This window comes from Aptenodytes patagonicus, chromosome W, assembly GCF_965638725.1.
Source record: "Aptenodytes patagonicus chromosome W, bAptPat1.pri.cur, whole genome shotgun sequence".
In the NCBI taxonomy this organism is placed as follows: Eukaryota; Metazoa; Chordata; class Aves; order Sphenisciformes; family Spheniscidae; genus Aptenodytes; species Aptenodytes patagonicus.
In genome coordinates, this window is record NC_134981.1 from 39,803,656 (window position 1) to 39,875,744 (window position 72,089).

Here is a 72,089-nt window from a genome sequence, read left to right on the forward strand (position 1 = left end):
GTCCTGGTTTCGGCAGGGATAGAGTTAATTTCCTTCCTAGTAGCTGGTACAGTGCTGTGTTTTGGATTTAGGTTGAGAACAAAGTTGATAATGCACCCATGTCTTAGTTGTTGCTAGGTAATGCTTACACTAGCCAAGGACTTTTCAGCTTCCCATGCTCTACTGACTGAGAAGGCTGGAGGTGCACAAGAAGCTGGGAGGGGGCACAGCCAAACTGGCCAAAGAAACATTCCATACCATGTGACGTCATGCGCAGTACATAAACTGGGAAAAGCTGGCCGGGGGGGCCGCTGCTCGGGGACTGGCTGGGCATCGGTTGGCGGGTGGTGAGCAATTGCACCGTGCATCACTTGCTTTGTGTATTATTATTATTATTATTATCATCATTTTATTTCAATTATTAAACTGTTTTTATCTCAACCCACGAGTTTTTCTCACTTGTGCTCTTCCAATTCTCTCCCCCATCCCTCCGGGGAGCGGGGGAGTGAGCGAGCAGCTGCGTGGTGCTCAGTTGCTGACTGAGGTTAAACCACGACACCCACTTGAATAAGGGCAGGATTTCTTTTGAGTATGTCTCACAGCCTGCAGCTAGTGTTTGGTCTTGAGTTAAGACAGTCAGTGATGCTTGTAAATTTTATAGTTACGTGTGGTATAATGGTAATTTAGAAGCATATTTTTGTCAGACTAGCAAGGGAAGGTCATATGAACATGGCAAGAAGCAGAGTTATTAGGAGGAAGAACATATCTCTAGCTCTCAGGAAGTAAATTCTCTATTAGTGCCAATGAAAAAAATCTCTGCCTATCCTTAGTGTACTGTTTTAGAGACTAAAAGTAAACCAGGATCCATAAGCACAGTGGACTCCTTTAGCCCTACCTAAAATCTCTAGTTGTCAGATTAAAGCTTTTAACTTAGTAAACCAGTCTATTCTTCTGTATTTGAGTGAAATATGTTTGATTATGCACACCCTGCTGATAAAACCAAAGTGTTTAATCAGAATAAATGCATGTTTTGTGTGCTAGAGCACAGTGTTTGCTTGGAAACAAATTGGAGCTTTAGCAGGGAAAAATGACCGTTGACCAGATCTCTAGCAATATGGAAGGTTGCTTTTGTATGGATGTGTTAGGTACACGTGGAGTACTGGAAGGCAATGACTGATGATATTGCATTCATATGATCTGCAGAGGATGTCTGAAAAATTAATTGTTAGAGAGGTTTTGGATGGGAATGGAAGACTGTTTGTTATTCTACCCTGAAAAGTTTAAGATATAAACACTGGACTTGGGAGCTTGTTCGACAGTTACTAGGAAGAAAAAAGGATATCATCATGAGTTCCTAAGTAAGGACACAATGTTGATTAAACACCTGTCATGCACCGTATAGTACCAAAAGAACGGGGGGAAACGACCGCTACTCAGACTCCACAGTCAGGCGGGTACTATATGGTGACAGTTTATTATGAGAGCCAGAATCCTTAAGCAAGCATACAGGTTCACGAAATAGTAACACGTAACATGACACAACTACATACACAGGGAGGGTGATACGACCTGTCGATAAGGATCAAGCCGGTGGTCACAGACGGTTCGGGGATCTCAGTCCAGCTGAGAGGGAGCTCCGAAGAGCCTCCTCCAGTCCACATCCTTTATGCTTTTGTGGCCGGATGGTCTTGGTAGATAAGCCCTTGGTTGGGTCTTATCTTTTACTCAAATGCGCCGTCTTCTCCCCTTCCCTCTTATTTTAATAATGAGGAGCCGTAACTGCTATATCACTAAACTAAGTGCTCAGTATCACAAGTTGGTTTTACTTTTAACTTTATGCGGGCGAGATTCTCCTTTTACTTCCCCGCCTTAGGTTTTCTCTCTCAGTGGGTTCAAATGCGTTTCAGAGCCTGGGTCTTTAGGCCCTTGACATAAGTTTAGGCCTCAGAACTGCGAGAGGTGTGGCAGAGGCGGACTTATCAAGGATGACAGTGTCCAAACAGGCAAGAGCTATGGGGCCTTCGCTCTATTCTGTCCCCCGTTTCTGCACAGTCATTGCTCCCTTGTGTCCAGCTACATGGGGGCATGGGCATAAGTTTCACTAAGATTTGCGAGAGGTGTGGCAGAGGCAGACTTATCAAGCGAGGACATACTCAAGGATGACAGTGTCCGAACAGGCGAGAGCTATGGGGCCTTCGCTCCATCCTGTCCCCCGTTTCTGCACAGTCATTGCTCCCTTGTGTCCAGCTACATGGGGGCATGGGCATCACAACACCCCTCCCCCAAGCTCTATTTTCATTATGATAATTTGTTATTGAAGACAAATAGCAATTAGCAAAAAAACAACCGTAACCAAGATTTTAAATAACCTAACAAAGATTTTTTTTTATCTTCATAAATTGATTTTTGCTCTTCTTAGTTGTGGAGTCATGATTTCCTTTGTTCTTCATGCTCAAGACCCACAAAGGAAAAAGGATCGAAATTTCTGAAGTGAAATAATGCAGAAGTTAAATTAATTTAAAAACAAACTTTGCAGCTTCTCTATATATGTGACAAAAACATATAAATAAAATAAAGAGCACACCTAGTGTTCTTCTTCATTTACTGGCTCCTTTAAGAAAAGCGAATGACAAATCTCATATCAGATACAAATCTCATATCAGATACAGCTGATTCTATTGCACATAACTTTGCTGATACACCTAATCCATTATATGAACATACCTCCAGGATGAGAGAGTGATATCAGGAGAATGACATTAGACAGAAAATAAAACTAAGAATTCTTTGACTGCTTGTAATACCTGAATAAACATTTATAACTCAACTTTCTGTTAGACAAAAGCAAAAGAGAAGAAAGGAAAAATCCTCTTTAATTTTATATATGTATTACTTATGTATTTCCATAAATAAAAAGTAAGCAGTCTAATCTAAAACACTACAAAGACCTTTTCTTTGACCTTAATTGACTGGCAGAGGCTCAGCTGTAGCACAGGTGACCCTTTGTTTGTCAAGCAGATAAAATAAAAGTTTGAGTTAAAAGGCTCTCAACTAACCTGAGTTTCAGTGCTATGCTCCAATCTGTCCCTGAAATGCTGTAACTACTTCTTTGTTACTGCAGTGAATGTCTGAAGTCATTATTTCTCAGTCACCTCCTGACTATTTAGGGAGAAAACCTGGCCTAAGGGTGTCAATGGGAATTTTGCCACTGACTTCATTTACAGCCTGGATTTCACCCACAGCTTGCTGAATCATTGTTTTCTTTTTTACTGAGTTTTCCAAAATATATGATATTGAGCCAAGGAGAATCTCCATCCCTTATTGGATACAGGGGGGAACATTGTCACTGAGGATGAGGAAAAGGCTGAGGTACTCAATGCCTTCTTTGCCTCAGTCTTTAACAGGCAGACCAGTTATCCTCAGGGTACTCAGCCCCCCGAGCTGGAAGACAGGGACGGCGAGCAGGATGAACCCCCCATAATCCAAGAGGAAGCAGCCAATGACCTGCTACGCCACCTGGATGCTCACAAGTCTATGGGGCCGGATGGGATCCACCCAAGAGTGCTGAGGGAGCTGGCGGAGGTGCTCGCCAAGCCGCTCTCCATCATTTATCAGCAGTCCTGGTTAACGGGGGAGGTCCCGGACGACTGGAGGCTTGCCAATGTGATGCCCATCTACAAGAAGGGCCGGAAGGAGGATCCGGGGAACTACAGGCCTGTCAGCATGATCTCGGTGCCGGGGAAGATTATGGAGCGGTTCATCTTGAGGGCGCTCACAAGGCATGAGCGGGACAACCAGGGGATCCGGCCTAGCCAGCACGGGTTCATGAGAGGCAGGTCCTGCTTGACCAACCTGATCTCCTTCTCTGACCAGGTGACCCGCCTAATGGATGAGGGAAAGGCTGTGGATGTGGTCTACCTGGACTTCAGCAAGGCCTTTGACACCGTCTCCCACAGCATTCTCCTAGAGAAGCTGGCGGCTCACGGCTTAGACAGGTGTACTCTTCGCTGGGTCAAAAACTGGCTGGACGGCCGGGCCCAGAGAGTTGTGGTGAATGGAGTTCAATCCAGTTGGCGGCCGGTCACGAGCGGTGTTCCCCAGGGCTCAGTACTGGGGCCGGTCTTGTTTAATAACTTTATCGATGATCTGGATGAGGGGATCGAGTGCACCCTCAGTAAGTTTGCAGACGACACCAAGTTGGGCGGGAGTGTTGATCTGCTCGAGGGTAGGAAGGCTCTGCAGAGGGACCTGGACAGGCTGGATCGATGGGCCCAGACCAATTGTATGAGGTTCAACAAGGCCAAGTGCCGGGTCCTGCACTTCAGCCACAACAACCCCATGCAGCGCTACAGGCTTGGGGAAGAGTGGCTGGAAAGCTGCCTGTCGGCAAAGGACCTGGGGGTGCTGGTTGACAGCCGGCTGAACATGAGCTGGCAGTGTGCCCAGGCAGCCAAGAAGACCAATGGCATCCTGGCCTGTATCAGAAATAGTGTGGCCAGCAGGAGTAGGGAAGTGATCGTGCCCCTGTACTCGGCACTGGTAAGGCCGCACCTCGAATACTGTGTTCAGTTTTGGGCCCCTCACTACAAGAAGGATGTTGAGGTGCTGGAGCGTGTCCAGAGAAGGGCAACGAGGCTGGTGAGGGGTCTGGAGAACAAGTCTTATGAGGAGCGGTTGAGGGAACTGGGGTTGTTTAGCCTGGAGAAAAGGAGGCTCAGGGGAGACCTCATCGCTCTCTGCAACTACCTGAAAGGAGGTTGTAGCGAGGTGGGTGTCGGTCTCTTCTCCCAAGTAACTAGCAATAGGACGAGAGGAAATGGCCTCAAGTTGCACCAGGGGAGGTTTAGATTGGACATGAGGAGAAATTTCTTTACTGAAAGAGTGGTTAATCATTGGAACAGGCTGCCCAGGGAAGTGGTTGAGTCCCCGTCCCTGGAGGTATTTAAAAGACGAGTAGATGAGGCGCTTAGGGACATGGTTTAGTGGGCATGGTGGTGTTGGGTCGACGGTTGGACTCGATGATCTTAGAGGTCTTTTCCAACCTCAATGATTCTATGATTCTATGATTCTATATTAGATAGCCTTCATATTCTATTTTCAGCACTATTGCTTTTTCCAAATCAAACATCTCCATTGTGTTCTTGGTCTTGCTTTCCTCCCATAGCTACTTTAAAATTCTCCCCTACCTACTTGAAAATACCTGTATCGTACAGGGCCAGGTTTGTCAGATTTTTTGTTAGCCATTCACCGTAATACAACAGACTAACTCTTCATGCTGAAAGAACGTGTGAACTCCTGGAGCACAAGGTATGTCAAAGTTGCCAACAGAAGTCTCTGAAGGGATCTTCTGAGGGCAGCCATGGACATACATTTAATTTTGCAGACTGGCAAAAGCACATCATCTTTCCAAGTGTGTGATTAAGCATCAGTCTGCAGTTGGGGGTCTGGGGCTCTTCAAGCTGTTGCATCTCTAAGAAGATCCTGTCTACCTCCCTTTACATCTTCTCTGATGCTGTGCACTCTGCTCACTTTCTCCTGTAACTCCTCCGCTTGGCAATACAGCTCCTCAAAGTAGCACACCTCCTGCAGGACAGAGGGCCATCTCTCCTGGCATCAGAGAGAGGCCCCAGGCACTCCCTCCAGCCTGGGACTTGGAGAGCTGCTTCCACCATCCAAAGCTCCGTCTGCATTAGAGCAGCTGCCCCTGTGTACTGGTTTTGGCTGGGATAGAGTTAATTTTAGCTTGTATGGTGCTATGTTTTGGATTTGTGACCAAAACAGTGTTGATAACACAGGGATGTTTTAGTTATTGCTGAGCAGTGCTTACACAGCATCAAGGCCTTTTCTGCTCCTCACACTGCCCTGCCAGCGAATAGGCTGCACAAGAAGTTGGGAGGGGACACAGCTGGGACAGCTGACCCCAGCTGACCAAAGGGATATTCCATACCATATGATGTCACGCTCAGCAATAAAAGCTGGGGGAAAGAAGGAAGAAGTGGGGACATTTGGAGTGATGGTGTTTGTCTTCCCAAGTAACTGTTATGCGTGATGAAGCCCTGCTTTCCTGGAAATGGCTAAACACCTGCCTGCTGACGGGAAGTAGTGAATGAATTCCTTATTTTGCTTTGCTTGCACACGCAGCTTTTGCTTTCCCTATTAAACTGTCTTTATCTCAATCCATGAGTTCTTCTCACTTTTGCCCTTCCGATTCTCTTCCCCATCCCACTGCTGGGGGAGCGAGCAAGCAGCTGCGCGGTGCTTAGCTGCCTACCAGGGTTAAACCACAACACCCTGCTAGAGCAGAAGCTTCAACACCTGCTAGGGAAACTGCCCTATGTGTGTTACCACCATATCTGAGACTGTTATGCTGGTATGAATTCAGCTGAGGCCCTCTTCTTTGTGCCCTTCTATGCAAACTGCTGCATCTGTTGACTGCCTCTGTTAGCTGTGCTCTATTAGCCCAGGTATCAGGTGGGTGGAGGGTCCATGCTGGTATCTGCAAGTGTGGAGTGCCTGTGTGATGAGCGTGTGAGTGCATGCATGTTTGCTAGCGAGCATCAAGCTGGATTAGCCAGCGAGTAGGGGACCCATGAAGCAGGTAAGAGGGCCTGGGATCCGGGCAGCGGTACCAGGCAGACAGAGGGGGCTGTGCTGGTACTCAGGGGATCTGCAAATGTGCGTGTGCCTTTGCTAGTGAACTTCTATCTCTACCAGCCAAAGAGGAGGAAGGGGACTTGGATGCCTATGTGCTTCTGTTTTACACGAGTCCTGTATGTAGGTGCTGTTGAAGGCAGCACTTTGTCTGTGTAGCCAGCTGTGTCAGTGTTCTCTGTGTGTGTGGGATACGTGCTCAGCTTTGCTACTGGTTGAATCTGCAAACAGGAAAGCGGCAGCCTCGTCCCTCAGTCCAGGCCAGAGACCCCAGGTCTCTAGGCGTACCGCACTGAGCTCCAGTGGCTGGGCAGGAGGAAGTCCTGGGCCGAAGCTGCTGGAGGTGATGGCTGCTCTTAACATCCCTTAACAGGCTTTGCAGTAGCAACAGAACCTCAGAGTTTACGGAGTAGTTCTCTAATCCCCAAAGCTATTCCTGCTCCTCGGTATTGCCCATCCTTATGCTTAGGACGTACAACTTCAGGTCCATCCTCTAAGTGAGTGACTGACAGATCAGCACACCTAGCTCCAAGCACTCACACAGCTGTTTTGCAATTCACTTAAGGGCAAAGCTCTGTACCTGTCTGCAGAGAGAAACACAGGAAGTAACACTTTTCAGCATGTTTATTCAGTTTATTTGATCAGAGTGCTGATTGCAAACATGTGGTGTGTCCTAAGGACATCTTTGTCAGCTAGGGAGAGAAGAGGAAGCTCCTTCTTCTGGCTTCTGCTCTCAGAGCTTCTTGAGGCAGTGACTTAGGAAACAAGAGGGAACACACAACAAAAAACCAAAACACCCAACACTTGGCATTCACAGGGCTATTTAAAAACCCCAAACAAACAAAAAAACCCCCAAACAAACAAAAAAAACCCCCAAACAAACAAAAAACAAACAAAAAACCCTGAAGATCTGAATGGGATCAGAGAGCAGGATGTAGCTTGTTTTCCTAAAAGTTTTCCTAAAAGTTCTTCCTTCTAGTCAGGGAACACATTGTGCTCATGGTAGCTTTGTGTTTCATCTGGATCTCAGGGACACTGGCCAGATCAGAATAACGTGTGCCACCCAAGCCTCCTATGTTGTTTCTCTAATCATTAGGAATTAGAGAACCAGACTGATGAAGTTTCATACCCTAGAAAATGCATTAATTCACATTTTAATCAGCATGTTAAACATTTTTCACCACCTTTGGCCATAGGTTAGCTAGCTGGCCCTGCCTAAACTTGGGGGAGCACAGAGCTCTAAAAGAATATAAATCTAAAACCGAGAGGAGGAGGGAGGGGCGTGAAAAATAACTGAAATATGAGCCAGTGAACAGCATATACATTTTTATCTTTGTGGGTCAGGAAAATATTTTTTTTTATACTGGGAAATAAAGTGCAAATGGAGTCGATTTTGACATTATGTGTTCCTCTGAACCTATAATGAGGCAGGAAGGAGGCACGCTTCCGGATGTCGAGAAATTAGGCTTTAAAAAAAAAAAAAAAAAATATTTACTCATTTATCTGTACAGAAGTTCTGTAGTGAATTGGGAAGTAAAAGCAAAGAGGAAACAGGCCTGGAAAAGAAAGTAAGTGCTCTTTTATTTGCTTGAAAAAAAATAACCCTAAGCATTTCATAGAATCATTAAGGTTGGAAAAGACCTCTAAGATCATTGAGACCAACCGTCAACCCAACACCACCATGCCCACTAAACCATGTCCCTAAGCGCCTCATCTACACGTCTTTTAAATACCTCCAGAGGTGGTGGCTCAACAACTTCCCTGGGCAGCCTGTTCCAATGTTTAACCACTCTTTCAGTAAAGAATTTTTTTCTTTTACATTTTATATTTCTTGCGTAGCATGCAAGAATGAGTGATTAGCTTAGAAGAGTTTGGCTATCCCTGCTTCAGTGCTCATCCATCCCTGAAGAAATACACTATAAAGTACCCACAAGAGTCAGTTGAGATCTAATTATTGAATAAAGATTCATATAAGCTACACGGGTCAGAACTAACCTCGGAGGACTACACAATTAGTCCGTGGTTGTTTTGCTTCCTTTACTAACCAGAGAGGCTGAAGCTACTGACCATGCCTGAAACAGACTCTCTGACATTCAAGGATAGCAAAGGCTTTCATAAGCTAAACTGGAAGGAACAGAATATAGCGTAATTGAAAAGTACTGAGTTTCAAATTGGTCCACTTGTCTTCACAAACAGTCACTGTAGGCAGGTTACCTTTTTAACCTTGGAAGGGCTATATTCTTGCAACCTAAGTTTCTCTTAAGCATGAGAGGGGTGTGAAAAATAACTATAAGGATTAGCTAGTGAATAGCACGTCTTATATCTTTGCAGTTTAGGAAAAGACTTTTGTAATGGAAACAAAGTTACACATAGAGTGGATTTCAGTTCTGCTGTGTTCCTCTATATGTCAACACAGGAAGAAGATGAATAGCACTCAAATATCAAGAGACTTAAATAAGTGTCATTCGGGCTTAAATTTAAAAATTTAAAAAAAAAAAGGAACTGATTTGTTTACACAGAGATTCTGTAGTAAGTTGGAAAGAAAAGAACTCTAGACTTAATTATGCACAAGAACATTAACAAACTGTGTTTACCCAGCAAGGGAACCTCTCCCAGCAACAATTCCTGTTAGAGGCTTCAGGGCTCCCAATCATCGGCATGGGGGGGAGAGAGAGAGAGAGAGAGAGAGAGAAAGAGAAAGCTGCTCACCTGCTTGCTTCACATAGATGGAAACCCCCACAACATTTCCCAAACTTCTGTGAACGTAGTCCTCATAAGCAACAGCTACACAGACAGGGATGGCATTTCCATTCCCAAAGAAGTCCCTGTTGTCAACCTTTTTGTTATACATGCACTCTTTGCTACAGAGCCTCCCGATGTAAAACATCTCTTTAATAAGCAACTTCTCTTCTTGCAAAGTTTCTAATAATGACTCTCCAGAACAAACAAAAAAAATCTGCAATTTGCTGAAGTCATGTAAATATTGCACTTCACCCCATTCCTGGCATTACTTTACCTCCATACATCTTTCTGTTGCAGCTCCTTCACTGAAACCTTAGATGACTCACCAGATCATACTTTGAGTTCCTCCTGCTGTGGCCAACCCAAATGATTTAGTAGCTTACACACACTCCTCCTCCTCCTCCTCCTCCTCCTCCTCCTCTCCTTCCCGCTGTCTCTGTTTCTCTCCCCCCCCCCCATTTCTGTGTCTCTCTGTGCCTCTCTCCCTCCCTCTGTCTGTCTGTTGTCTCTCTCTCTCTGTCTCTATGTTTCTTTCTCACTGTCCCCCTCTCTCTGTTGCTCTTCTCTCTGTGTCCCTCTCTGTCCCTGCCTCCATCTATATGTCTCTCTGTCTCTCTCTGTGTTGCTCTCTTTGGTGTCTGTCTTTCTCTGCCTCTCTCAATCTCTCGATCTCTGTCTGTCGTGCGCTCTCTCTCTCTGTTTCCCCATCTCTCTTCTCTGTCTGTCCCTCCCTAAGGGTCTGAGTTGTAACCCAAGTAACTGTTAAAGTACCTGTCTTCAATTTTATAAAGACACTGCTCAATAACACCTTCCCAGATGAAAGCATCTGAAACACTAAACACCTGTTTAAAGCTCAATGAAAACTAATTATCAGCTTGCAGCATATTGCTACCTCATCAGTTAGCTTTGCTTTGAAGCTCATGTACTTTCATATGTTGGAGGGTTTAATACATTGGCTGTTCAGCCATAATAATTGCAAATGCTATTTTGCTGTTAGTGGTTTCTATGTTTTAAGCCAGTAGAGGTTATGTGAACATATCTGTGTAAATGAAAAGGTGAGTATTTTTCATTATATCACTTTATATTTAATGATTAAATATTGCTCTGGGTAGGTATTAGCTTCATACTCGTGCCTTACAGAGCACAACATGCGTGGCTAGTGCTTAGGAAGTAACAAAGGCGGCAGCTGTGGCATATGTTCTAAGGACTGTGGGCCAAATTGATCATTTCTCTTGAAGTTTCTTGTATTAGTGTCCCTTATGTTGGATATGCTACCCCCTTATGTTTCTGATATGGTGGGCCTAAGTACCTGATAAGTACCTTATTCTGAAACACCGGAATTCCTGTATTATTCTATGCAATGTATAATACCATGTTTACCATTGCTAAACAGTGTTTGGGCCAACTTGGGTAGATGGTTGCTATCCTTTCTGCTAATATTTCCTCTGCCTCACTTGCTAGACACATGTATGACTAGCTAGAGTACTAGCAAAGTCTTTATAGCAATGGGCCTCAATGCAGCTAACTGCTGCTGTCATTGCTGCTGTGCTTCTTTGGCTGTCTCTCTGAACTTTCCAGTGCCCCTGACCTGACTGAACCTGTGCTCTATAAGAAGCTGTTGGGTTTGTCCTTTAAATTTTAGCTAGTAAGCAAAAGAATGATAAATATGCTCTATGTTAAATCAGTTAAGTGAAACTACTAATTTCCTGTGAGAAGCGGGAGGAAGACAAGAGGCAATGAGCACAAACTGAAATACAAAAAATTCCATTTAAACAGAAGAAAAAAACTTTTTACTGTAAGGTGGTCAAACGCTGGAACAGGTTGCTCAGAGAGGTTGTGACGAATATCTCACCCTTGGAGATATTCAAAACCCGACTGGACACAGCCCTGAGCAACCTGCTCTAGGTGACCCTGCTCTGAGCAACAGGGGGTTGGACTATACAATCTCCAGGGGCACCTGCCAGCCTCAGTCACTCTGTGGTTTTGTGATACTTGAGCCCTGTCATATTAAGATGCTCAAGCCCAACATCTGGTTTGACAAGATTTTTCAGGAATTGGTTCACAGTGAATCAGAAAGAAACATGTTGAACTTTGGGGTATACTAGAACCCAGGAAAAACACAGAGGCTTCTGTATGTGTGCAGTGGCATTGCTCCTAATGTTTCTTTCCCTTCCAGTTTGGGCCACATGTTCCCTTGATCCCTCTTTGTAACACCATCCAGGTCCACCTCGTGCAGACATTCTCCATTTACTGCTGATGCTTCTCCCTGTTCTTTTGTCTTTAGTCCAGCTTTATCTTTTCCTTTCTCTTTTTCTTCTCCTTCCCTGCCCCCCCCAATTGTTCCAAAGCACCTCCTGCCTTCCCACTGTCTCTCAAAGGGCCCAAAGTCATAGGTTCGTTAAAATTTGTTACATTTTTTGAAAATTTGATAGAGCCTCCCAGAAAACAGGGAAAGTAAATATTTTTTTCTGGACTTGTCAAGAAGGAGAGAAATATGTGCTTCATCTAAAAAGGATACCGTTAAAACTTAAATTGCTGCTCAAGTAATGAGCAGTCACTTAAGAGACTAAGAGACTTGCTACACATAATCTACTTTTGTCCTTATGTACTTGTTACACTAAATGACTAGGATAGCCTCAGTGAAGCCAACGTTACTGATTTATATATCTTTAATTAGATGTAGATGTTCATGAATAATGTGGAAATTAGTCAAGTGATGACTTTAGTTATCAGGAGAAAAAGGCTGAAAACTTCTGAAATCTGTGCACAAATCCAGTTTTATTTCAGTTACCTGAAAGGACTTCAGTAGCTATACAGGATACTCTGGAAACTGAACATTAGCTGTATTAAGTACAACTAGTCTTATTAAAAACAAAAAACAAATCTTTGCCCAATCAATTCTGAAAATCATTGTACATGAAACACTTTGTTGTTCCTATTCAAAGCAAGATCTGACAAATGAAATTGTAAAAAATAAAAAGTAAAAAATGCACAAAACTATCAAAATGGCCTAGAGCATTAAAACCTAAAAGACTTGATAAAAAAGAGCTGCTGTTAGTAGTATCTAATGTACTATCCATACATACAAGTGACTGGAAGCTTAAAAGTTTATATAATTATTAATTACATTCAGAGCATACATACATGTAGGCCTATTAAATAGTGTCAGATGGCGTTTAAGAAACCTATTTTTTATATTCTCAGTATGGTATCAAAAGTGGAATTAAAAGGAGACTAGAATCAGAAAACAAACTACTTAATTCTGACTTGACAATAGCCTAAGAAAAGGCATCTAACCTCCAAAGTAGTTTATGGCACTAGTTGGTTTAGTGTCCCATAATCAGCATTCATTCAGGATAACTGCAGGTTGCCTGGAAGCTGCCCTACTCTAGCTCCACATACAAGGTATAGAAATATAGCTGGTTGTTGGCCTTAGCTATATAAGTCTTCTGTCCCTGGTTAAACATTCAGTAGGTCTTAAGCAAACACATGCTGGTGCTTCTCAGTTGTTCTCTTGTGGCACTGCTGTTGCCTAAAAAGAGAAGAGATTTCTTTTTGAAGGGAAGAGACTGTGACCATCTACTTCATGTTCTTAACATGGGCCTTATTACTAGAGTAGCTCAGCACCTTAGAATACTTAATGTATTTCTTCTCAGTGCTCCTTCCAAGATAAGAAGATATTACCCATGTTTTATAGAGGATACTGTAGCTTAGAAGAGTTTGGCTATCCCTGCTTCAGTGCTCATCCATCCCTGAAGAAATACAATATAAAGTACCCACAAGAGTCAGAGAGTTGAGATCTAATTATTGAATAAAGATTCATGTAAGCTACACGGGTCAGAACTAATCTTGGAGGACTACACAATTAGTCCGTGGTCATTTTGCTTCCTTTACTAACCAGAAAGGCTGAAGCTACTGACCATGCCTGAAACAGACTCTCTGATTTTCAAGTCTGTGATTAAGTATCAGCCACCATCAAAGAATTCAACATGTAATTCAAAACATAACCATGGAGATGTCTTTGGTTTCATAGTCAGTACTGGTATAGTCCCTGGGTTATCTATTAACCTACTGATATCTACCTATTTTATATCATTGTGTTAGGTCCCGTGAATCTTACAGTATCCCTTACAAAGACAAAAGATAAGCAATTCAAGTTTAGGTGGCTTATTGAAGGAAGTACAGGGAAGATACCTTTTCAAGGGACAGATGAGATGATTACTAGAGAAATGATGGGATATTGAAACAAAAACTATGGCTCTGGAATAGTAACCTTAAGGGGAAGAAAGTGAGCAGTTTTTATTGTCCATTCAATGTTTTATTTCCCTGCGCCTGAGAGACAGTGAAGCAATGCAACAACAACAAATTCATAAAAATACAGTATTAACCCTGTTGTTTCAAAGAAAATTTGTGTCTCAGTCACCTGCTGGATATCCTCATTCATCCTAATACATTAGTTTTTATGATAGGATTTGCATTACTGTTTTCATCTAGCAAAACAGCAGGACTTGGCAAAGAACGCAGCAGTCGCTGGTTGCAATACTACCTCTAATACCTGGTGTTTCTTTACTTCCTCCCAGGTGTTTGTGTTCCACATGGATAACAGCTGAATTTTGTTCAAAAAGAATGACTAAAGCTGGAATAGGTACAAGGCCAAATTTCTCTTGAGCTCTCTTCTTCCTCTTGCTGTGCCTCATGTGGCTGGCAGAACTTTGCCGTTGTGGAACGGAGATTATTGGAAAGAAACTCCTCTTAAGCAGACAGGCTTTTGTTCTGTTTTGACAAGAGGCTTCCAGCCCAAAGTCACGAGCAATCCGCACTGAGAAAGCTCTGTGCTTTTGTGGTACAGTTCTTTTTTGAAGACTTGTTGTCTAAGCCAATTTGTAGTAAAGAGAACGATTTTCTGAAGGAATGTGTTCTGGGCAAACAATCTTCATTATCAGTCTCATACTAGTATGTTCTCTGAGACTTCCATCAGATTAGGCTTTAGACTTAGAGGCACATAAAAATCATTCCTAGTTTCTTTATGTGGACTAGTTATGTAACAAATCAAAGAGAAACTGTATTCTTGTACCTCTTTCCCATTAATCCTTACTCTCTTTCTACACAAGTAGGTGAAAAAGTTTTGTTTTTTTTTTTTAAAAAAATGGCGTGCACATATAAACTTGCTGCAGAAGTCCTTGTCATCATATTTTGCCTTGTCCCTTTTCTTTCTCAAAAGGGAACACATGATTCTATGGCTTATCTTCTGGCACAACCACAATTTCATCATATGAAATCCAAGATTGCTCTGTGCTCTAAACTAGTCGGCACGTTACTCATCTTTTTGTAGACATGCAAGAGTCCAAATAATTTTGTGGGTTTTCCTGATCCTTTTCCACTTCTCCTCTCCTTTCCACTTCTAGAAGACTGTGCCTATAATGTCTTTGTGCAAGTCTACAAATTGAGGAACTTTTTAGGATTAAGATTTCTGACACGCTCATATGACTCTAACATGTTTGTGAAGCATTTTGTGTAGCTGTTCTAAGTGCATTTCTCTCCTATTTTCTTGGTGACAATGGTAGACAATTCCTCCTGTCTGTTAGTTAGAAGTTGTCATCACCTGTCACCCAAGCTCTGACTATTTCTCTGTGTGACCATGGGCAAGTACATGGCAGAAAGACAACTGAGGAGTGCTTTCTCCTTTATGCCATCTTTTCTCTCAGAGATAGCCTGCTGTACTTCATTCTGACAGAAACTGGAACTCCACTTTGGAAGATAGGCTGCAAAGAGAAATCACCTACCCTAGTAAAATTCCTGATAGCAAGAACTTCTGATGTACTGTGACAGAAGACAAAAACCAGTTTTTTTTCCTCAGTGAACTTTCATATCTGTATTCTTATAGTTCATACTTAAACTGTGTAAACAATCACTTTCCTGGGCAAGTCCTTGGTAGGTAAGTTACATACTGTTTTAATTATTAGGCCTTTATAACTTGTTTATATATTTACTGCAGAATTAGTTAATTAAGACTCCAGTATAGCCAGAAGCCACTAGGGATTTACCGGAGTGTTTTATTTGCAGAAAAAAAATTAAGTCAAACGGAAAGCACTGAATGAGCTTTAGTTAGGTAGATCATCTTCTTACTAATGAAAGATATACAAGTATACTTTACACTAATATCTTTGTATTTTAACTTACAGTTCTCTGACTTCCTAGGTCCTTTTGAGATCTGGTAAGCAGAAGAAAGCTTGAATTTCCAGTGAGCTTTCCAGAAACACTCATTAAAACCAGAACATTTTTGTAGCATGAAGTCATGTCAGACAGTTGGATGGCCCAGACTAGCTACCACTTTTCCCCTTACTGGAATTCCATTTACAGGAATTCATGAAAGAGACCCAGTGATTAACATTTACCTCTCTTCCGTAAGCCAGATCCAGTTTCCCACAAAGGGTACAAACATTGCCAGTTGATTACCGATCAAGAGGAGGAAAATAGTCCAAGTCAAAATACCTAGTTTCACTTGTTATCTTACACACTTAATATTCAATAAACATTAAAATGAAAAGGAAACAAGCAAATATTGAATTCTCATGTGAGTTTTGTTCAACATTTTTCCATATTCATTTTCCCTTTAAAAATTGAATTATAAATGCAAGTTTACTTTCTCAAAGACCTTTCAAACTTGTGAAGGTTAATCCTTATTTCAGCTGTTTGGTGAAGTTGTAATCACTTAACGCAACACACTTCAAAGAAATAATTTTCATTACTCCTTAAAAGTCCTGAGCACTGAGTTTCTGACCTCAGTTAAAAGTGAAAGTGTTCTGTATCTAAGGAAATCAAAACAGTCTTTGAACCTCTATGGCTGACCAACAAAAGTCTGTCTTTTCTCCCCTTGTAAGTGGTTATGTTTCCCAACACATGGAAGAGTGCTAAAGGGGAACCCTATCAAACCCTGCCAGATGTCCTAGCTTGGTCCCCAAAGCTGGGTTTAAGATTTCTTTTCTATCCAAATACAATCTTTTGCCGTTGCTCAAGAATGCAGACAACAGCCAATCTGCCTACTCTCTCTCAAAGCAAGTGTTTATGTTTCAAAGTTTCGATTTCAAAAAGTCCGAGTACTTATCTTGCTTTACTTCCGGTAAGTTACAAGGTTTAAAAGTGACTTAAAACGTGATGCTTTTGGAAGAACTGTTCAGGCAGGAAATGTTACATTTGACTTAAATTGGCTAATATAACCTAGCTGCTTAACAGTTTTCCTTTGACTAGGTTACATTTACTGTCTGAAGATTCTTAACTAATAGCTAAATTATTAATCCTCTTCTCTGCACAGAATTTATCTCCTGCTGATAAAGGGGCTCTTCTACCTCTCACACAACTGGATCCAGTCCACAAGAGAAGGGAAAAGGAGGTGGTGAGTAGAGCCACAGCAGCGAAATCCAATGTCATCATGAACAGATGGTAAGTTCTCAGCCTCAATTTTCCCATTTATAAAATGTGCGGTTGCATTACTGCACTTTCTTATAGAGCAGAGAACTGCATATAAGGGAAGTGCAAGCTGAAAAATTGAATACTATTTCAAAATGTTTTATGCTGATTCTAGATATGGATATACCAGGAAGTGTGAGGTTTCTAGAACTCTTATCTGTCCTGGAGAACCTCCCCGGAGCCAATGGTCTGATTAGAATAGAATAGTTCAGTTGGAAGGGACCTACAATGATCATTAGTCCAACTGCCACTTCAGGGCTAACCAAAAGCTAAAGCATGTTATTAAGGGCATTGTCCAAATGCCTCTTAAACACTGACAGGCATGGGGCATCAACCACCTCTCTAGGAAGCCTGTTCCAGTGTTTGACCACCCTCTCGGTAAAGAAATGCTTCCTCATGTCAAGTCTGGACCTTCCCCGGCACAGCTTTGAACCATTCCCATGTGTCCTGTCACTGGATCCCAGGGAGAAGAGATCAGCACCTCCCTCTCCAATTCCCCTCCTCAGGAAGCTGTGGAGAGCAATGAGGTTGCCCCCCAGCCTCCTTTTCTCCAAACTAGCCAAAGCCAGTATCCTCAGCTACTCCTCATAGGACATGCCTTCCAGCCCTTCCACCAGCTTTGTTGCCCTCCTCTGGACACATTCAAGGACCTTCACATCCTTCTTAAATTGTGGGGCCCAGAACTGCACACAGTACTCAAGGTGAGGCTGCACCAACACTGAATACAGCAGGATAATAATACACCTCTTTTGACTGGCTGGTTATGCTGCGATTTGCACAGACAATTGCAATCCCTCTGTCCTGTCCCTACACGAGGCTTGGAGTCAGAGGCCTGGCAGGGAACATGTTATCTCATACTTACACACAGAGTCCTTTCTCCAAACTGGCTATAGAATGTCATCTTAACTTTGTGCTTGTGTCCAGTCCTTTGATCAAAGTTGTTACAGCTGTTGAAGGGTGGGCTGTACAAATGCAGGCTAACAGCAGACTCCATGTGGCTTATGTTCTCCACACGGTGCAGGCCAATGGAGTCTACACAAGTGAGGACATGAAACAAAAGGGTGTATTAATAGACAGATTTAATGACTTCTCAAATGCCTGGAAAAGTGCCATCTAAGTTGACACTCACAAACAAGCCAGTTAGGCACATCTGCACTTTTAGGGGCAATGTATAACTCAGCACAGATTCCTAAATACACTGATACTTCAGAATACCTTATCACCTTCAACACTTCATGTAAGTCAGTGGATTATCTACTATGGGATAAAGGCCGGTAGAAATCCAAAGCAGCTTAAGGAAAGCTATGCTATCAGTAATTTACTAGCTGTCATTCCCAAATGAGTGAAAGGCTACTTTCCTAGGAGATGCTGTTGTTCTAGAAGCAGGAAGATTTGTGTTTCTAAAAAAATCAGCAAAGCATTTTACAGGGAAAGAGGTTTTGTTTTGTATTGTTAGTTATCCTTATTATTGGGCTGAGGTCAATCGCATTAAGAGTTAGCTACTTGTATTTGGGGCTTGAGCAGAGATAGAGTTGTCTTCTACTGCAGACATCCATTTCCTAATTAATCTTTCCAATTTATTAGTTTGAGGTAGGACAGTCTTCATTTGTGTGGTCTTTTGACTAGTATGGCAAATGACTGTCATACTTCCAGTCTTAACTGAATAGTAAGCATAGCTGAACAGGTAAATAAAACAAGGCACTGTCTTGCATGGCTACTGATGAATTAATGGCATTTTCTGGGATGATGGAGTAGAAATCAAGGTAGTACATAAAAATGTAACATATGAAGACTCAAATCCACAAAAACATCCGTTTCCATTCTATATTGAAGCACAGTTTGAGTTACTCAAGACAGACCTTGAATTTAAGTTTATGATTTATGCTGTTAAAACAACTCAGGCCTATGTACTTGAATTAGCGCTATATAATATTCAAGACCTGTATTGTGCAATGTAGGCATGGTACTCTGAGAATCATAAGTATACTCAGCTCTGATACGTTTGAAGTGTAAACCCTGTGTCATTAACAATTTATTTAAAAGGATGGGGGGGGGGGGGGGGGAAGCCCTAAGTGTACACTCATGCAATGGGAGATTCAAATAGACTAAATTTAGTAGGTTTAACCTTAAAAGTAAAGTACAACAGCAACGAAGAAGCACACAGTAGAAACACAAAGGTCATTATTAAATTAGTAAGGCAATCAAATAACACATTGTTAGTGTTTTCCTTCGACTTCTTTTATGTTTCTTTTAAACCAAAAAATCCAGTATGAAACATGGCAGAGATCCAAACCATCCCAGAGAATTAAACACCAAATTTGTTTTAAACAACCAAGAAAGCTTTGGATCAGATATACACAGAATGTAATTGTTTGCATTGGAAAGAACCTCTGCCGTGGTTTAATTTCAGTCGGCAACTAAGCACCATGCAGCCGCTCGCTCACTCCCCCCACCCCCGGTGGGATGGGGGAGAGAATTGGAAGAGCACAAGTTAGAAAAACTCGTGGGTTGAGATAAAAACAGTTTAATAATTGAAATAAAATGATAATAATAATAATAATATGATAATAATAATAATAATAATACACAAAGCAAGTGATGCACAGTACAATTGCTCACCACCCGCCGATCGATGCCCAGCCACTCCCCGAGCAGCGGCCCCCCCGGCCAGCTTTCCCCAGTTTATGTACTGAGCATGACGTCACATGGTATGGAATGTCCCTTTGGCCAGTTTGGCTGTGCCCCCTCCCAGCTTCTTGTGCACCTCCAGCCTTCTCAGTCGGTAGAGCATGGGAAGCTGAAAAGTCCTTGGCTAGTGTAAGCATTACCTAGCAACAACTAAAACATCGGTGCGTTATCAACTTTGTTCTCATCCTAAATCCAAAACACTGTACCAGCTACTAGGAAGGAAATTAACTCTATCCCTGCCGAAACCAGGACAATATCCACCCCTTATTCTATAACATCTGCGTCATGCTCAAGGCTCATATTTTCCAGTACATTTTCATTAATCACCACCCCTTTTTTTCTATATATATACACACACACACACACACAGAGATATCATTCCCTTCGTTTGTGGGCCATCCCTCTAAAATGTTCGGTGAGTTCATTTAGTCCATGACTTCGGGCTCCATCTGTCATAATAATCTTTCAGGGTAGGAAAAAATGGAGATGGTATGTGGTGTTGGATTGTTCCATGTTGAAGTCAGTTCTGGTACCATCATCACTGTGCTTTGCTTGGTTTCACTGAAGTTATTCTTCATTAGTCTTTCTTCTTTCAGCACGAAGAGTTAGTCTGTTGTATTACGGTGAATGGCTAACAAAAAATCTGACAAACCTGGCCCTGTACGATACAGGTATTTTCAAGTAGGTAGGGGAGAATTTTAAAGTAGCTATGGGAGGAAAGCAAGACCAAGAACACAATGGAGATGTTTGATTTGGAAAAAGCAATAGTGCTGAAAATAGAATATGAAGGCTATCTAATATAGAATCATAGAATCATTGAGGTTGGAAAAGACCTCTAAGATCATCGAGTCCAACCGTCGACCCAACACCACCATGCCCACTAAACCATGTCCCTAAGCGCCTCATCTACTCATCTTTTAAATACCTCCAGGGATGGGGACTCAACCACTTCCCTGGGCAGCCTGTTCCAATGATTAACCACTCTTTCAGTAAAGAAATTTCTCCTCATGTCCAATCTAAACCTCCCCTGGCGCAACTTGAGGCCATTTCCTCTCGTCCTATTGCTAGTTACTTGGGAGAAGAGACCGACACCCACCTCGCTACAACCTCCTTTCAGGTAGTTGCAGAGAGCGATGAGGTCTCCCCTGAGCCTCCTTTTCTCCAGGCTAAACAACCCCAGTTCCCTCAACCGCTCCTCATAGGACTTGTTCTCCAGACCCCTCACCAGCCTCGTTGCCCTTCTCTGGACACGCTCCAGTACCTCAACATCCTTCTTGTAGTGAGGGGCCCAAAACTGAACACAGTATTCGAGGTGCGGCCTTACCAGTGCCGAGTACAGGGGCACGATCACTTCCCTACTCCTGCTGGCCACACTGTTTCTGATACAGGCCAGGATGCCATTGGTCTTCTTGGCTGCCTGGGCACACTGCCGGCTCATGTTCAGCCGGCTGTCAACCAGCACCCCCAGGTCCTTTTCCGACAGGCAGCTTTCCAGCCACTCTTCCCCAAGCCTGTAGCGCTGCATGGGGTTGTTGTGGCCGAAGTGCAGGACTCGGCACTTGGCCTTGTTGAACCTCATACAATTGGTCTGGGCCCATCGATCCAGCCTGTCCAGGTCCCTCTGCAGAGCCTTCCTACCCTCGAGCAGATCAACACTCCCGCCCAACTTGGTGTCGTCTGCAAACTTACTGAGGGTGCACTCGATCCCCTCATCCAGATCATCGATAAAGTTATTAAACAAGACCAGCCCCAGTACTGAGCCCTGGGGAACACCGCTCGTGACCGGCCGCCAACTGGATGGAACTCCATTCACCACAACTCTCTGGGCCCGGCTGTCCAGCCAGTTTTTGACCCAGCGCAGAGTCCACCTGTCTAAGCCGTGAGCCGCCAGCTTCTCTAGGAGAATGCTGTGGGAGACGGTGTCAAAGGCCTTGCTGAAGTCCAGGTAGACCACATCCACAGCCTTTCCCTCATCCATTAGGCGGGTCACCTGGTCAGAGAAGGAGATCAGGTTGGTCAAGCAGGACCTGCCTCTCATGAACCCGTGCTGGCTAGGCCGGATCCCCTGGTTGTCCCGCTCATGCCTTGTGAGCGCCCTCAAGATGAACCGCTCCATAATCTTCCCCGGCACCGAGATCATGCTGACAGGCCTGTAGTTCCCCGGATCCTCCTTCCGGCCCTTCTTGTAGATGGGCATCACATTGGCAAGCCTCCAGTCATCCGGGACCTCCCCCGTTAACCAGGACTGCTGATAAATGATGGAGAGCGGCTTGGCGAGCACCTCCGCCAGCTCCCTCAGCACTCTTGGGTGGATCCCATCCGGCCCCATAGACTTGTGAGCATCCAGGTGGCGTAGCAGGTCATTGGCTGCTTCCTCTTGGATTATGGGGGGTTCATCCTGCTCGCCGTCCCTGTCTTCCAGCTCGGGGGGCTGAGTACCCTGAGGATAACTGGTCTGCCTGTTAAAGACTGAGGCAAAGAAGGCATTGAGTACCTCAGCCTTTTCCTCATCCTCAGTGACAATGTTCCCCCCTGCATCCAATAAGGGATGGAGATTCTCCTTGGCTCAATATCATATATTTTGGAAAACTCAGTAAAAAAGAAAACAATGATTCAGCAAGCTGTGGGTGAAATCCAGGCTGTAAATGAAGTCAGTGGCAAAATTCCCATTGACACCCTTAGGCCAGGTTTTCTCCCTAAATAGTCAGGAGGTGACTGAGAAATAATGACTTCAGACATTCACTGCAGTAACAAAGAAGTAGTTACAGCATTTCAGGGACAGATTGGAGCATAGCACTGAAACTCAGGTTAGTTGAGAGCCTTTTAACTCAAACTTTTATTTTATCTGCTTGACAAACAAAGGGTCACCTGTGCTACAGCTGAGCCTCTGCCAGTCAATTAAGGTCAAAGAAAAGGTCTTTGTAGTGTTTTAGATTAGACTGCTTACTTTTTATTTATGGAAATACATAAGTAATACATATATAAAATTAAAGAGGATTTTTCCTTTCTTCTCTTTTGCTTTTGTCTAACAGAAAGTTGAGTTATAAATGTTTATTCAGGTATTACAAGCAGTCAAAGAATTCTTAGTTTTATTTTCTGTCTAATGTCATTCTCCTGATATCACTCTCTCATCCTGGAGGTATGTTCATATAATGGATTAGGTGTATCAGCAAAGTTATGTGCAATAGAATCAGCTGTATCTGATATGAGATTTGTATCTGATATGAGATTTGTCATTCGCTTTTCTTAAAGGAGCCAGTAAATGAAGAAGAACACTAGGTGTGCTCTTTATTTTATTTATATGTTTTTGTCACATATATAGAGAAGCTGCAAAGTTTGTTTTTAAATTAATTTAACTTCTGCATTATTTCACTTCAGAAATTTCGATCCTTTTTCCTTTGTGGGTCTTGAGCATGAAGAACAAAGGAAATCATGACTCCACAACTAAGAAGAGCAAAAATCAATTTATGAAGATAAAAAAAAATCTTTGTTAGGTTATTTAAAATCTTGGTTACGGTTGTTTTTTTGCTAATTGCTATTTGTCTTCAATAACAAATTATCATAATGAAAATAGAGCTTGGGGGAGGGGTGTTGTGATGCCCATGCCCCCATGTAGCTGGACACAAGGGAGCAATGACTGTGCAGAAACGGGGGACAGGATGGAGCGAAGGCCCCATAGCTCTCGCCTGTTCGGACACTGTCATCCTTGAGTATGTCCTCGCTTGATAAGTCTGCCTCTGCCACACCTCTCGCAAATCTTAGTGAAACTTATGCCCATGCCCCCATGTAGCTGGACACAAGGGAGCAATGACTGTGCAGAAACGGGGGACAGAATAGAGCGAAGGCCCCATAGCTCTTGCCTGTTTGGACACTGTCATCCTTGATAAGTCCGCCTCTGCCACACCTCTCGCAGTTCTGAGGCCTAAACTTATGTCAAGGGCCTAAAGACCCAGGCTCTGAAACGCATTTGAACCCACTGAGAGAGAAAACCTAAGGCGGGGAAGTAAAAGGAGAATCTCGCCCGCATAAAGTTAAAAGTAAAACCAACTTGTGATACTGAGCACTTAGTTTAGTGATATAGCAGTTACGGCTCCTCATTATTAAAATAAGAGGGAAGGGGAGAAGACGGCGCATTTGAGTAAAAGATAAGACCCAACCAAGGGCTTATCTACCAAGACCATCCGGCCACAAAAGCATAAAGGATGTGGACTGGAGGAGGCTCTTCGGAGCTCCCTCTCAGCTGGACTGAGATCCCCGAACCGTCTGTGACCACCGGCTTGATCCTTATCGACAGGTCGTATCACCCTCCCTGTGTATGTAGTTGTGTCATGTTACGTGTTACTATTTCGTGAACCTGTATGCTTGCTTAAGGATTCTGGCTCTCATAATAAACTGTCACCATATAGTACCCGCCTGACTGTGGAGTCTGAGTAGCGGTCGTTTCCCCCCGTTCTTTTGGTACTATACGGTGCATGACAGGTGTTTAATCAACATTGTGTCCTTACTTAGGAACTCATGATGATATCCTTTTTTCTTCCTAGTAACTGTCGAACAAGCTCCCAAGTCCAGTGTTTATATCTTAAACTTTTCAGGGTAGAATAACAAACAGTCTTCCATTCCCATCCAAAACCTCTCTAACAATTAATTTTTCAGACATCCTCTGCAGATCATATGAATGCAATATCATCAGTCATTGCCTTCCAGTACTCCACGTGTACCTAACACATCCATACAAAAGCAACCTTCCATATTGCTAGAGATCTGGTCAACGGTCATTTTTCCCTGCTAAAGCTCCAATTTGTTTCCAAGCAAACACTGTGCTCTAGCACACAAAACATGCATTTATTCTGATTAAACACTTTGGTTTTATCAGCAGGGTGTGCATAATCAAACATATTTCACTCAAATACAGAAGAATAGACTGGTTTACTAAGTTAAAAGCTTTAATCTGACAACTAGAGATTTTAGGTAGGGCTAAAGGAGTCCACTGTGCTTATGGATCCTGGTTTACTTTTAGTCTCTAAAACAGTACACTAAGGATAGGCAGAGATTTTTTTCATTGGCACTAATAGAGAATTTACTTCCTGAGAGCTAGAGATATGTTCTTCCTCCTAATAACTCTGCTTCTTGCCATGTTCATATGACCTTCCCTTGCTAGTCTGACAAAAATATGCTTCTAAATTACCATTATACCACACGTAACTATAAAATTTACAAGCATCACTGACTGTCTTAACTCAAGACCAAACACTAGCTGCAGGCTGTGAGACATACTCAAAAGAAATCCTGCCCTTATTCAAGTGGGTGTCGTGGTTTAACCTCAGTCAGCAACTGAGCACCACGCAGCTGCTCGCTCACTCCCCCGCTCCCCGGAGGGATGGGGGAGAGAATTGGAAGAGCACAAGTGAGAAAAACTCGTGGGTTGAGATAAAAACAGTTTAATAATTGAAATAAAATGATGATAATAATAATAATAATAATACACAAAGCAAGTGATGCACAGTACAATTGCTCACCACCCGCCGACCGATGCCCAGCCAGTCCCCGAGCAGCGGCCCCCCGGGCCAGCTTTTCCCAGTTTATGTACTGCGCATGACGTCACATGGTATGGAATGTCCCTTTGGCCAGTTTGGCTGTGCCCCCTCCCAGCTTCTTGTGCACCTCCAGCCTTCTCAGTCAGTAGAGCATGGGAAGCTGAAAAGTCCTTGGCTAGTGTAAGCATTACCTAGCAACAACTAAGACATGGGTGCATTATCAACTTTGTTCTCAACCTAAATCCAAAACACAGCACTGTACCAGCTACTAGGAAGGAAATTAACTCTATCCCTGCCGAAACCAGGACAATATCCACCCCTTATTCTATAACATCTGCGTCATGCTCAAGGCTCATATTTTCCAGTACATTTTCATTAATCACCACCCCTTTTTTTCTATATATACACACACACACACACACACACACACACAGAGATATCATTCCCTTAGTCTGTGGGCCATTCCTCTAAAAAGTTCGGTGAGTTCATTTAGTCCATGACTTTGGGCTCCATCTCTCATAATAATCTTCCAGGGCAGGAAAAATGGGGATGGTATGTGGTGTTGGATTGTTTCATGTTGAAGTCAGTTCTGGTACCATCATCACTGTGCTTTGCTTGGTTTCACTGAAGTTATTCTTCATTAGTCTGGGTGATTCTTATTGTAATAACATTAGTATGGCATATATTAGTATATCTGTGTATTATTAGTATAACTATTACAACTATAATTAGTACTTAACATCACATAATTCAGATCATTGGCTATTCTCACCCAAAATCAAATCCCCTTGAGGCACACATCGGACTTCCCCATCCTTCCGCATTATCCACCAAGTGCACCCAGGTCCTTGAGCAAAAGCAATCCCATGGATGGGTCTGTCTCTGCCCGAGGCAGGAATAACCCAGACTGTCTTCCCCAGCATATTTTTTATGTGCACTACAGGGACTTTATTCCCATCTACAGTACGTAAAAGTTCTGACTGGGCAGGGCCTGCTCGATTGGCAGATCCCCTCGTGTTGACTAACCAGGTAGCCTTTGCTAAATGCGTATCCCAGTGTTTGAACGTCCCACCACCCATTGCTCTCAGTGTAGTCTTTAACAGTCCATTGTATCGTTCAATTTTCCCAGAGGCTGGTGCATGATAGGGGATGTGATACACCCACTCAATGCCGTGCTCTTTGGCCCAGGTGTCTATGAGGTTGTTTCGGAAATGAGTCCCGTTGTCTGACTCAATTCTTTCTGGGGTGCCATGTCGCCATAGGACTTGCTTCTCAAGGCCCAGGATAGTGTTCCGGGCAGTGGCATGGGGCACGGGATATGTTTCCAGCCATCCGGGGGTTGCCTCCACCATTGTAAGCACATGGCGCTTGCCTTGGCGGGTTTGTGGGAGTGTGATATAATCAGTGTGCCAGGCCTCCCCATATTTATATTTCAGCCATCGTCCTCCATACCAGAGGGGCTTTAACCGCTTGGCTTGCTTGATTGCAGCGCATGTTTCGCATTCATGGATAACCTGGGCTATAGTGTCCATGGTCAATTCCACCCCTCGATCACGAGCCCATCTGTATGTTGCATCTCTTCCTTGGTGGCCTGAGGTGTCATGGGCCCACCGAGCTAGAAATCAATGTCTGAAGCCAGCTGGATGTCTTTTACTTCTGCCAATTGGCTCGATTCACCTTCTCCTTCAGCAGTTTCTACAACTTGTTGCATAGGACTCCATACAGCAGCTTTCCACCTCCGATGCTTTCCCACAAGACGACAGGACCCATCAGTGAACAGGGCATGTTGCTTCTCATTTTCTGGTAGTTCATTATACAGTGGGGCCTCCTCAGCATGCGTTACCTCCTCCTCTGGCAGTATTCCAAAAATCTTTGCCCTCTGGCCAATCCATGATCACTTCCAGGATTCCTGGGCGACTGGGGCTTCCTATTCGAGCCCGTTGTGTGATCAGTGCGACCCACTTACTCCACGTAGCATCAGTTGCATGATGTGTACAGGGGACCCTCCCTCTGAACATCCAGCCTAGCACCGGCAGTCGGGGTGCCAGGAGGAGCTGTGCTTCAGTGCCGATCACTTCTGAAGCAGCTCGAACCCCTTCATATGCTGCTAATATCTCTTTTTCTGTTGGAGTATAGCGGACCTCGGATCCTCTGTATCCCCGACTCCAAAACCCTAGGGGTCGACCTTGAGTCTCCCCTGGTGCTTTCTGCCAGAGGCTCCAGGTAGGGCCATTCTCCCCGGCTGCGGTGTAGAGCACATTTTTTTACATGTTGTCCTGCCCGGACTGGCCCCAGGGCTACTGCATGAACTATCTCCTGTTTAATTTGTTCAAAAGCTTGTCGTTGCTCAGGGCCCCATTTGAAATCGTTCTTCTTCCGGGTCACTTGATAGAGAGGGTTTACGATCAGACTGTAATTTGGAATGTGCATTCTCCAAAAACCCACGACGCCTAAGAATGCTTGTGTTTCCTTTTTGCTAGTTGGTGGAGACATGGCTGTTATTTTGTTGATCACATCCATTGGGATCTGACGACGTCCATCTTGCCATTTTATTCCTAAAAATTGGATCTCCTGTGCAGGTCCCATGGCCTTACTTTGTTTTATGGCAAAACCGGCCTTCAGCAGGATTTGGACTATTTCCTTCCCTTTTTCAAAAACTTCTTCTGCTGTGTTGCCCCACACGATGATATCATCAATGTATTGCAGGTGTTCTGGAGCTCCACCCCTGGGGCAGTCGGTTCCAAGTGTACTGAACGCCCCTCCAAGTGAAAGCAAATTGTGGCCTGCACTCCGCTGCCAAAGGGATTGAGAAAAACGCATTAGCAATATCAATTGTGGCATACCACTTGGCTGCCTTTGATTCCAGATCGTATTGAAGTTCTAGCATGTCTGGCACAGCAGCACTCAGCGGTGGCGTGACTTCATTTAGGCCACGATAGTCTACTGTTAGTCTCCACTCTCCATTAGACTTCCGCACTGGCCATATGGGACTGTTAAAGGGTGAGCGGGTCTTGCTGATCACTCCTTGGCTCTCCAGTCGACGAATCAGCTTATGGATGGGAATCAGGGAGTCTCGGTTGGTGCAATATTGCCGCCGGTGCACTGTGGTGGTAGCGATTGGCACTTGTTGGTCTTCGACCTTCAGCAACCCCACAACAGAGGGGTCCTCCGAGAGACCAGGCAAGGTGGACAGCTGTTTAATTTCCTCCATCTCCAAGGCAGCTATACCAAAAGCCCACCGGTACCCTTTTGGGTCCTTGAAATACCCTCTCCTGAGGTAGTCTATGCCAAGGATGCACGGAGCATCTGGGCCAGTCACAATGGGGTGCTTCTGCCACCCATTCCCAGTTAGACTCACTTCGGCTTCCAATACAGTTAGCTGTTGGGATCCCCCTGTCGCCCCAGAAATACAGATGGGTTCTGCCCCTATATAGCTTGATGGCATTAGGGTACACTGTGCACCGGTGTCTACCAGAGCCTTATATACTTCTGTGGGTCCGATGTGCCAGGCCACTGAATCCACACAGTCCAATAAACCCGATTGTCCCTTTCCTCCACCTGGCTGGAGGCAGGGCCCCTCTAATCCTCATCACAGTACTCGTTTCTCATTTCTTGTAAATACGAGTCAGAAGTCTCTTCATTAAGATCAGAAGTAAGATCAGCCCTTCTACTCTCTCTGGGGAACTGCCCGCTGGACACTGGAGCAGCAATTTTCCTGGAAGAACCTCTTTCTGTGATTGTTTTCCCTTGCAATTTGCGTACCCGTGCCCCTAGGGCTGCAGTAGGTTTCCCATCCCACTTCCTCATGTCCTCTCCGTGGTCACGCAGATAAAACCATAGGGTGCCCCGTGGTGTGTACCCGTTATATTCTCTCTCTTGAGCAAAAGAACGCTTACTTCTAATAGCCGAGATACTGGTCCGTACAGGTGAGGAGTAGGACCTATCCTCTCTGAGTTGCTGGATCTCCCGGGAGAGTTTTTCGGACAGTTTCTCCACAGCCGAGACGAGGGAGGAAGAAAGACTTTCCTCGTATTGCCGGAGTTGACTAGCCAATTCATCCACTGTTTGTTCCTCTCCATCTTTCCAGGTTATCACTGCCAATGAATTGGCGTATGACGATGGTGAGCTCCTTATAAACTTCCGCCACATGGGTCGTGTGCACTTGACTTCGTCTGGATCTTTGGATAGTTGTTTATTGTTCAGGTCATCATAAATCACCTCCAGCACAGCTAATTCTCTCAGAAACTGGATACCCTTCTCCATGGTGGCCCACTTGCTTGGGCGACATATGACATCTTCCTTAAAGGGATACCTTTCCTTCACGCTTGACAGGAGTTGCCTCCAAAGGCTGAGGATACGTGTCCCTTTTCCAATTGCTTTATCAATGCCCCCTTCCCTAGAAAGGGATCCCAGCTGCTTGGCTTCCCTACCCTCTAATTCCAGGCTACTGGCCCCATTATCCCAGCATCGGAGCAGCCAGGTGACAATATGCTCACCTGGACGGCGGCTGAAATCTTTTCGTATATCTCGCAGCTCACTCAGGGATAGAGTTTGGATGGTCACTGCCTCGTTTATGAGTTCTTCCTCTTCCTCCTCCCCGATCAGCAGCCAGCTCTCCTCCTCCCATTCTCGTGATGGCCCTTCTCCAGGGTACTCGTACAGTTCTTCCTCCGGTTCCCTTTTAGAAGAAGCTTCTTCCTCCCTTACTAAACGAGCCGACTTCCGCTTCCAAAATTTCTTCTTGTGTACAGGTGCGACTGATACCGGCACAGGCTGGTTCTTTGGTTCAGCCACAGGGCCTGTCACCGGGGTTGGAGTGGCCGCAGTGTATGTCGCCGGGGTTGGAGTGGCCGCAGTGCATGTCGCTGGGGTTGGAGTGGCCGCAGTGCAAGTGCATGTCACCGGAGTCTGAGTGGACGCAGGGCCTGTTGCCGGGGTTGGAGTGGGCGCTGTGCAAGTGCATGTCGCCGGGGTCGGAGTGGCCGCAGAGCCTGTCGTTTTACTGTCAGAGCCAGAGACCTTCTCTTCCCTTTGAGGGTACTGAATGGTGTTGAACAGGGCTCGGTAGGCATGGGCCAGGCCCCAGCACGTTGCAATGATCTGCATCTCTCTGGAGTTGCCAGGGTGACAGCATACTTTGTCCAAATATTCTACTAACTCTTCAGGATTCTGCACTTGCTCAGGGGTGAAGTTCCAAAACACTGGGGGTGCCCATTGGCCTAGGTACTTGCCCATCTTGTCCCACACACCCTGCCACTCATAACTGTCCAGCCTTGGGGCAGGTCTCTGGATGATATTCTGAAATTGCTTACCAACTTTAGACAAAACCGAAACAATATTCCCAAGAAGTACCAATAGAAGTATCTTAACTGCCCAAGGCTGTTCAAAATACTGAAAAGTTACTGTAATGAAGGAGGAAACATTATAGAAGAAGGTAGTGACACTGCCATTCTGTATTTCCTCCGTAAAAAAACTCTCAGAAAAGTTATGCAATTGCTAGTTGTCTCCACGAAATGGTATCCGTGGTACAGTAACGGCTTCATTGCGAAGTTTACATACCACACTAACGTCAAGGTCAATGTTCTAAAAACAAACCTCACAAGCGAGACATTACTATTCACTGCAGACCACAGCAAACTGCAAAACCCAACACCAATCTTTAACATGTACAGCAGGAAAAAGAGCGCGATGCAGATTATACAAATCAATATCGAGAACAGAGAAACCAACATTGTGACCCACAACCACTAACAGATACAAGTTCCTTAATACACTCCGGTTAATCTGTTATTATCTCAAACCCTTCGAGCCCCACGTTGGGCGCCAAAAAGGACTGTCGTGGTTTAACCTCAGTCGGCAACTAAGCACCACGCAGCCGCTCGTTCACTCCCCCCGCCCCCCCGGTGGGATGGGGGAGAGAATTGGAAGAGCACAAGTTAGAAAAAACTCGTGGGTTGAGATAAAAACAGTTTAATAATTGAAATAAAATGATAATATGATAATAATAATAATACACAAAACAAGTGATGCACAGTACAATTGCTCACCACCCGCCGACCGATGCCCAGCCAGTCCCCAAGCAGCAGCCCCCCTGGCCAGCTTTCCCCAGTTTATGTACTGAGCATGACGTCACATGGTATGGAATGTCCCTTTGGCCAGTTTGGCTGTGCCCCCTCCCAGCTTCTTGTGCACCTCCAGCCTTCTCAGTCGGCAGAGCATGGGAAGCTGAAAAGTCCTTGACTAGTGTAAGCACTACCTAGCAACAACTAAAACATCGGTGCGTTATCAACATTGTTCTCATCCTAAATCCAAAACACAGCACTATACCAGCTACTAGGAAGAAAATTAACTCTATGCCTGCTGAAACCAGGACAGGTAGCTATCAAACAAGATATTAGAAGGGCTTACCATTAATGTAAGTGCACTGATTTTCCCTCAGAACTCATTCTGATTTCTTAGTCATTTCAACATTCCCTTTTTTCTCAGGCCATTCAAACAGAGTCTCCTTTAGGTTTCCCTGGAGGATCTTCATAAAGCAGCGTGAGTCACTGTGATCGTGGATGCTGCTATATATGTAAAAAGAATAACCTAACTCAGTTGGATATACATATTTAATTTAAATACAGCAAACAGAACAGATGGCACAGCATATTGTATCTGGACATAGCCCTAGAATGAAGTGCTATCACACATTTGTTGGTCTCCAAAATGTCTGTGCATGACATTCACAGTGGCTAAGGTATGTCTACTTAAAACTGCTGCATTAGAAATGTATTGCGATAAGCTTACATATAGCAGGACTTGAAAAAAAAAGTCAGTTATCTATCAGCTTATGACATTTCCAGAGACAAATACAATGGAAATCCAGAGGAAGGAGAACAGAAAAACTCTTCAGAACACAAAACTGTTGTGGACAAATGGATGCTTTTCACAGTGACCCTAGGCAGAGGCCAGTATAGACTTGTAAATATACCCAATATATTTGCAGATCCCACCATGTTCCCTCTCTAAACATAGGAGAAATGAGCTACTTCTGCTTCATTTCTATAGCCTCTTTACTGCTGGAATGCATAGGAGTTTGCTGAAGAAAGAAAATGCTGTACTTCTCACTCTGATAGTACTAAGCACAACCAACAACAGTAAGCTGTTAATTTCACTAGTTTGGCAAAACATGAACAAAAGCAGGAGCTGTCCACTTGCTTGATCTGTCTGCTTGCTCAGAAGTATGTTTTAATTGCTACATTAGAGACATATGAGCTAGACACACAGGTTTTTTTTTGTTTGTTTTTTTTTTTTTTTTTTAAAATAGAGGCCTAACTGTTACGAAAAATCAGTGGGATAAGGACAAATGGAAAGCTCTCCACTCATTGTGGGTGGGGGGAAATTTGGCCCTCCTGAAGTATAGTGCTAATGAATTTCAATCAAAGACTTCGTAATTCTACATTACTCCTCCCCCCCAACAAACAAATGTCAGTTTCCTACAAACTGAGATACCAAGAAAGCAGAGTTTGCTTCAGGCATAGAACAGTTGAAATGCCATGTTGTCATGCTCCTTCCACAAGCCATAAGAACAACTTGAGCCTCATAAGACGCAAAACCAAGTTGTGATCTCAGTCTAGTTCCTAGTAAATGCCCATCCAACTCAAACAGTTTGACATAAATTAAGATCTTTGTGGAAAAAGCCCACAAGTAGAGATGGTGGGCTTGGTTCTTGCATCTCTCTGGGTATAACTTCATGGCATCCTTGAGAGAATACTATAAATGTTCAATATGCATGCTCAATTAAAAAAACAAAAACAAACAAGCAAGCAAAAAACCAACTCTTTACGTTTTCTATTTATGTGCAAGGACAATCATTCAAAACCTACAAGTTTTGTTATTCCATATTTTGGTTTAGCCAGCATTTTGTCAAAGACCCTCCAAGGGACAGATCCTGCCCTCACTTTTGCAGGACTACAAAATCCAGTGTAAGGTCTGTGTATACAGTTCAAGAGGCCACAGGAGCGTTGTAGTCTGTTTGAGGGAGAAGGTAGAATGTCTGAACCTAAAAAAAGCCAAATGTCACTAGAAAGGGGCTCCCCAATCACACCCCACAGTTCTAACCAAAACCCACTTTTCTCATCTTATCACAGAGACTGGATTTAAACAACATGAGATAATAAAGACTATTTAAACTGTACCAAGTCCTGCTTCTGCAACAAATTGAGGCAGATCCCTCAGAACAAACAGGGTCTATTCTATAGGGCCCATTCTGGGATTGAAAAATGACAGAAGGAAAAATTAGATTTGGTAGAAGACCAGAGCTTTTTTTTATTTTTTTTTTTAATGCTCTAGAAGGGTCTATGAGGTACAAACTTGCAAAAAAACATACTATAGCAAATATTCAGGACTGCTATACCACAGGAATAACTAGGGAGTTCTATACTGCTTAGTTTCCTCATTTTCTAATAGCTCATGTAAGGCTGATTATTTTTATACAAACCTGCCATGCCCTTCACCCCAGCATAAGATCATCAAGTTGAACTTTCCATTTCCACTGTCCACAAGATTTCTTGTATACCTGAAATAAAGTGTTTGCTTTTTAAGAATACTCAGTACTGCTATGCCTACGAAAGACAAAAGTATACAAACATGGTTACGAAGGAAGCTTGCAACATATAAAAATCTTTGTCTTAAAAAAACCAAGTTTTACTTGGAAAAAAATTTATTTTTTTAAGCTGGTTTTGTAAATGTACTTTTTCTGTGAAGAAAAAAATGGACACAGTTAATATTTGATAGTCATATTGCTTTTGAATTATAGATTGGAGTTTGAGAACTGTGAGTGAGAGTAGACTGGAAGACAGGATCAAATCAAAATAGTTATTGAATGAAGTCATTTCAGCAGCTGGCTTATAATTAGAAACAGAAGACTGCAATAAAAAAACACCACACATGGTTACATTCTTCTACAGCTCCTTTTTATCTATTCTTGGCTTTCTTTCTGTTGGACAGCCCTCCTTTGTATTAGGCAGAAAAAAAGTTGTCAGGCTTACCATACGTGGTACTCTTACATTTTTCTTGAAAATGCTACATCTTGTACTACAGCATTCTTGCATGGATAAAATACCTATGGTGTAATTACTGCCAGCATCTACTTCTAAACAAAGTTTAACATAGTAGAATTTGTTTAAAAGATTTTTCTTGTATTAACTTAAAAGGTAGCATAGAATAAGCTTGTTTCTAAAGGATTTTTATCCATATGTGTATTCTAGACTGATTTGCTCTCAGGGCTTGAAAACACCCTGTATCACAACATTTGAAGTTTTGTTTCTTTGTACTCCCCCACAAGCCTGTCCCAAGTTGTCACTTGTGTCATTCTATTGAGAAGCTCCCTGTAGAAGGGACTGGGTTTTTGCTTTATACATTACTTTCCACAGTGAGGCTCTTCTGATCCAGGGCTGGTGCTTCTAGCTGTTATGGTGCAAGTAACCAACTAGGACCTTTCAATTCCTTTTTAGCTTTAGTCATGGGCTATTCACAGGGATACCAAGTAAAGCAAAAGTTTATGCCTATGACAAGAAGCCTCACTCTCACTTAAAGGATGCAAGCAAGGGCACACAGAAGGTACACTGATGTGTACTGGACATCTTTTTTTTAATTAGTTTCCTCATAAGAGCATTTAATCTCATTTTAATCAACATAGGACACTCAAACTACTTTCAAAGTGTTACATTTTTATCTATATGCTGCCTCTTACTCCATCTACAATCTGTATGTGTATTAGGTAGACATATTTTTCCTATGATGTCAAAACATAAGCAATCAATGTTGGCATTTGACTGAACTTTTCAGGTGCTGTTATTTCTGTAGAGCAGGTCTGGCTGGCCAAAAGAAAGGCTGTCATGCATACTTCTAATGTTGCCACACTTTGTTTTTCCAATTCTTAGTTTCCTGTGCTCTGTTACAGTTTTGTGATTTGTTCTGAATGGAGAACAGTCAACGTAAGAAAGGATATTTTAAAAAGTCAAGCCAGAATGATGCTTTCATGATAGAGAAGTTAAAAAGAAAAAAGGTTGTTGTTTTTTTTAAGGAAGTGCTGAAATACAATGTATTTATATTTAGATTTACGATGGGGAAGCCACCAATAGCAGGAATTAATTAGCTGTTAGCAAAGTAGGAGCAACTTAAAGCCTTAATTGATCTTTTATTTCCTACTGAGAAGCAACAAGAAGCCTCAACCTGCACTAGCCCAACAGAGGAAGGGACTCAAGAGTGAAGGAGACACACTGCTCACAACCAGCCAGAACAGCATGGTGTACACACAAGTTACTCTATAGGAATCAAACATCTACCAAAGCCCAAATCTCTTTTTGGTGTGTTCCTCCAGTTCAGAACCAGCAGCATGAATGATGCTTTCATGATAAAGAGGTTAAAAAGAAAAGTTCAGTTCATGCAAAAGCATGCTGAGAAATGCCTAAGTGTGGTGGGTTGACCCCAGCCAGCAACTAAACATCCACCAGCTGCTCACTTACTCCCCACCACAGCAGGATGGGGGAGATAATTGGAAGAGCAAAACCAAGAAAAATTTGTGGATTGAGATAAAAACAGTTTAATAAGTGAAGGAAAAAGAGGAAAAAAAATACAAATGATACAAAGGCAATTACTCACCACACCTCTCACAAGCAGACCAATGCCCAGCCACTCTCCAAGCAATCACTACCTTGGAAAGACTACACCCCTCCCACAGCTTTTATTGCTGAGCATGATGTCATATGGTATGGAATAACCCTTCAGTCAATTCAGGTCAGCTGTCCCAGCTGTGTCCCCTCCCAGCCTCTTGCCCACCCCCAGTCTACTCGCTGGGGGGCAGAGTGAGAAACAGACAGCACTGTTAAGTAATAGCTAAAACATTGGTGTATTATCAACAGCGTTCTGGTCACAAATTCAAACCACAGCACCATATGGGCTGCTATGAAGAAAATTAACTCCATCCCAGCCAAAACCAGTACACTACAGGAAGTGCCAAGCCTGCGCCAAGGGGTGCCATTTCCCCCAGGTTCCCTGCTTGGTGCAGGGCAGGCAGCAGCTCAAGGTCGCAGGCCCCGGCCTCATCCTGCACTGCCAGCTCTGCCATGAGATGATTTCTGCTGCCAGAGAGGTACCACTGAGACACTGCAGGCAATTCTGTGGCCATAGAGAAGCACATACTCTCTTCTGCAAGTTTGTTTTTCTTGGGTTTTTGGACAGCTTCTTTTATTTTTATTACTTTAGCACGTTTCTGTCTACTCTGCAGGTTATCACTGACCCCGGGAAAACTCTGAAGCCCCACGGAATGGAGCGGCACCAAACCGAGGCAGGGGCCGGCTCACCCAACCGCAGGACGGGAGCCCAGGTGAAGCCGCCACTGGGCCCGGATCCCTGCAGCACAGCTGGGGCACAGACAACCGCACGGCCATGCCCGCGGGCGCTGCCATTGGCCGCCGCCCCGCCCTCTCCCTGCCACCCCCCTACGCCGCGAGGTGCCTGCCGGGGAAGCTCGGTCCAAGCCTCGACGGGGGAGTAGGGCTGCTGCGGCCGGACGGCTTTCCCCTGCGGTTCTGGCCCGGCAGCCACCAGAGCCGATCCCGTTTGCGTGGTGAGAGGCACAGCGGGGCCCTGGGAGGGTTATACCTGTACCGGTCAAATTTGGCGTACTGCAGCCACTCCTCAGTGTTGCTCTCGTACGACTCCATGAGCGCCTGCATTTCCTCCACGCTGACTTTGTCTTCAGCGAATATCCGATGCAAGATGCGGACCAGCTCCGCCAGGCTCTGCGCTTTCCACATCCTTGTCTGCACCAGCTGCTCCATAGCCAAACTTTCCTAGCCGAGCCCCACCGCCTGCCTTTATGCGCCGGGAGGCACGGTAGGAGACTACCACCGCCCCGGCGGATGGAGGGGCCGGGCGGCGGCGGGCGGGCCCGCGGCGCCTATCCCCGGGAGCGGGGCCGCCCCAAAGCCGGCTACACAGGTACGTTTTCCAAAATCTGCTTTTCCGTACTCTGTGGACATAATTAGTCCATCCAGAGAACCGGAGCAGTGAAAGATAAGTCTCACTTTATCCCCTCAGGCAGGAAGACGTTGCTTATCGATCCTGAAAACTTTTATAGGAGTTGATTATTTGATTGCATAGGAATCATTAGGAAAAAATATTTGCAGCTCTCCAGTTTACATTTTTGCTAATATCCTATTGACAGAAATGGCACAAGGATCTGAGTACACACTGTAATTAACAGATTCTAGCCTCATTCACTGAGAGTATCCGTTACTGAAAATTAAAAAAAAAAAAGAGAGCATTGTAATACACACAGCATGGGAATTGTTTTTACATTCTCAGTTCTGTTTCTTATAAAGGAGTTCACAGCATTTTTCCAATTTCATTTTATTTCTGAAAATTACACATTTCTACCCCTGTAGAAATGAGCTATTGCACATATAGAATCATACGATCATAGAATGGTTTGGGTTGGAAGGGACCTTTAAAGGTTATCTAGTCCAACCCCCCTGCAATGAGCAGGGACGGACATCTTCAACTAGATCAGGTTGCTCAGAGCCCCGTCCAACCGGACCTTGAATGTTTCCAGGGAGGGGGCATCTACCACCTCTCTGGGCAACCTGTTCCAGTGTGTCACCACTCATCATAAAAAATTTCTTCCTTATACCTAGTCTGAATCTACCCTCTTTTAGTTTAAAACTATTACCCCTTGTCCTATTGCAACAGGCCCTACTAAAAAGTCTGTCCCCATCTTTCTTATAAGCCCCCTTTAAGTACTGAAAGGCAGCAATACGGTGTCCCCAGAGCCTTTTCTTCTCCAGGCTAAACCCCAACTCTCTCAGCCTTTCTTCATAGGAGAGGTGTTCCAGCCCTCTGATTATTTTCATGGCTCTCCTCTGGACCCGCTCCAACAGGTCTGTGTCTTTCTTGTACTGAGGACTCCAGAGCTGGATGTAGTACTCCAGGTGAGGTCTCATGAGAGCAGAGTAGAGGGGCAGAATCACTTCCCCTCGACCTGCTGGCTACGCTTCTTCTGATGCAGCCCAAGATGTGGTTGGCTTTCTGGGCTGCTAGCACACATTGCAGGCTCATGTTGAGTTTTTCATCCACCAGTATCCCCAAGTCCTTCTCGGCAGGGCTACTCTCAATCCATTCATCATCCAGCCTGTATCCATGTTTGGGATTGCCCTGACCCAGGTGCAGGACCTTGCACTTGGCCTTGTTGAACCTCATGAGGTTCACACAGGCCCACTTCTCGAGCTTGTCCAGGTCCCTCTGGATGGCATCCCGTCCCTCAGGCATGTCAACCACACCACTCAGCTTGGTGTCATCTGCAAACTTGCTGAGGGTGCACTCGATCCCACTATGTCATTGATGAAGATATTAAACAGTACCGGTCCCGATAGGGACCCCTGCGGGATGCCACTCATCACGGATCTCCATCTGGACATTGAGCCGTTGACCACTACTCTGGATGCGACTGTCCAGCCAATTCGTTATTCAATGAATAGTCATATATCTCAGCTATTCATTCGAATAATATTCGGACTGTGGGAAGCTTTATTTCAACAAATATAAGGGATGTTGTAACTTTCAATTTTATAACAAACAGCTTAGGTCCCTTTTAAGACCAATTACTTAAAGCTTATTTTTCAAATAAGTTCAAAGTTGAGGCAAATGCACAGTGATTTACATTTAGATATGTTTCAATGCAGAATGGAACACTGCAGCTGGTATTCATGAATTTCACTGGCAATTCCTCAGGTATCATGCTTAGTCACACATGAATAAAGAGGAAAAAGTACACAATCAATCCCTTCTACTCCATCATTTTCTACCAGAACCCTACTGTATCAAACGTGCCTCACAAATTAGATCTAACACCCTGTCTTTGGGTAGCACCTGTTGTCTCAATCCTTGGCTTTCATGATTAACAGGTACTTTGCCCTTAGCTTAATGTTGGCACTCATTGGTGATTCTTGGAGGAGACACATAATCACCTTTGGTACTAGTTGTCGTGGTTTAACCTCAGTCGGCAACTGAGCACCACACAGCCGCTCGCTCACTCCCCCCCACACCAGTGGGATGGGGGAGAGAATCAGAAGAGTAAAGGTGAGAAAACTCGTGGGTTGAGATAAAAACAGTTTAATAATTGAAATAGAATAAAATAGTAGTAATAATAATAATAATATACAAAAACAAAGCAAGTGATGCACAATGCAATTGCTCACCACCGGCCGACCGATGCCCAGCCAGTCCCCGACCAGTGACCCTCCCAGCCAGCTTTCCCCCAGTTTATGTACTGAGCATGACGTCACATGGTATGGAATATCCCTTTGGCCAGTTGGGGTCAGCTGTCCTGGCTGTGCCCCCTCCCAGCTTCTTGTGCACCTCCAGCCTTCTCAGTCGGTAGAGCATGGGAAGCTGAAAAGTCCTTGACTAGTGTAAGTATTACCTAGCAACAACTAAAACATTGGTGTGTTATCAACATTATTCTCATCCTAAATCCAAAACACAGCATTGTACCAGCTACTAGGAAGGAAATTAACTCTATCCCTGCCAAAACCAGGACAATATCCACCCCTTATTCTATACCATCTGCGTCATGCTCAAGGCTCATATTTTCCAGTACATTTTCATTAATCACCACCCCCTTTTTTTCTATATATATATATATATACACACACACACACACACACACAGAGATATCATTCCCTTAGTTTTTGGGCCATCCCTCTAAAATGTTCGGTGAGTTCATTTAGTCCATGACTTTGGGCTCCATCTCTCATAATAATCTTCCAGGGCAGGAAAAATGGAGATGGTATGTGGTGTTGGATTGTTTCATGTTGAAGTCAGTTCTGGTACCATCATCACTGTGCTTTGCTTGGTTTCACTGAAGTTATTCTTCATTAGTCTGGGTGATTCTTATTGTAATAACATTAGTATGGCATATAATATTATTAGTATGATTAGTATATCTGTGTATTATTAGTATAACTATTATAACTATAATTAGTACTTAACATCACATAATTCAGATCATTGGCTATTCTCACCCAAAATCAAATCCCCTTGAGGTACACATCGGACTTCCCCATCCTCCCGCATTATCCACCAAGTGCACCCAGGTCCTTGAGCAAAAGCAATCCCATGGATGGGTTTGCCTCTGCCCGAGGCAGGAATAACCCAGACTGTCTTCCCCAGCATATTTTTTATGTGCACTACAGGGACTTTATTCCCATCTACAGTACGTAAAAGTTCTGACTGGGCAGGGCCTGCTCGATTGGCAGAACCCCTCGTGTTGACTAACCAGGTGGCCTTTGCTAAATGTGTATCCCAATGTTTGAATGTCCCGCCACCCATTGCTCTCAGTGTAGTCTTTAACAGTCCATTGTATCGTTCAATTTTCCCAGAGGCTGGTGCATGATAGGGGATGTGATACACCCACTCAATGCCGTGCTCTTTGGCCCAGGTGTCTATGAGGTTGTTTCGGAAATGAGTCCCGTTGTCTGACTCAATTCTTTCTGGGGTGCCATGTCGCCATAGGACTTGCTTTTCAAGGCCCAGGAGAGTGTTCTGGGCAGTGGCAAGGAGCACGGGATATGTTTCCAGCCATCCGGTGGTTGCCTCCACCATTGTAAGCACGTGGCGCTTGCCTTGGCGGGTTTGTGGGAGTGTGATATAATCAGTCTGCCAGGCCTCCCCATATTGATATTTCAGCCATCGTCCTCCATACCAGAGAGGCTTTAACCGTTTGGCTTGCGTGATTGCAGCGCCTGTTTCACATTCATGGATAACTTGCGCAATAGTGTCCATGGTCAAGTCCACCCCTCGATCACGAGCCCATCTGTATGTTGCATCTCTTCCTTGATGGCACCCTGAGGTGTCATGGGCCCACCGAGCTAGAATTAATTCACCCTTATGTTGCCAGTCCAGATCCACCTATGCCACTTCAATCTTAGCAGCCTGATCCACCTGCTGGTTGTTTTGATGTTCTTCAGTGGCCCGACTCTTGGGTACGTGAGCATCTACGTGACGGACTTTTACAACCAGGTTCTCCACCCGGGCAGCAATATCTTGCCACAATGCGGCAGCCCAGATGGGTTTGCCTCTGCGCTGCCAGTTGCTCTGCTTCCATTGCTGCAACCACCCCCACAGGGCATTTGCCACCATCCATGAGTCAGTAGAGAGACAGAGCACTGGCCACTTTTCTCGGTCAGCAATGTCTAAAGCCAGCTGGATGGCCTTTACTCCTGCAAATTGGCTCGATTCACCTTCTCCTTCAGCAGTTTCTACAACTTGTCGCATAGGACTCCATACAGCAGCTTTCCACCTCCGATGCTTTCCCACAAGACGACAGGACCCATCAGTGAACAGGGCATATTGCTTCTCATTTTCTGGTAGTTCATTATACAGTGGGGCCTCCTCAGCACGCGTCACCTCCTCCTCTGGCGATATTCCAAAATCTTTGCCCTCTGGCCAATCCATGATCACTTCCAGGATTCCTGGGCGACTGGGGTTTCCTATGCGAGCCCGTTGTGTGATCAGTGCGACCCACTTACTCCACGTAGCATCAGTTGCATGATGTGTACAGGGGACCCTCCCTCTGAACATCCAGCCTAGCACCGGCAGTCGGGGTGCCAGGAGGAGCTGTGCTTCAGTGCCGATCACTTCTGAAGCAGCTCGAACCCCTTCATATGCTGCTAATATCTCTTTTTCAGTTGGAGTATAGCGGGCCTCGGATCCTCTGTATCCCCGACTCCAAAACCCTAGGGGTCGACCTCGAGTCTCCCCTGGTGCTTTCTGCCAGAGGCTCCAGGTAGGGCCATTCTCCCCGGCTGCGGTGTAGAGCACATTTTTTTACATGTTGTCCTGCCTGGACTGGCCCAAGGGCTACTGCATGAACTATCTCCTCTTTAATTTGTTCAAAAGCTTGTCGTTGCTCAGGGCCCCATTTGAAATCGTTCTTCTTTCGGGTCACTTGATAGAGAGGGTTTACGATCAGACTGTAATTTGGAATGTGCATTCTCCAAAAACCCACGACGCCTAAGAAAGCTTGTGTTTCCTTTTTGCTAGTTGGTGGAGACATGGCTGTTATTTTGTTGATCACATCCATTGGGATCTGACGACGTCCATCTTGCCATTTTATTCCTAAAAACTGGATCTCCTGTGCAGGTCCCTTGGCCTTACTTTGTTTTATGGCAAAACCGGCCTTCAGCAGGATTTGGACTATTTCCTTCCCTTTTTCAAAAACTTCTCCTGCTGTGTTGCCCCACACGATGATGTCATCAATGTATTGCAGATGTTCCAGAGCCTCACCCTCTTCCAGTGCAGTCTGGATCAGTCCATGGCAAATGGTGGGGCTGTGTTTCCACCCCTGGGGCAGTCGGTTCCAGGTGTACTGAACGCCCCTCCAAGTGAAAGCAAACTGTGGCCTGCACTCCGCTGCCAAAGGGATTGAGAAAAATGCATTAGCAATATCAATTTTGGCATACCACTTGGCTGCCTTTGATTCCAGTTCGTATTAAAGTTCTAGCATGTCTGGCACAGCAGCACTCAGCGGTGGCGTGACTTCATTTAGGCCACGATAGTCTACTGTTAGTCTCTGTGGGAGACTGGCTGGCTGAGCAGAGGCATGTCAACATAGAATTGATAAGTCAGCAGGATCTCAAGAAGTGGCGAAAACAGCTGGTGTGAGAACTAATAAAGTGCAAGGACACACTGACCTTGTTTACTCCGGCATAAAGCCGACAAGAAAGTTGTGGTTAGCAAAAGGGAACGGCAGCTGGAGGAAACAGGGTGTTGGGAGAAACAAGATGTGTATGTAAATGTTGGGAGAAACAAGATGTGTATGTAAAGGCTGGCATTTAGGCTACTAACCAATAAGGAGCTTGGCTTTTGTAATATGTATGAGCTAATTAAGGAACCTATAAAGTGTGATGATTGTATTCTAATAAACGAAGTCTGCTGATCCCTCACATTGAGTGACTGCTCCTTCCCTCTGCTTTGGCAAATGGCACGACATTTGGCGCCCGAACAAGGGACCCGGCGACCCGATAGCGGAGTCCAGAAGCCACGGCCAGTAGAGAACTAAAGTGCGGTCCTGTAAGCAGCGCAGGAGGTGAAAGGGATATTCGTCCCCGCACCCGGGAGCACCTAAAGAGGCTGTCCCGCCAGCTACGCGCCGCCGAAGTCTGCAAAGGCTGCAATAGAGCGCTCTTTAAAGGTATGAACAGGCAAGCGGCGTATAACTTGCTCAAATGCTTCTTAGAGAAGCGGGGCACAGAAGGGGTAGATTTAAAGAAGGAACTCACTGACTTGTTAGAGTATGGGGTAGCCCGGGGAATTTTTTCAGATTCTAATACGGACTGATAACGGAGCAGTCTGGCCAACTGCCTCCCAGTGAGCGACCGCTATCATGGAAACAGAGGCGGCAGCTGTGTTGCTCGTAAGCATCCTCTCCAAGAGAGGGATCGAGACAACGGTAAAACAATTATGTGCGTTGATTAGGACAACGTTGGGGACATTTTAAGGACAGTCAAACTATTTTTTCTGACCTTGAGTGGCGAGAGCTTGGCAATACTATGTGGGAGCAGACTATCACGGGGGATGAAAAGTCAAAGAAAGAGATTAAAACAGTGCGGGAACTATGGAGGTCTGTATCAGAGACTTTAAAAGCCATGAAAGCTGAAAGAAAGGTGGCTTGTGCAGCCACTCAAATGCTAGCCCCAGAACCCTTGCCTGATAGACCGAAGAATACAACATCTGGACTGTTTCGGTTCTTTGGGCCGTCGGCAGTCCGAGGTATGTCGGGTACCCCCAAACGAACTGCCTTGGAAGCCAAGTATAGTGTTCTGGGGGGTGACGGCGCTTCTGAACTGCTTGAAACGTACCCTCCGCTTACGGACTGCAAAGATGCAGAAACTAGCGGTAACGGGGCCCCTCTTTCACCTGAGACGGTCGCGGAAGAGCGACGACCCGGAGAGGAGGAGCGGCTGGTTCCGTTAACCCCTCCGTGGCCAACAGCCCCGCCTCTAGGAGTCTCTTCAGGTGCGTCTACTCCGCCACAGGGTGACAGCAAAGAACAGAGTATGGCTGGGACTAATGAGCTCCTGAAGAAGGTGGTGCAACAGTTACAGGACTTAACAATTACAGCCCAGAGGGGAGGGATGGAGCACCTGTCCGGGGCATCAGGGGAATCCCTACCCCCTTGCCTCTCTGGACCACCAGCGACGGTTCAGCCCAGACGCTGGAGCGAAGTGGCTAGAGACGCTATGCTGGACGGGCAGCGGCAAGCGGTATCCAGCTTGGGGGCGAGTGCTTTTCCTGTGCTGCAAGAGAATAACGGCAATAAGTGGGCACCTCACGATTGGAAAATCCTTCAGCAAGCAAAAAACACTGTGTCCCAGTATGGGATAAAATCAGAAGCTTCACGTCAAATTGTAATCTGGATTTTTTCGGCTGACCTGATGTGCCCTTCTGACTGCCAAAACCTTATGCGGCTTTTATTGTCACCTACGCAGTATTTGTTGTGGGGGTCGGAATGGTCACGGCGGGCGGCAAGTGCTGCGGCACAGCATCAAACGCAGGGGGATCCCCTCTATGGGATTACCGTGGAAATGATAACGGGGACGGGAAGGTTTAATGATATTAATGCTCAGTTTTTTTCCTATTGCTTTGTTGCAGTTGTCTGCCAAACTGGTGCTAGATGCCTTTTTAGCCTTACCCGGTTCGTCCACTCCATCCTTTAGTTCTGTACAGCAAGGTGCCACTGAAGCGTATAGTCATTTTGTCGATCGCTTGTGGGGGGCGATATGTGGAAAAAAAAAAAAAAAAAAAAAAAAAAGAGAGAAAAAAAAAAAAGAGAAAAAAAAAAAGAGAGAGAAAAAAAAAAGAGAGAGAGAGAAAAAAAAAAGAAAAAAAAAAAACCAACAAACAAAAAAAAAACAAAAACAAAGAGTGCCTACAGTGTGTACCGTGAGTATTGTGTCAGTGTTACCATTGTGATAAGAAGTGGTGGGCCCGGTGCACGCGTGCACAAAGGTGATCTGAAACTTGCTATCTAAAAGAAATAGTGCTGTATAGAATATTAATAACCACTGGACACGAAATACAGTCCACGAAACTGCCAAATTGATTATTGTTTATAAAAAAAAAAAAAAAAAAAAAAAAAAAAAAAAAAAAAAAGGCAATTCACCTAGAAGAGAAAATGTTGAGCCAGGCAGATGTGATTGTAATTGGGCTAATCTTAATAATCCCAGGGTCGGCAACTATACATCGCATTAACCCAAGGGAAAATATGTGGGTAACCTGGGCAAATAAAACAGGACAGCCCGCGTTTTGCCTTTCCCTCGCCTCAGCAACTGAGCCGTTTAGGACTTGTTTGTTAGGTATGCCTGGATATAAGGAAGGTGACTTTGCCAGGTTCAGTACTGGCAGTTGTACTAATACGACTGCAACTAGCAACTGTAGTGCTAACTTGATAAAAGGATTAAATCACTCGCTACCCTGGAATCCCCAGGAGTTGGAACTATTAGGGTCGATGCGAGTTGGAAATACATCTAAAAATTGGACTCAGACATGTTTTATATTTGGGGGACCCCTACAGACGGGTATCCACTTCTACCAGGCAAGAAATTGGACAGGGTGGACTAATGTCACCTCTCACGCATCTTACTACAAGTATCAGGATGCGGGCGATTTTTGTGGTACCAATGACAGTGGTAACAGCTATGCTTTAGGAGCAGCTGGAGCGGAAACAAAGGGAGGAATAGGGATCTGGAACAATGGTACCCCAAAGGCGTTGCCCCCACAGGTATTTTTAATATGTGGGGACAGGGCCTGGCAGGGTATCCCAGCAAATGCTGTAGGAGGGCCATGCTACTTAGGAAAATTGACCCTGCTGGCTCCGGGAGAAAATTGGTGGAAAACCATAACAAGAAAAGGGCAACAACAAAGACGAAAAAGAGCCGCCACGGGTCTTTCCCCAGACTGTCGTGATGACGTAATTCTACCTAGCGACACCGAAAAGGTCTTCCTTTCACTATTTGTACCAGGTGCTGCAGCTGCGAGGGCCCTAAATGAGGTAGGGAAATTAGCTTGTTGGGCTAAAAAGCAGGCTGATATGACAACAGAGCTTATTGAAAAATTACTTGCAGATCAGGATAGCTTCCATCATGCAATTTTACAGAATAGAGCTGCTATTGACTTTCTGTTATTAGCACAAGGACATGGGTGTGAGGATTTTGAAGGGATGTGTTGTATGAATCTGTCTGACCATGGGGAGTCAATCCACAAACAGCTACAATGGTTAAAGGACCACACCAAGAATATTCAACAAGATCACGGGTTATTCGATACCTGGCTTAAGAATATATTTGGGGAACTGCCATCTTGGATAATAAGTTTAATAAAAGAAAGCTTATGCATTTTAATTGTTATATTAGTAATAAGTATATGCTCTTGTATAATTTTTAGCTGTGTGAAGAAAGCAATTATGAAAATTGTTAATCAAGTCTGGGTTGCTCAAAAACAAGAAGGGGGAATTGTGGAGGAGTGGCTGGTACAGCAGGGGCACGATCTAGTATCCATGAGCAACCCATGTTTTTAACAGTAGCAGGGATATGCTGACAAAAACGGCTGGTGACCTTGACCATCCTTCCCTGAGCAGAAGAAGGAGCCTCACTACATGATGAACAACAACAGCGGAACAACACCCAGGATAAGGAGGAGGCACAGATCGGCGAGACCAGCCGGCAGCTACCAATGAGAAGGGCTAACTAATTGGCTAAGCCTAGGAGGGTGGTTAAAGGGAATAATTCAGAGCATAATATTAATACTAATAATAGTAATTATAGGATTAGTGTTGTTTAGTTGTGCTTTGTCTTGTATTAAACGATTAATAACACGTATATCTAGTGACGCTTGGCTAGCCCAAAATAAAAACGGGGGAATTGTGGGAGACTGGCTGGCTGAGCAGAGGCATGTCAACATAGAATTGATAAGTCAGCAGGATCTCAAGAAGTGGCGAAAACAGCTGGTGTGAGAACTAATAAAGTGCAAGGACACACTGACCTTGTTTACTCCGGCATAAAGCCGACAAGAAAGTTGTGGTTAGCAAAAGGGAACGGCAGCTGGAGGAAACAGGGTGTTGGGAGAAACAAGATGTGTATGTAAATGTTGGGAGAAACAAGATGTGTATGTAAAGGCTGGCATTTAGGCTACTAACCAATAAGGAGCTTGGCTTTTGTAATATGTATGAGCTAATTAAGGAACCTATAAAGTGTGATGATTGTATTCTAATAAACGAAGTCTGCTGATCCCTCACATTGAGTGACTGCTCCTTCCCTCTGCTTTGGCAAATGGCACGACAAGTCTCCACTCTCCATTAGACTTTCGCACTGGCCATATGGGACTGTTAAAGGGTGAGCGAGTCTTGCTGATCACTCCTTGGCTCTCCAGTCGACGAATCAGCTCATGAATGGGAATCAAGGGGTCTCGGTTGGTGCGATATTGCCGCCGGTGCACCGTGGTGGTAGCGATTGGCACCTGTTGATCTTCGACCTTCAGCAACCCCACAACAGAGGGGTCCTCCGAGAGACCAGGCAAGGTGGACAGCTGTTTAATCTCCTCCGTCTCCAAGGCAGCTATACCAAAAGCCCACCGGTACCCTTTTGGGTCCTTGAAATACCCTCTCCTGAGGTAGTCTATGCCAAGGATGCACAGAGCCTCTGGGCCAGTCACAATGGGGTGCTTCTGCCACCCGTTCCCAGTTAGACTCACTTCGGCTTCCAATACAGTTAGCTGTTGGGATCCCCCCGTCACCCCAGAAATACAGATGGGTTCTGCCCCTATATAGCTTGATGGCATTAGGGTACACTGTGCACCGGTGTCTACCAGAGCCTTATACTCCTGTGGGTCTGATGTGCCAGGCCACTGAATCCACACAGTCCAGTAAACCCGGTTGTCCCTTTCCTCCCCCTGGCTGGAGGCAGGGCCCCTCTAATCCTCATCACAGTACTCATTTCTCATTTCTTGTACGTGCGAGTCAGAAGTTTCTTCATTAACATCAGGAGTAAGATCAGCCCTTCTACTCTGTCTGGGGAACTGCCCGCTGGAAACTGGAGCAGCAATTTTCCTGGAAGAACCTCTTTCTGTGATTGTTTTCCCTTGCAATTTGCGTACCCGTGCCCCTAGGGCTGCAGTAGGTTTCCCATCCCACTTCCTCATGTCCTCTCCGTGGTCACGCAGATAAAACCATAGGGTGCCCCGTGGTGTGTACCCTTTATATCCTCTCTCTTGAGCAAAAGAACACTGACTCCTAATAGCCGAGATACTGGTCCGTACAGGTGAGGAGTAGGACCTATCCTCTCTGAGTTGCTGGTTCTCCCGGGACAGTTTCTCCACAGCCGAGACGAGGGAGGAAGAAAGACTTTCCTCATATTGCCGGAGTTGACTAGCCAATTCATCCACTGTTTGTTCCTCTCCATCTTTCCAGGTTATCACTGCCAATGAATTGGCATATGACGATGGTGAGCTCCTTATAAACTTCCGCCACATGGGTCGTGTGCACTTGACTTCGTCTGGATCTTTGGATAGCTGTTCATTGTTCAGGTCATCATAAATCACCTCCAGCACAGCTAATTCTCTCAGAAACTGGATACCCTTCTCCATGGTGGTCCACTTGCCTGGGCAACATATGACATCTTCCTTAAAGGGATACCTTTCCTTCACGCTTGACAAGAGTCGCCTCCAAAGGCTGAGGACTCGTGTCCCTTTTCCAATCGCTTTGTCAATGCCCCCTTCCCTAGAAAGGGATCCCAGCTGCTTGGCTTCCCTACCCTCTAATTCCAGGCTACTGGCCCCATTATCCCAGCATCGGAGCAGCCAGGTGACAATATGCTCGCCTGGACGACGGCTGAAATCTTTTCACATATCTTGCAGCTCACTCAGGGATAAAGATCGGGTGGTCACTGCCTCATTTATGAGTTTGTCCTCTTCTTCCTCCCCAAGCAGTGGCTGGCCCTCCTCCTCCTGTTCTCGTGATGGCCCTTCTCCAGGGTAGTCTGCCTCTTCCACTTCTTCCTCTGGCTCCCTTTGAGAAGAAGCTTCTTCCTCCCTTACTAAACGAGCCGACTTCCGCTTCCAAGATTTCTTCTTGTGTACAGGGGCGACTGATACCGGCACAGGCTGGTTCTTTGGTTCAGCCACAGGGCGTGTTGCCCGGGTCTGAGTGACCACAGGGCGTGTCGTTTTACTGTCAGAGCCAGAGACCTTCTCTTCCCTTTGAGGGTACTGAATGGTGTTGAACAGGGCTCGGTAGGCATGGGCCAGGCCCCAGCACGTTGCAATTATCTGCATCTCTCTGGAGTTGCCAGGGTGACAGCATACTTTTTCCAAATGTTCTACTAACTTTTCAGGATTCTGCACTTGCTCAGGGGTGAAGTTCCAAAACACTGGGGGTGCCCTTTAGCCTAGGTACTTGCCCATCCTATCCCACACACCCTGCCACTCATAACTGTCCAGCCTTGGGGCAGATCTCTGGATGATATTCTGAAATTGCTTACCAACTTTAGACAAAACCGAAACAATATTCCCAAGAAGTATTAATAGAAGTATCTTAACTACCCAAGGATGTTCAAAATACTGAAAAGTTACTGTAATGAAGGAGGAAACATCATAGAAGAAGGTAGTGACACTGCCGTTCTGTATTTCCTCCGTAAAAAAACTCTCAGAAAAGTTACTGCAATTGCTCGTTTTCTCCATGAAATGCTATCCGTGGTACAGTAACAGCTTCATTGCGAAACCTGCATACCACGCTAACGTCAAGGTCAATGTTCTAAAAACAAACCTCACAAGCGAGACATCACTAATTACTGCAGACCACAGCAAACTGCAAAAACTAACACCAATCTCTAACATGTACAGCAGGAAAAAGAGCACGATGCAGATTATACAAATCAATATTGAAAACAGAGAAACCAACATTGTGACCCACAACTATTAACAGATATAAATTCCTTAATACACTCCGGTTAATCTGTTATTATCTCAAACCCTTCGAGCCCCACGTTGGGCGCCAAAAAGGACTGTCGTGGTTTAACCTCAGTCGGCAACTACGCACCATGCAGCCGCTCGTTCACTCCCCCCGCCCCCCCGGTGGGATGGGAGAGAGAATTGGAAGAGCACAAGTGAGAAAAACTCATGGGTTGAGATAAAAACAGTTTAATAATTGAAATAAAATAATAATAACAATAATAATAATAATAATAATACACAAAGCAAGTGATGCACAGTACAATTGCTCACCACCCGCCGACCGATGCCCAGCCAGTCCCCGAGCAGCGGCCCCCCCCGGCCAGCTTTCCCCAGTTTATGTACTGAGCATGACGTCACATGGTATGGAATGTCCCTTTGGCCAGTTTGGCTGTGCCCCCTCCCAGCTTCTTGTGCACCTCCAGCCTTCTCAGTCGGTAGAGCATGGAAAACTAAAAAGTCCTTGACTAGTGTAAGCATTACCTAGCAACAACTAAGACATCGGTGCGTTATCAACATTGTTCTCATCCTAAATCCAAAACACAGCACTGTGCCAGCTACTAGGAAGGAAATTAACTCTATTCCTGCCGAAACCAGGACACTAGACAAGCATACTGACCAGCCAAGTATTTACACTTGACTAGCCCTTTTTATCCCCTTATCCCTCTATTTTCCCACTCTTGTTCCTCCCCAAATCACCTAAACCCCTCCCTTTTCCTGCCTTTGGTTACTCCCCTAAACATCCCTAAGTCCTGTGTGATCCCAAACTGCTTTTCCCCTGCATCCCATAGTGTGTCCCACACCCCTAGGCAGTGACCCCCTCAGTTTGAAAGGAGATCCAGAGAGCTGCTCCTGATGACTCATGGTGATGGGTTTCATGCCTGGACTGTGGGGCTGATGGCTCTGCTGGGCCAGCCCTGGGAGGGACCCGGACAAGGTGTTTGTTCCTTGGGATTCCTTGATTTGGGCCGTTGTGTCCCTGTACCTTTTTTTTTTTTTTAAGCTTTGTATGTTTTAGTAAGAACTGCATCTGAAAACTTGAAGTGACTCAATCAATGGCACCTAGAGTTCTATCCCTTTTATTACATACCATAGAATCATAGAATCATAGAATCATAGAATGGTTTGGGTTGGAAGGGACCTTAAAGATCATCTAGTTCCAATCCCCCTGCCATGGGCAGGGATACCTTCCACTAGATCAGGTTGCTCAAAGCCCCTTCCAACCTGGCCTTGAACACTTCCAGGGAGGGGACATCCAGAACTTCTCTGGGCAATCTGTTCCAGTGTTGCACCACCCTCACAGTAAAGAATTTCTTCCTAATATCTAATCTAAATCTACCCTCTTTCAGTTTAAAACTACTACCCATTGTCCTGTCACTACACTCCCTGATAGAGTCCCTCCCCATCTTTCCTGTAGGCCTTCTTTAAGTACTGAAAGGCCGCTATAAAGTCTCCCTGGAGCCTTCTCTTCTCCAGGCTGGAACAACCCCAACTCTCTCAGCCTGTCCTCATAGGAGAGGTGCTCCAGCCCCCGATCATCTTCATGGCCCTCCTCTGGACGCGCTCAAGCAGGTCCATGTCTTTCTTATGCTGGGAGCCCCAGAGCTGAACGTAGTACTCCAGGTGGGGTCTCACGAGAGCAGAGGGGGAGAATCACCTCCCTCAACCTGCTAGCCACACTTGATGCAGCCCAGGATACGATTGGCTTTCAGGGCTGCTAGTGCACATTGCTGGCTCATATTCCATTTTTCATCCACCAGTACCCCCAAGTCCTTCTCCGCAGGGCTGCACTCAATCCACTCATCACCCAGCCTGTATCTGGGATTGCCCTGACACAGGTACAGGACCTTGCACTTGGCTTTGTTGAACTTCATGATGTTTGCATGGGCCCACCTCTCTAGCCTGTCAAGGTCCCTCTGGATGGCATCCCTTCCCTCTAGCGAATCAACTGCACCACTCAGCTTGGTGTCATCTGCAAACTTGCTGAGAGTGCACTCAATCCCACTGTCCATGTCCCCAACAAAGATGTTAAATAATACTGGTCCCAATACAGACCCCTGAGGGACACCACTCATCACTGGTCTCCACCTAGACATTGAGCTGTTGACCACAGCTATTTGAATGTGACCATCCAGCCAATTCCTTATCCACTGAGTGGTCCACCTGTCAAATCCATGTCTCTCCATGTGCTGGTTTTGGCTGGGGTAGAGTTAATTTTCTTCATAGTAGCTATTATGGGGCTATGTTTTGGATTTGTGCTGGAAACAGTGTTGATAACACAGGGATGTTTTTGTTATTGCTGAGCAGTGCTTACACAGAGTCAAGGCCTTTTCTGCTTCTCACACCACCCCACCAGCGAGTAGGCTGGGGGTGCACAAGAAGTTGGGAGGGGACACAGCTGGGACAGCTGACCCCAACTGACCAAAGGGATATTCCATACCATATGATGTCACGCTCAGCAATAAAAGCTGGGGGAAAGAAGGAAGAAGTGGGGACGTTTGGAGTGATGTCGTTTGTCTTCCCAAGTAACCATTACGCGTGATGGAGCCCTGCTTTCCTGGAGATGGCTGAACACCTGCCTGCCGATGGGAAGTAGTGAATGAATTCCTTGTTTTGCTTTGCTTGTGTGCGCGGCTTTTGATTTACCAATTAAACTGTCTTTATCTCAACCCACGAGTTTTCTCATTTTTACTCTTTGGATTCTCTCCCCCATCCCACTGTGGGGGGAGTTAGCAAGCAGCTGTGTGGTGCTTAGTTGCCGGCTGGGGTTAAACCACGACACTCCATTTTAGAGACAAGGATGTTGTGCGGGACAGTATCAAATGCTTTGCACAAGTCCAGGTAGATGACATCAGTTGCTCTTCCCTTATCCACCAATGCTGTAACCCCGTTGTAGAAGGCCACCAAGTTTGTCAGGCACAATTTGCCCTTCGTGAAGCCATGTTGGCTGTTACTAATCACCTCTCTGTTTTCTATGTGCCTTAGCATAGTTTCCAGGAGGATCTGCTCCATGATCTTGCCAGGCACAGAGGTGAGACTGACTGGCCTGTAGTTCCCCGGGTCTTCCTTTTTTCCCTTTTTAAAAATGGGGGTTATGTTTCCCCTTTTCCAGTCACTGGGAACTTCACCAGTCTGCCACGACTTTTCAAATACGATGGATAGTGGCTTAGCAACTTCATCCGCCAGTTCCCTCAGGACCCTTGAATGCATCTCATTAGGTCCCATGGACTTGTGCACTTTCAGGTTCCTTAGATGGTCTCAAACCTGATCTTCTACAGTGGGCAGTACTTCATTCTCCCAGTCCCTGCCTTTGGATTCTGTGAATTGGGCGGTGTGGCTAGAGCACTTGGTTGGTGAAGACCGAGGCAAAAAAGTTGTGAAGGTCTTTGAACTCTTGGAAGAATACCATTTGCACAGAAAAGACCTTTTGTGTTAGAATCAGGAGGAAACATAAGTAAATGTTTGTTGCAAATGTAACTCAGATTGCTATTTGGAAATATATAGCAATGTCACCATTTAAAGTAGCAGTTCCCAAACTTTGATCTAGAAGACCAAGCTAAATAACCAGTGGATCCCATGGAGCACTACATACAAATGGGCTGACTCATTCTGGGACTGCGGAACAGCACTGCAGCCTCCCCTCAGTCATATAACCTGATAAATCAGATACATCCCTCAGTACGTGACAGATTTTGCGTCATAATCTGTTGTTTGCACAATGATTCACAAAAAAGGTCTGAGAACAAATAGTATCATAGATCATGTAGTGAAACATAATCAGACTACAAAATACAAGAATCAAGTATATGAGTATACCCTATATGAGTATACCCCATACTAAGTCATACCATACATTGAATAGGTAACAACTACTAAACAGCATGTGTACTGCTGAATGAAGCAAATAAACTGCATTGAAGAGCTGTGAGACATTCAACCGCACAGCCTAGAAAGGACTAGTGAAAGAAATTAGTTTGTTCTAATTTTGGTGGAATGTTAGTATGCTATGTGCAAGGTGCATATATTATAAATAAAATATAAAATACTGACATTTATACACTGTCTGTGAGAAAAAAAATTGTTTCCTTTTCTTTCAATTTGCAATATTTATATGAGAAAGCTAAATAAAGTCCTCTTCAGTGCTGACAATATTTGCTATGTAGTTTTCTATTTGGAACCCTTCTCTTCTCTGAGGTTTCCTGTTTCAGAGCCAGAGAGCTCTTAATGCATTTTAATTCATAGAATAGAATAGAATAGAATAGAATAGAATCATAGAATCATTTAGGTTGGAAAAGACCTTTAAAATCATCAAGTCCAACTGTTAACCTAGCACTGTCAAGTCCACCACTAAACCATGTCCCTAAACACCACATCTACACGTTGTTTAAATACCTCCAGGGATGGTGGCTCAACCACTTCCCTGGGCAGCCTGTTCTGATGCTTGACAACCCTTTCGGTGAAGAAATTTTTCCTAATATCCAATCTAAACCTCAAGAGTTGCCAGGATTATTAGCTCTGTTACCAAGCTGGATCTGAGGGAAAGACATTATCTACTTTAACTCCATTTTTTTTTTTTTTTTCAACTGGAACATCTAACTCCAATCTTTTATTTTTATTTTTTAATGTTAAATGTCGGAGTTTCCCTTTGTACAGTGTCGACGACGGAGCGGGAGTTGCGATTCCGGAGTAATGACGGATCTCAATATGAGTATGGTCATTCTCTTTTATTTACACTTATAACAGGGCTTATATAGTTATCTACTATGAACACGCGCTACCTGCAGCTTGCAGATAGGTTACAGCCTTGTGTTCACGCGCATCTATGCTCTAGCAGATTGGCCCGTTCTTTCTGATCATGCGAAATGCCTTCATGGTCTTTATCTTGTTTTTCTCCTTCCAGCTGCACATTCCTTTCTCCGTTGTTTTCTGCTTAAGTGCCTTGTCATGCCAGGTGGTACAGCGTTTGCTCATTAAAGTCAAACTCAGGAATGTCCGTTAGTGAGACTCCCATCCCCACATCTCCCCCTTTTTGTTTTACTAGAAACACTGCTGAAACCGATCTTTCAATCATTTTTCGTATACATTGCAACAAACAGGGTACACAAAAAAAAAATGCATATAAATACTATTACACATATCCCTCCTAGCTTGGCTAGTCCTTTTAACCAGCCACGAGGAGGAGCTGTCTGATACCCACAAGTCTGCAAATGCAGCAGCCAGGGGGTCTTTCTCCCCGGTCACTCCCCCATCATTCACCGGAACGGATGGGGTGGCTGGGCACGTGCTCACAACGCCTTCGGACACGCGCTTCATAACAACCTGTAATTGGTTAATCACAGCTGTCCACGCGTTCACAATACCCTTCTCATTGGTAGCTGCCGGCTGGTCTCGCCGATCTCTGCCTCCTCCTTATCCCGGGTGTTGTTCCGCTGTTGTTGTTCATCACGTAGCGAGGTTCCTTCTTCTGCTCAGGGCAGGATGGTCAAGGTCACCAGCCGTCTTTGTCAGCATATCCCTGCTACTGTTAAAAACATGGGTTGCTCAGGGATACTAGATCGTGCCCCTGCTGTACCAGCCACTCCTCCACAATTCCCCCTTCTTGTTTTTGAGCAACCCAGACTTGATTAACAATTTTCATAATTGCTTTCTTCACACAGCTAAAAATTATACAAGAGCATATACTTATTACTAATATAACAATTAAAATGCGTAAGCTTTCTTTTATTAAACTTATTATCCAAGATGGCAGTTCCCCAAATATATTCTTAAGCCAGGTATCGAATAACCCCTGATCTTGTTGAATCTTCTTGGCGTGGTCCTTTAACCATTGTAGCTGTTTGTGGATTGACTCCCCATGGTCAGATTCATACAACACATCCCTTCAAAATCCTCACACCCATGTCCTTGTGCTAGTAACAGGAAGTCAATAGCAGCTCTATTCTGTAAAATCGCATGATGGAAGCTATCCTGATCTGCAAGTAATTTTTCAATAAGCTCTGTTGTCACATCAGCCTGCTTTTTAGCCCAACAAGCTAATTTCCCTACCTCATTTAGGGCCCTCGCAGCTGCAGCGCCTGGTATAAATAGTGAAAGGAAGACTTTTTCGGTGTCGCTAGGCAGAATTACGTCATCACGACAGTCTGGGGAAAGACCCGTGGCGGCTCTTTTTCGTCTTTGTTGTTGCCCTTTTCTTGTTATGGTTTTCCACCAATTTTCTCCCGGGGCCAGCAGGGTCAATTTTCCTAAGTAGCATGGCCCTCCTACAGCATTTGCTGGGATACCCTGCCAGGCCCTGTCCCCACATATTAAAAATACCTGTGGGGGCAATGCCTTTGGGGTACCATTGTTCCAGATCCCTATTCCTCCCTTTGTTTCTGCTCCAGCCGCTCCTAAACCATAGCTATTACCACTGTCGTTGGTACCACAAAAATCGCCCGCATCCTGATACTTGTAGTAAGATGCATGGGAGGTGACATTAGTCCACCCTGTCCAATTTCTTGCCTGGTAGAACTGGATACCCGTCTGTAGGGGTCCCCCAAATATAAAACATGTCTGAGTCCAATTTTTAGATGTATTTCCAACTCGCATCGACCCTAATAGTTCCAACTCCTGGGGATCCCAGGGTAGCGAGTGATTTAATCCTTTTATCAAGTTAGCACTACATTTGCTAGTTGCAGTCACATTAGTACAGCTGCCATTACTGAACCCGGCAAAGTCACCCTCCTTATATCCAGGCATACCTAACAAACAAGTCCTAAACGGCTCAGTTGCTGAGGCGAGGGAAAGGCAAAACGCGGGCTGCCCTGTTTTATTTGCCCAGGTTACCCACATATTTTCCCTTGGGTTAATGCGATGTATAGTTGCCGACCCTGGGATTATTAAGATTAGCCCAATTACGATCACATCTGCCCGGCTCACCGTTTTCCCTTCTAGGCGAATCGCCTTTGACATTAGATCTTCGCTGTTTCCCATCATTCTGCAAGCACGTCCCACAACTTTTTTACATTCAATCCCACAAACAATAATCAATTTGGCGTTTTCATGGACTGAGCTAATCCACTTATGGCTACTCTCAGCGAAAACAGGCGTATTAACTATTTCGTGTCCAGTGGTTATTAATATTCTATACAGCACTATTTCTTTCAGATAGCAAGTTTCACACCACCTTTGTGCGCGCGTGCACCAGGCCCACCACTTCTTATCACAATGGTAACACTGACACAATACTCACGGTACACACCGTAGGCACTCTAAACAACTTTTTTTTTTTTTTTTTTTTTTTTTTTTTTTTTTTTTTTTTTACCACCGTTTTTGGAAAGCTCATTGCATGAGCTAAGTTCTGCGGTTACGGGTCCTCTGATTCTCTTTGTCCTGATGATAACGCAGGCTTCACAGATCTGCTGGGCACCCAGACCGGTCCATTACCTGTGGAAACACACATATATCCTCTTCCACTAAAGATTACAGGTACAGGGCCCAGCCATTGGCCTGTGGCAGGATCCCGGTAGATCACTTTTAAATTCGGAATTACAGACTGCTGATTAAATTTAAGATTCTGATGGTGAATAACAATTCGTGGCTCTTCTCTGTCACCCATCAAACAGAGATAATTTAAAGTAAAAAGGACCTTATTAAGCCTCATCTGGGGGTCCTGTTCATCCCCCTTCTGTTTTTGCAGGTAGTCTTTAAGCATTTGATGTGCACGTTCCACAAGACCCTGTCCTTCTGGAGAGTGCGGGATACCAGCGGTACGTTTAATGCTCCATGTCCTTAAAAAGGACCCCAACTTAGCACTGATATATGCAGGACCGTTATCCGTTTTAATATGTTCCGGTACTCCCAGAACCGCGAAACAAGCAAGGAGGTGTTTGCATACATGTTGGGCTTTTTCCCCCGGCAGTGCCGTGGCCCACATTGCCTTGGAGAAGGTATCTACTGTGACGTGTACATATTTCAACCGTCCAAACTCAGCGATATGAGTCACATCCATCTGCCAGAGCTCCAAAGCCTTAAGGCCGCGTGGGTTTACTCCTAGCCCTACTCCTGGCCCATGATTGCCGCACTTGGGACAGGCATGAACAATGGAACGGGCTTCACTGTCAGACAGTCCATATTGCCTTCGCAGACTTTTTGCATTCTGATGGAATATTTCATGGGCTTGTCTGGCTTGAAGAAACCGGTCCACTGGTGGTACATGACTCACGGGACTAACAAGGTTGTCAGCTATTTGGTTACCTTGGCCCAGGCCTAAATTCCACTGATGACTGCGTATGTGCAGGACTGAACACAGAGCAGTTCTCTGTGACACAACTGACCGTAACCTGATAAATAACTTTCCTAAGCGAGGATTGCTAGCTTCCCTGATTAATGCATCTTGAATTCTTGGCACCAGCCCGACAACATATAAAGAATCAGATACCACGTTTAGTGGGAAATTTAACCAATGCTCCAACGCCCATATTACCGCGGTCAGTTCCAGCGTCTGCAAGGTGTCTCCCTCCTGTCCCACGAGAGACTGACGGTGCCACCTGCCGGCCTCATACCATACACAGACAGCTTTCTTGGACCGCTTCCCGGCATCGGTGTATGCTGTAATACCTCCTGGAATTGGCCCTTCTATAACCTTAGGTTTTTCAAGCCATTGATTTTGTTTTATTAACTGCCATAATTTCCCCTGAGGTTGTTGAGAATGCACGATTCCCGCATACCCTAGTAACGCCTGTTGGATGGCTAAGGAATTACGCATCCACCATTCCAAGTCTGCTGCGTTAACGGGAATGCTAATATCGGCAGGCTCTTCTCCCGTTAATTCTAAAATCCGTAACCGCCCTTTGCGAACTAATTCACCCACTGCTTCTGGCCTTGTTTGTATGCTAGTAGGGGGTTGCACTCGTAAAAATATCCATTCCAAAATATAGAAATTGTGCTGATTTGCCAAGTGGTGTTTTTGTTTATTACGTTTGCCATTCTTGTCAATTGTGGCCCTATCTACTGTGGTCGCGTCAATGGCATCCATATCTGTAAGCGACTCCCTTGCTGCCCTGTCTTTGTTGTGCCATTGACAAACGACCGCAAACGGGGATTCGGCTAAATTGCAAACTAGAAGTGAAATTGGAAGGTTGAGGATCCGTCGGGTCGCCCAAGCTACAGAAAGTTTATCCACTATGTTTTGCAACACAGCATAATGTTTAGGTGTTAGCAAAATCTTTTTTGCAGGGTGCGACCCTCGGAGCAGTTCAATTAGTGGTCTAATATCCTCACTAGTAATTCCAGCACAGTTACGGACCCATTGAATATCTCCCAAAAGGGTTTGTATATCTGTTAATGTTTTAAATGGGATTTTTAATGTAAGTTTCTGAGGCCGAATTTTTGATGTTTCTATGGTCCAGCCTAAATATTTCCACGGTGTAGACTGTTGAATTTTTTCTGGCGCTACTATGAGCCCCTTTTCTGCCAACAGTATAGTTAGCCATTGGATATCTTTCGCTGTAAAAGGCTGTTGTTGACAACATAAAATATCATCCATATAATGATAAATAATGGTATCAACCCACTCCTTTCTCACTGGCTGTAGCGCTGTGGCTACATAAAGTTGGCATAATGTAGGCGAATTTTTCATTCCCTGCGGCAAAACTACCCATTCATATCGGTCAGCAGGAGCTGCCTTGTTTATGGATGGAATCGAAAAGGCAAAGCGCTGAGTATCTTGAGAGTGTAAAGGGATAGTAAAAAAGCAGTCCTTAAGATCAATTATCAATATGTGCCACCCAGCTGGTAGCATGGTTGGTGATGGCATTCCAGGTTGCAATGTTCCCATAGGTAACATTTGGGCATTAATTTTCCTGAGGTCATGTAATAACCTCCATTTGCCTGATTTTTTGGGAATTACAAAAATAGGGGTATTCCACGGGCTAACAGAAGGCTTAATATGTCCTTGGGCCAATTGTTCAGCAACTAACTGTTTTGTGATTTGCAATCGCTCTTTGGTCATGGGCCACTGGTCAACCCAGATAGGATCATCAGAGATCCATGTCAGTGAGGGGTTGTGCGATTGCTCTCCAGTGCCCATAACTAAAAAGGTTTAGTTGTCAGGACGGCCCCTATCTGGCTTAGTACGTCTCGCCCAATTAAGGCTTCAAGGCTGCTGGGGAGGGACAAAACGTGTACTCGATTATTTACCCGTTGTCCCTCTGGAAAGGTTATCTGTACCGGCTCACGGCTAACGTAGGTAGCTGATTGACCCCCTACCCCAGCAACCGCAGTTCCTGCAGGTTCTAGTCTCCATTGCGGGGGCCAAAGTGAATAGCTTATGATGGTAATATCTGCCCCCGTATCCATCATCGCGTTTAACCATACAGTGAGGCCCTGTTGTTGGAGGCTGACTTTTATCGTCGGCCTGTGGTTTAATTTTGCCGAAAAACACACTGCCGGCCCGGTAGAGCCGAAGCCTGTATTGCCTCGCTTCCTTTCACTTGGCGGGGGATAGGTTACTGGGCTCTTAAAAGCAAGAATCTGAGCAATCCGACTTCCCTTGGGCACAAAAAGCGGTGGGTTCAACGTGTAAGCCATTATATAGATTGTCCCTTCATAGTCAGCATCAATAACTCCTGGAATAATGATTAGTCCCTTTACTCCAGCAGAGGAGCGTCCCAACAAAAGTCCCCCTATCTTTTGGTCCTCAGACATCAATGGCCCACTAACATTGCTGGGGATTTTGCAAACTTCAGAGTTAGTTAGCGTAACCTCTACTGCTGTTTCCAGGTCAACCCCCAGGCTCCCTGTGGTTGCTGGGATGTGGTTGTCGAGAAACCCCTCTGGTTCATGCTTGGAGAGTGCATTTGTTTCTGCACGCGCCCTCTCTTCGCGCTCCCCTTCAGGTTTCCCGAACAGGCCTTTTGAGCATGAGTACCTTTTTGACATCTGTCACACCAAACTGTCGCTCTACAGTTCCGGCGGCTATGCCCCTTCTCCCCACAACGATAACAGTTCCCTTTAAAAATCTGCGGGGTCTCAGACGATCGCTGCACAGCGGCCGCTAACAGCTGCACCACCTCCCTCATGGCAGTCTGCAATGTAGCAGCCATTACTTCATTCTGTTTTCGAATTTGAGCACGCTCCATTCGCATGAGCATGTCCTCTACTCCTGCGCCTTTTGGCAGGGTGGCTAATATATTTTTTGTGGCACTGTTAGCGTTATCGAAAGCTAAAATTTGAAACATTTGCTGTTTGCTATCCTCCCCCAAATCTGGATGATCACGTATCGCCCCCCACAAGCGATCGACAAAATGACTATACGCTTCAGTGGCACCTTGCTGTACAGAACTAAAGGATGGAGTGGACGAACCGGGTAAGGCTAAAAAGGCGTCTAGCGCCAGTTTGGCAGACAACTGCAACAAAGCAATAGGAAAGACCAACCGAGCATTAATATCGTTAAACCTTCCCGTCCCCATTATCATTTCCGCGGTAATCCCATAGAGGGGATCCCCCTGCGTTTGATGCTGTGCCGCAGCACCTGCCGCCCGCCGTGACCATTCCGACCCCCATAACAAATACTGCGTAGGTGACAATAAAAGACGCATAAGGTTTTGGCAGTCAGCAGGGCACATCGGGTCAGCCGAAAAGATCCAGATTACAATTTGACGTGAAGCTTCTGATTTTATCCCATACTGGGACACAGTGTTTTTTGCTTGCTGTAGGATTTTCCAATCGTGAGGTGCCCACTTATTGCCGTTATTCTCTTGCAGCACAGGAAAAGCACTCGCCCCCAAGCTGGATGCCGCTTGCCACTGCCCGTCCAGCATAGCGTCTCTAGCCACTTCGCTCCAGCGTCTGGGCTGAACCGCCGCTGGTGGTCCAGAGAGGCAAGGGGGTAGGGATTCCCCTGATGCCCCGGACAGGTGCTCCATCCCTCCCCTCTGGGCTGTAATTGTTAAGTCCTGTAACTGTTGCACTACCTTCTTCAGGAGCTCATTAGTCCCAGCCATACTCTGTTCTTTGCTGTCACCCTGTGGTGGAGTAGACGCACCTGAAGAGACTCCTAGAGGCGGGGCTGTTGGCCACGGAGGGGTTAACGGAACCAGCCGCTCCTCCTCCCCGGGTCGTCGCTCTTCCGCGACCGCCTCAGGTGAAAGAGGGGCCCCGTTACCGCTAGTTTCTGCATCTTTGCAGTCCGTAAGCGGAGGGTAGGTTTCAAGCAGTTCAGAAGCGCCGTCACCCCCCAGAACACTATACTTGGCTTCCAAGGCAGTTCGTTTGGGGGTACCCGACATACCTCGGACTGCAGACGGCCCAAAGAACCGAAACAGTCCAGATGTTGTATTCTTCGGTCTATCAGGCAAGGGTTCTGGGGCTAGCATTTGAGTGGCTGCACAAGCCACCTTTCTTTCAGCTTTCATGGCTTTTAAAGTCTCTAACACAGACCTCCATAGTTCCCGCACTGTTTTAATCTCCTTCTTTGACTTTTCATCCCCCGTGATAGTCTGCTCCCACATAGTATTGCTAAGCTCTCGCCACTCAAGGTCGGAAAAAATAGTTTGACTGTCCTTAAAATGTCCCCAACGTTGTCCTAATTTAATCAACGTACATAATTGCTTTACCGTTGTCTCGATCCCTCTCTTTGAGAGGATGCTTACGAGCAACGCCGCTGCCGCCTCTATTTCCATGATAGCGGTCGCTCACTGGGAGGCAGTTGGCCAGACTGCTCCGTTATCTTATCCCCCTCCGATCATCGGGATAGTACAACTCCCAGCCGCTATTCTCCCGCTCCCCTTCTCTCGCTGCTCTTACCGCAGTCTCGAAGATATGCGCCGAACCATCCTCTGCTACCAGATGTCGGAGTTTCCCTTTGTTCAGTGTCGACGACGGAGCGGGAGTTGTGATTCCGGAGTAATGACGGATCTCAATATGAGTATGGTCATTCTCTTTTATTTACACTTATAACAGGGCTTATATAGTTATCTACTATGAACACGCGCTACCTGCAGCTTGCAGATGATAGGTTACAGCCTTGTGTTCACGCGCATCTATGCTCTAGCAGATTGGCCCGTTCTTTCTGATCATGCGAAATGCCTTCATGGTCTTTATCTTGTTTTTCTCCTTCCAGCTGCACATTCCTTTCTCCATTGTTTTCTGCTTAAGTGCCTTGTCATGCCAGGTGGTGCAGTGTTTGCTCATTAAAATCAAACTCAGGAATGTCCGCTAGTGAGATTCCCATTCCCACAGTTAAATCCCTCCATGTCTCCCTATTATTCAAATAACAGGAGTGATATTTTAACAATAGTTTCACTCAGTCTGAGATATATATATATAAAAAAAAATTCACGTGGAGTTACTCCATGACAAGATGCAGAGCAAGGACACTGAGACTACTGCACTTTTTCCTAAATCTAATTAATGTTCATCATCTACTTCTAATAAGAAAAGGCATAGGTGAGTTGAGATGTATAAATAGTACTTCCTCATCATCTGTAAACTGCATGCTTAACAAAAAAACATTGCATTATCTCACTGTTGCTAGGCATTTAGAGTGAATATGTGTGTGACAATTACATGGAAGGAAAGCTGAAAAACCATTTTAAAAAGTTGTGAGATTGCTTCTAAAGTTAAAAGAGGGTGGATTTCCTCCCCCGCAAAAGTTTAATTCTTCTCAATGTGGCTACAAGGGATTAAATCTCACCTGAAATTGAGACTGCATGTCTACTAACAAACTTCCCAAGGACCGTTCTCTGGCACGGAAGCCAAATGGTAGAGAACAGTTTGCATCCATATTATTCATCTCTCAACCACCAGAACAGGCTGGTCACGTCCAAAATGCCAACCAGAAAAGGTACCTTGCTAACTCATGAGTCATGCACAGGCCAAAATCTGTGCCAACAACTGTTCTACCATTTAACAGTACAGATGACTGAGCTGTGGTGCTCCAGAAAAGTTCCTGGTACTACTGAATTTAGTAACACACGTGTAGTCTGACTGGTTTCATGTTAAGCTTCTAACTTACTTATTTCGGTCTCTAGTCAACATTGTGATTTATTCAACCTTTCTTAGCCATCTATTTTAGGAGCCTCTAAATGAGGTTTTGTCTCTCTAGATAAGCACGGAGTCAAAGTTTTTAAATTACTAAAATATGGTGAAATGTACCTGATATATGATTATGGCTATTGAAGCACATGCAAAGCAGCAACAAGAAAATTACACAAAATCTTCTCATGTGTAGTATAGTCTTGGGAGCATATTAAGTATGATGCTAGCAAAGCTGAAGTGTGGTCTCAAAAAACAAGAACAAACACATTTACCATACTGTCTTATCAAATGTTTTTGTTCTCTTGATGTAATACAAAATAAGGCTGAAAACATGATTTTCTGCAGATGGTGTTTTATACAAGCTGGTAATAGAGTCATAATCATCATGCAAACCCCAGAGTTAAAGGTGTTTTTTCCCCTTTTCTGCCGCATCTTAAAGTATGAAGATGCTAACGCAAAGTATGAAGATGATAATGCCTTGAGTAACCATTGTACAACATCCCTGAAGAATAATGAAGACTTCAGGATAGTCGAGAACAGCATAAGACAAAAGCTTGTACAACTAAAAGCAGAATTTGATCTGCATAATGACCATGAACAGCAGTAATGGATGAACAGAAGCTGCTTTAGAGTCAAGGAGGAGTTTGCAGAATTGCTGGGTGAGATTTTTTCCTCCATTTTACTGTGAGATCAGTACATTCAAGATTATGTTGTGGGGATAATTAACACAGACACCCTTTCCTTAGCAGTACCTTAGCAGTAATTCTTCAGGAATTAAAAGTAAAGATGGCATTTTCTCAATATCCCCATAGGTGACATGACTAAGTATCAGTTATCATTTCACGCCTGACCGAGGCAACTTCAGTTTCACTTGGCTCCTCTACATTTTTCATGTTCTTTTAAGACTAGTTCAAGTTACAAACTAGAATTTAATAAAACAAACATTGCAAGTCAGTTTCTCAGATAAGATCATTTACCAGTTGATATTCAGATTTTGGATAAAGTACCAATCGCCCTGGTAACCTTCTGATACTGAGCAACTCCCGTGGATACTATCAGTGCCAAAAACTTTGGTTGTGCAACATGCAGAAATAAATAGGGGATAAAAGGGTCTGTTTGACAAAGCCCTCCTCTTGAGTGATCACTACAAGTAGGGAGAAGAAGCAATCCTAATCATGGAAATGATCTGGGATACCACAGTGGCTTTGGTACTGTCACCATTTCTGTTTAACACATTTGAGAAGCTGAAAGAAAATTGGGTGCAACAGCAGTACCATCATTAAGCTGGCTAGAGTGACCGGGGATTTATAAGTGGGACAGAGGAAACCTCGAGTGGCCTGTGTAACAGTACTGAAAAATCAGCATGTGCCTGTATTATGGATCGTGCTGTTCCTTGTAGCTGCGTTTCATGCCTCAGATTTGGAGGACTGAATTTCATGTGCTGGGCCACAGAACATAAAAGCATGAGCCATTCTTGGGTAAAGAGAGGCCTGGATCCAAATCTGTCCTGGTTTTGGCAGGGATAGAGTTAATTTCCTTCCTAGTAGCTGGTACAGCGCTGTGGTTTGGATTTAGGATCAGAATAATGTTGATAACACACCGATGTTTTAGTTGTTGCTAGGTAGTGCTTACACTAGCCAAGGACTAGCTTCCCATGCTCTACCGACTGAGAAGGCTGGAGGTGCACAAGAAGCTGGGACGGGGCACAGCCAGGACAGCTGACCCCAACTGGCCAAAGGGACATTCCATACCATGTGACATCATGCTCAGTACATAAACTGGGGGAAAGCTGGCTGGGAGGGTCACTGCTCGGGGACTGGCTGGGCATCGGTCAGCGGGTGGTGAGCAATTGCATTGTGCATCACTTTGTTTTTGTATATTATTATTATTATTACTACTACTATTTTATTCTATTTCAATTATTAAACTGTTTTTATCTCAACCCACGAGTTTTCTCACCTTTACTCTTCCAATTCTCTCCCCCATCCCACCGGGGGTGGGGGAGTGAGCGAGTGGCTGCGTGGTGCTCAGTTGCCGGCTGAGGTTACACCATGACAGTCCTTTTTGGCGCCTGTAAGGGACGAGGCCCAAGTGACTGTGCTGTAAGCACAAACAATGCCCCAGGGAAAGCTCCAGAAGCCAGCCACGGGGAGGGGCCTGGTGTCACTCTCCTTGACCGACTAATGTCTCAACCACTCCTGGAGCTGGGGTGAGAGAAGATACTAGAAACCTTGGGCTGGAGCCAATAAATAGGGGCGCACGTGAGCCTCCTGAGAGCACTCTCCACACCGACACACACCCCCATTGGCAGGTCCGACGCTGGATCCAGGATTGGTGATCTCTCTATCTCTCTCTACCTCTCTTCTGCTTCCCAGCTCTCTCTTTCTCTCTCTCCCTCCTCCTTCTTGCTCTCTGCTTTTGATGTTGCTAAGTAATACAAGGCCTACCTCAACTCCTCACAAAGCCGCTTAGCTTGTATTATATATTAAGACATAGAGGGTTGATGCTTATAGAAGTGTTCGTGCCATTAAAGTTGGAGTTCGTGTTTGGACCTTGAGTGTTATTTCACCTTAATCCACACCGAGGGGATTTGCGGATCTTAGTCACTCTCCCCTTCCCACAGGTGGGATGTGACATATTAATTGGTGTCACAGACAGGATCCCCTCAGTGTTGGAAGGTGCTATGGGATACCGACTCTCCACCCGGTGAGTGCGGGCAGAGAGAGCTGGGAAGTGACCTCTCAGCTATAAGCCGGGAGAGGTTCGAGCAGTGGCAAGCCATGGCTGCCTGGGAAATGCCGGTGCTTGACTGCTCCCCAGTGGTTGAAAAGTTAAAGGAATATAAGGCGTGCCCTTCCCCAGCAGGAATGGCATGGGCCCATATTAGTTGGCACGACCCGAAAGCTGTAGCGGACAAAATCACAACCCTCATGAAAGAACAAAAGGCTCGACCGGGAAAAGGGAAAGCCACGGTGTGTGCTGTGTTGGGAGCAGCACTAGTGGCAGCCCAGAAGGAGAGGCACCTGGTTAAGCGAACCAATGATGAAATGGTTGAATCTTTACAAGAGCAAATAAAAACCCTGCAGGGTCAATTAGCCGCTGAACGTAACACTACTCAGCAACTCCACATGGCCCTGTCAGATGCACTGGACCGAGAAAAAATTTTACGGTCCGAATTAGAGGAAGTAGGACAAAAATCTCCCGACCAGACAGATCTTGTTTCTGTTCCGGATAGTGTGCCGGGATTTACAAGTTTGGCACAGATGGCCGAAAAGCAGAGCCTAAGACCTTTGTACCCAAGTAAAGAGCTAGAAATCAAGCGAGAAATATTTTACCCCGAGAATGGGGAAGTGGTGATGAGGCCGGTGATTAAAACTGAGACCACTGATGACAGCCAAGGTAGGGGAGCTCTGCAAATCACCACCCGAACGGTGCCGTACTCGGCGGCTGAAATGTCAAAAATCCAAGAAAAATATACTAGATTGGCCCAAGAAACTGAAACAGAATATGTATGGAGGGTATTGCTAACCGGTGGTGACCGAATCCCATTGTCAGAAGATGAGGCCCAGGGGTACCGGGGGCCAGGGGTTTTCCTAACTACCAATGACCCCAGGGAGCTGTGGTCATTAACCCAGTGAGCTGCCTATTGGGCAGGGCGTCTAGACCCCTTGGAAAGGGGAGATCCCGTGTGTATTGAAACCCTGACCACAAACCACTTGATCGAGAGTCTGCAAAAGGCTGCTTGTCTTCAATTAATGCATGATAGGTGTTTGGTCCCTCAACAGCCTTCCCCAATGTTATTAATTGCTAACCCCGACAGAATGACTCCCCTAATCCGAGGTTTACCTGATTCCTTGAAGAAGAGAAACCTATTGTGGGCTGAGGGAATTGAAAAGGGGATTCCCTGGGACGTAATGGATGGTATGCCCACTATGGCCTTAGAAAAACTCATCCGAGCCTAGAAAGACAAAAGGAAAATGCCCCCCAAATTTGAACAGCCCACTCGGGAGAGTATGAGGGCAGAACCCCAATTTGACGATAGGGCAATGATTGCCTCTAAGGCTCCTACTGCCCCCGAAAAGGATTTGATTGACCTGGGAATGGGAAACTGGATGCGCCGTCCCCAGTAAGTGAGCCGGGGGATGACCAGTGGGTCCATTTAAGAAGGCTCACAGAAAATAGTAAAGGGGACCTATTGATAACATTTCCCCTCGGTCCCTTTAAGACCCCCGTTACGTTCCTAGTAGATACAGGTGCTCAAATGTCAGCACTTCAGGCGGATGTTGCTAACCGCAATGGTATAGTCACCGACAAAAAGCAAATCTGGGTCACGGATGTGTTCGGAAACTCCAAACCACAGCCCACAGCTCGAGTCAAGTGCTGGTTGCTGGGGGACACATCCCCTACTGAGGTTACGATGATACTGGGTGTATTGCCTACGAATATTTTGGGACTTGATGTATTGAAGGGGCGAGCCTGGGTAGACTCGAAAGGGAGGGAGTGGAAATTTGGACTCCCCACAGCTCTCATAAGACTTTTACAATCGGCGCCCACGCTCCCCCCCTCCAAAATTGTTAATGTAAAACCCTATGCCCTACCATTAGGAGCAAGGAAGGGAATAGCTCCTGTGATAGACAAACTGCGAGAACAAGGGATAATCATCCCCACTCACTCACCTTATAACTCCCCGGTATGGCCAGTCCGTAAACCCAATGGAAAATGGCGATTGACAATTGATTATCGGCGTTTAAATGCCAACACGGGCCCCTTGACAGCCGCAGTGCCTAACATGGCCGAATTAATCGCAACTATACAGGAGCAAGTCCACCAAATTTTAGCAACCATTGACGTGAAAGATATGTTTTTTATGGTCCCCTTACAGGAAGCAGACAGAGATCGTTTCGCCTTTACATGGGAAGGTGTGCAATTCACCTTCACATGCCTCCCCCAAGGATATCGTCATTCGCCGACCATTGCACACTTCGCACTGGCACAAGAGCTTGCCCGAGTCACTCCCGGAGAGGGGGTCAAAATATATCAATATATCGACGATATATTGATCGGCGGCTCTGATGCCACGGCGGTGGGACAAACCCAAACTAAGATAATTACTCACCTAGAAAATTTGGGGCTTCAGATTCCGGCGGAAAAGGTACAGCTCCCATCTTCCGAGGTAAAGTTCCTGGGTATTTGGTGGAAGGGAGGAACAGTGTGTATTCCTCCCGAAACCTTAACTACCCTTGAACAAGTACGGATGCCGGGAAATAAAAAGGAGCTGCAACATGCCCTAGGCTTATTGGTATTTTGGAGAAAGCATATCCCAGACTTCTCCATCATAGCCCGCCCCCTTTACGATTTAACTCGCAAGAGGGCCACCTGGGACTGGACCCCCATCCATGAAGAAGCCTTAAAGTTGTTAATCTTTGAGGCTGGGGTATATCAGGCCTTGGGGCCCATACACCCAACAGACCCGCTTTATATTGAATGGGGTTTCGCAATCCATGGACTATCTATACATATGTGGCAGCGCGGACCGGAGGGTCTGACCCGTCCCATCAGGTTTTACTCACGCAGCTTCAAAGACGCAGAAAAGCGTTACTCAGTTTGGGAGAAGGGCCTCTTTGTGGTGAGTCTAGCCCTACAGGAAGCTGAAAAAATCATACGGCAACAACCAATCATTCTTCAAGGACCCTTTAAGGTCTTGAAGCCGGTACTGGCTGGAACCCCACCCCCTGCGGGGGTTGCACAACGAGAAACAATAAGAAAGTGGTATGCGCAATTAGGTCATTACTGCCATATGTGCCAGATAGAGGAGGGAGCACCTAAAATGCTCCAAATACAAGAACCTCCTGACAACCAACCAAACCAGGGACCACCCCCCTCTTATATAAAACCTGCCCCTCCATTCAACCCCCACCAGAAAAACGTGTGGTTCACTGACGTGTCCTCCAGGAGAGAGGGAAAGACGTGGAAATACCGTGCGGTAGCCCTGCATGTTGATTCCGGGAACCGAATCGTAACAGAAGGGGAGGGAAGTGCTCAAGTGGGAGAATTGGTAGCTGTGTGGAGCGTGGTTGTTAAAGAGGCTGAGACTAAAGAACTAGTGTTTATTTATGCAGACTCATATGCTGTATTCAAGGGATGCACCGAATGGCTCCCGTTTTGGGAACAGAATCAGTGGGAGGTCAATCGGGTACCAGTGTGGCAACGAGAAAAATGGGAAGAAATCCTAAATATCGCCAAACAGAAACCCTTTCTAGTAGGGTGGGTTGCCGCACACCAAGCTGGGAATTACCCAGCTCACCTTCTGAATAATCAGGTGGACTCATTAACCCGTTTAGCAGGAATGGCTGTAGAAGGTGAGGGGGAAAAATGGGAACACCTGTTGGAATGGTTGCATGTAAAATGAGGCCATTTGGGAAGTAAAGATCTATTTAGGGAAGCAATTAGCAGAGGGTGGTCTGTAACCAGAGAGCTGTGTAACACTATTATTTCTGCGTGCAGCTTATGTCGCACCCGATTAGGGGAGCACAACCCCCTTAAGGACCCGCCTCTGCACATAAGAGATAATAAAGGGTTGTGGGACACTTAGCAGGTGGACTACATTGGTCCATTTCGGATCTCTGAAGGAAAACAATATGTACTAGTAGGAGTTGAAGTGGTGTCGGGATTGACCCAAGCAGAAGCAGTACGACGGGAGATAATACTGTAAAAGGTTTAAAGTTATGGTTCAGTTATCTACCTAAACCCCAATCAATCCAATCGGATAATGGAAGCCACTTTACTGCCAGGGTGGTTCAAGAGTGGGCATGAAGCGAAGGAATACACCCCCATACTACCCCCAGGCAAATGGCATTGTCGAGCACACCAACGGACTCTTAAAGCGAGCTCTGAAACCGCATGAACCTGGGTGGGCACAGCGACTATCAGATGCAGTATATAAAGTTAATAGCCGCTGGGGAATTAACGGGTGCCCACGACTCACCGCATTCTGCCCCAAGCCTCCGTCCATATTCCCCGGAAAAAGGGAGGCTAAAGACCCGGTGAATCTGCTCAATTATCTGGGACAACCCGTCCTGGTGGACCTACCGATGGTGGGAGCGGTGCCTTTAACCTTAAAAAAAACGCTAAATCTCTATACCTGGGTGGCCACCGACGCACATGGGAAGGGTCACCGAATCCATACCCGATGGATTGTCCCATCTTATTAATCATTGTTCGTCTTTATGAATATATTTTGCAGGTTGTCAGAAGCCCACCGTGGGACTTAAGCTTTCGGTTGTTGAGTGGGTCATTCTTTGCATTGTTTGTCTGATTTTACTAAGCTTGCTCTGTTTCTTTACTAGAGAGAGATGGTGTGGGAGAAGTTTATATTCTTACTTTGTGAATGTACAATCTTGTTTCAACCAACTGGGAATTTGAATGACCAACCCAACTTGGCATGGGAGTTGATTACTGGCTTTACCCGAATCTGGAATCGAACAGACCAAGGTCTTTGTGTGGACCTCCCCACATCCGCGTCGGTGGGATTTAAATTTGCCATTATCTGGTTAAATTTTTCACGAATTCTAAATTCAAAGCTAGAGATACTAAATGAAAAGTGCATCCAAAATCCACATGGGAAAGGAAAACGTTTGTGGGGAGCAGATTCATTCCCATTCCAAGAATATAGCGGGACAACTTGGTATACACCCTCTCCAGTGGCCTACCTATTTCCAATTAACAGGACCTGGAGAGACATGTGGAATGCTACCTGTTGGAAGCAACAACTTTGTAAGGGAACTACAAGCGCTGCCTTCGCAGCCCGAAAGAACTGGACATTATGTCCCCAGGAAGTGAAGATCCCTTGCAATCTTGTACTGGAATGGACGTGGTGTCCCCGAGAGGTGGAGATCCCCTGTAACCTGGTACGGTGGTGGGACTCCCCGCCTCACGGAGAACCCCTACACCACGAATATAATG

General features: G+C 45.3%; 1 long non-coding RNA gene and 1 pseudogene across 1 annotated transcript; one reads left to right on the forward strand and one right to left on the reverse strand.

The window, feature by feature from the left end:
• Positions 1–12,874: 12,874 nt before the first annotated feature.
• Positions 12,875–36,889, reverse strand: LOC143171966 (cysteine dioxygenase type 1-like; annotated as a pseudogene).
• Positions 36,890–42,685: 5,796 nt separating this feature from the next.
• LOC143172037 (uncharacterized) lies at positions 42,686–47,399 on the forward strand. The gene is made up of 2 exons (XR_012997275.1): positions 42,686–43,299; positions 46,687–47,399. It is a non-coding gene; the product is annotated as an uncharacterized LOC143172037 (long non-coding RNA).
• Positions 47,400–72,089: the final 24,690 nt, after the last annotated feature.